The sequence below is a fragment of the Tachyglossus aculeatus genome, chromosome 7 (assembly GCF_015852505.1).
Source record: "Tachyglossus aculeatus isolate mTacAcu1 chromosome 7, mTacAcu1.pri, whole genome shotgun sequence".
In the NCBI taxonomy this organism is placed as follows: domain Eukaryota; kingdom Metazoa; phylum Chordata; class Mammalia; order Monotremata; family Tachyglossidae; genus Tachyglossus; species Tachyglossus aculeatus.
Window position 1 is genome coordinate 44,547,500 of NC_052072.1, and position 56,107 is coordinate 44,603,606.

At 45.7% G+C, this 56,107-nt stretch overlaps 1 protein-coding gene across 1 annotated transcript; it reads right to left on the bottom strand.

Annotated features, from left to right (window-relative positions):
* Positions 1–4,569: 4,569 nt before the first annotated feature.
* MROH2A (maestro heat like repeat family member 2A) lies at positions 4,570–55,767 on the bottom strand. The gene is made up of 41 exons (XM_038749469.1): positions 55,698–55,767; positions 53,641–53,834; positions 52,775–52,906; positions 50,423–50,585; positions 50,161–50,259; positions 49,633–49,784; positions 47,105–47,248; positions 45,683–45,775; positions 44,666–44,744; positions 43,379–43,492; positions 42,608–42,684; positions 41,004–41,123; positions 39,790–39,900; positions 39,500–39,644; positions 39,282–39,322; positions 38,182–38,323; positions 36,626–36,678; positions 36,305–36,412; positions 32,787–32,906; positions 32,532–32,654; positions 31,356–31,508; positions 30,596–30,718; positions 28,316–28,395; positions 25,684–25,792; positions 25,283–25,378; positions 23,720–23,824; positions 23,088–23,211; positions 22,648–22,763; positions 21,607–21,759; positions 19,738–19,892; positions 19,399–19,558; positions 19,139–19,317; positions 17,797–17,934; positions 15,542–15,656; positions 14,498–14,644; positions 13,867–14,049; positions 10,608–10,763; positions 9,396–9,524; positions 7,632–7,734; positions 6,083–6,148; positions 4,570–4,870 (listed from the first exon to the last, which is right to left on the bottom strand). Exons 1-41 carry the CDS (start codon positions 55,765–55,767, stop codon positions 4,782–4,784), a joined length of 4,959 nt encoding a protein of 1,652 aa, XP_038605397.1. The 3' UTR covers positions 4,570–4,781.
* Between the last annotated feature and the right edge of the window lie 340 nt (positions 55,768–56,107).

The following is a 56,107-nucleotide window of genomic DNA, read 5'->3' on the forward strand; positions in this document are numbered from 1 at the left end:
TATGCTGGGAAGCAAGTAGCCTAGTGGAAAGAGCACAGGCCTAGGAATCAGAATACCTGCGTTCTAATCCTGCCTCCACTACTTTCCTGCTTTGTGACCTTGGGCAAGTCAGTAAACTTTTTGGTGCCTCACCTTCCTCATCTGTAAAGTGGGGATTGAATCCCTCTCTCTTCAATTTAGACTGTGAGCTCACTGTAGGCAGGGAATGTATCTGTTATATTGCTATAACTCTCCCAAGCACTTAGTACAGTGCTCTGCACACATTAAGAAGTAATCAATAAATACTATTGATTGACTGACTGTGGGCCCCACGTGGGACAGGGATTGTGCCCAACCTGATTACCTTGTATCTACCCTAATGCTTAAAATAGTCTTGACACATAGTAAGTGTTTAACAAACACCATAATTATTACAACAGAGTTGCTAGACACATTTCCTGCCCACAACGAATTTATGGTCTAAAGGGGAAGGCAAATGCCATCCCGAAGCTAAGAGTTTGTAATGGTTAAACCACCAATAGCTATGCAATTAGGATGGGGCATAGTTTGCCCTATGCAGCCTTATCCTGTGTCAGTTGACAGGGAAAGTCTAGGCCATTCACAACAACGATGAAGGCTTTGGTCATTGCTTGCGTCAAACGACCACCTCGGAGGCTTTGATGGCCTGGAATCCTGCCTAGGCCTTTAAGTCACGGAGAGTAGTTAAATCCTTTAGAAGGGGTCAGTCACCCCAGCGAAAAGAGAAAGAAAGAGAAAAAAGACAGAGGGTGGGAATTATTTTGTCTTAACAGATGATGCAATTCCCACGGGTTTTGGCAGGTCTAATTTAGATCGCGAGCCCCAGGCCAGGGACCGGGCTAATTGGGCTCTCTCTATGGTGCAGTCGGTGTTCAATAAAAATGTTGTTCATTATTGTTATTAAAGGCATCATGACAATATTACGAAAACAACAACCCCAAATTTGCCCTGCAGGCTCCTAGTGGAATATTTCTGCAACACCCTAACTTCCAGGAAGGGATCCCATCCTCTGTGAGAGAGAAATCCACTTACAGTAATAAAAGTTGTTCCATCTTAGGGGTGAGATGTTTATATGATGATATGGGCAGATCCCCTCTAAACTGCTCAGAGAGGGACTTAAAGCAGGAGCCAGCAGGCTGCATTGAGAGAAGTAATCTGGGATCCCGCTGCTTTGGAAACCTTGTATCCACTCCTGGCTATTCTAGGACTTGTTGGGCTGTATGGGTAAGTGGGAGGGGAGAGAAGGTAAAAGTGTTGAGCTCCATCCCCTGTTAGCCCTTCTGAAACCCCTCAGAGAAGCTTCAGGGAAGAATAACCTGGGGAAGAGCTGAATTTCTGGGAGCTACCAGAGCCCCTGGAACAAGGTGAGCACTGCTAATCTAGGCTCCGGAGTCCAACGAACCCGGGCCAGAAACAAAAACTGGGTAGGACAGCTGGCCCCTTGGAAATTAGACTGGAAATACAGAATGACAGCTGGCCCCTTGGGAAACTGGACTGGAAATACAGAATGACATTGGTAACGAAATAGAGGCACAATGTGGTGTAATAGAGACAAGTTAAGGGAATTCTCTTAGGCAAGAAGAATTCAAGGTTTAAATATAATATGCAGTAGGGCCGGCTTAGACATGGTGCAAACATGGTTTGTGGGGTAGCAAATCAGTTATATAGTAATGTTCTTCAAAACAATGAAAGAGCAATGTCAGGGATCCGTGCTTCTGTGTTTCCCCTGACAGCGGATCAAGATGGAGCAGGCTGATGATAGTTTTTGGGTTAGACACCAGAAAGAACTCTGATCGCCAGGAACTGTGAAGCACGATGCACAGTCTCAAGGGAACTGTGGCGTCTGCTTCTCTGGGGAATTTTATGAAACAGGGATGGCACAAGTTTGGTCCGGCTAGAGGGTTGCCAAGGTCTCTGTCAGCTCTGGGGTTCTAAGCAACAACGCCGCCAGAGTTGGGGTAGTCTGAGCAAATGATCCCAAATTGTATATCTAGATTCCATCCCTAGAAGCAAGAATAACTGGGGCCACTGCTGCCCCTAGGAATATTGTAAAAATTTGAGTGCCTAAGTATGGTGTTTGGCATACAGAAAGCGCTAATACCATAATTATTAAAACACTGTGTCTGAACTGTAAGCTCATTGCAGGCAGGGAATGAATGGATCTACCAACTCTGTTGTACTCTTCCAAGCACTTAAAACAGTGCTCTGTATACAGTAAGAGCTCAATAAGTACCACTAACTGACTGAATCCCAGCTCTACAACATACCTGCTGTGTGACCTTGGGCCCTACTGAGAGCTCACCTCCTCCAGGAGGCCTTCCCAGACTGAGCCCCCTCCTTCCTCTCCCCCTCCTCTCTCCATCCCCCCATCTTACCTCCTTCCCTTCCCCACAGCACCTGTATATATGTATATATGTTTGTGCGTATTTATTACTCTATTTATTTACTTGTACATATCTATTCTATTTATTTTATTTTGTTAATATGTTTTGTTTTGTTCTCTGTCTCCCCCTTCTAGACTGTGAGCCCACTGTTGGGTAGGGACTGTCTCTATGTGTTGTCAACTTGTACTTCCCAAGCGCTTAGTACAGTGCTCTGCACAAAATAAGTGCTCAATAAATACAATTGATTGATTGATTGAAGTAACTTACATTTCATTATTCCAGTACCCCATCTACAAAATGGGGGTTCAATACCTGCTCTCTCTCCTACTTGGACTGCGAGCCCCATTTGGGGCCTGATTATCATTTATCTACCCCTGTGCTTAGAACAGTGCTTGGCACATAGTAAGCACTTAACAAATATCACAAGTTCCAGGAAGGTGCTCCACCTTGGCCTCTGCAGCTAAGGCGTGCACTCCCACAGAAACTCCACTTCAACTGTGGCTTAGTGGAAAGAGTACAGGCTTGGGAGTCAGCGGTCATGGGTTCTAGTACCGGCTCCACTACTTGTCAGTTGTGTGACTTTGGGCCAATCACTTAACTTCTCTATGCCTCAGTTACCTCATCTTTAAAATGGGGATGAAGACTGTGAGCCCCACATGGGACAACCTGATTACCTTGTATCTGCCCCAGTACTTAGAACGGTGCTTGGCACATAGTAAGTGCTTAACAAATACCATCATCATCATCAACGGAAAATGCTTATAGCTCCCTCCACAACAGCAACTGGAGGTGTGGGGAGTTGGGGAAGACAGCAGGAGAGGAGCAAACATTCTGGAGTCATAAATTAGCAGGAAAAGCTCCAAGGAAATTCTTATTTAATGGCTGGAGACCCCTGCATCTCTGACCAGGCATCCAACTGAATGAATCTGAGCTCCATGGACTCTTTCAGAGGCCAGCATGCAAGGAAAACCACAGTGGCTTTAGACTGGACAGGTTCATGTTAAATGAAAACAGTGGCCGAAACAAGGGTTTTTATTGAAATCTGCTGAGAAGTCAAAGCATGCATACCACCAACAAAACACCACTGTAGTGACGGGACTCAAATGAGGCTTTTGCCAAATCATAATATTCAGACCCAAGTCCATCTGAAAAGATGTGCCCCCTTTCCTCACCCTGCAGACTCCAGCTTCTGGGAGTACTCATCTGAGAAATGCTAACTTGAGCATCATTCTCTGTGAGGACTCATGGGGAAAGAAGCCACCTTCCAATCAAGGGAGCAGATGCATACCAGTTGAAATCCAGTTGTACGGTAATCCCAGAAGTCAGGGAAAACGATGAGTCTCTGGACTGTTCCTGCTTTGATGTTAATCTGCCTCTGACTTCTGTCTCAGCCAATGTTCCTGAGGGGTTTTGAAGATTAGAGACTCCAGACAACATAACCTAAAGTTGTATTTTTAGAGTGACTAAACCATATGCACTTTTCAGACTGGTTTTCCTTCTGTTCCAAGCTTTCAAACAGGAGCCTTGGGTTCTAATCCTGACTTCACCACTTACCTGTTAGGGGAATGTCAGGCAAGTCACTTAACTTTTCTGTGTCTCAGTTTCCTTGTCTATAACATGGGGATTAAATTCCTGGTTCTCTGTCCCTTTAGAATGTAAGCTCCGTGAGGGACAGAGGCTGAGGCTGATTTGATTGTATCACACCTACCCCAGTGTATGGCACATGGTAAGTGCTTAACAAATACAACACATCTATCAGCATTTCCTCTGCAGTCATTCTGCCTTCAACTTCCTTTTGCAGATCTTATACCAACCCCTCTATTTCTTCAGTTAAGAAGGCAAGGTTCTCCTGACCACCCTTTCATAGTCTGCATTTCTCCACAGGGACCAAATGTTGTTTGTATTCAGAATTACTGCAGCTGCTGATCCTTGTCTTGAGGACAGACCCACTGAGAAGTATCTTTCTTGGAAATATTCTGTTGTTGCCTTTCCTAAGAACTGCACCTCTCAATTTGCTTAGGAATTACAGTACACTTAGTTCTCCCACTACACGGGAGTTATGTTCCTGATGAAACCCACATTAAAAAAACAAACTTGTGATCTAGCACTCATACCTTGATCAGCAATACCCCCCCCCCACCACACACACACACTACACTCACCTCATTCTATTCAAATAGACACACATTGTTGGAAAACATTCCCTAATTCCCCAAGAGAGTTCTACCCAAAACACATAGCAAAAATACATGTAATGGAAAACTGAGTGCACTCGCAGGTCAGGAAGGGACTATGATTCCACTTTCCAAAAAAAACTGGCTTTTCGAAGGAAAGTCAAACTGTGCTCCAAACTACTTCTCATTCCCGGCTCTGCCCCCATCAGCACTGCCTTCCTTGAAGGATGGTTAAGGTTTCCAAAGCAGCTCTCTGGACCAAGGGATCAGAATCTGCCTGTAGTTCTTGAAGACCTGAGAGCAGAAACACAAAAGAAATTCCCATTGCGACTCAGAGGCTTGGGGGATCAGCAGGGAGAGCAGAGAATCAGAGCTTTTGAGATGCTGAACCAGAGACACCAGGAAAGCTAGCTGCTTCCAAGCTTGTGAAATAAAACATCTCCTGGGAAAACCTCCAGCAGAGCTCTCTGTGCATTCTGAAAAGCAACAATGAGGGCCACAGACATTCAGCCAATTTTGCTTCCAAGGAAGAAGGCATCAGAGGGCCTTCTTTGGCCATCCCTTTGCAGCTTAGGTCTGCCCATGGAAGGTCAGGAATTCTGTATGAATGACAGGTGAGGCACAAGAGACCGACTGTGAGATTCACACCTCTTCTGGATCAGGAGGAGGCAACGAGATGGGTCTAGAGTTCCAAGCGGGATATCCCTCCTCAGCCCCAACCATCTCCACCACCCATCCTCCACCATCCCGGTCTCCCTCAAGGTCCAGCCCCTGAGGTCACTAGATTTAAATGAGTCCAGGGTTCCAAGGAGTGGAGTGGTGGCAGGGAGGGAAGAGAAGCAGGAGAGAAGGGAGAAAAGGGCAGAAAGGACAGAGAGGGCAGCTCGGCTGGAAGAGGGAGGATGTGATAGTCAATCATATTTGTTGAGCACTTACTGTGTGCAAAGCACTGTATTAAACATTTGGGAGGCTACAATAGAACGGTCACAATCCCTTTGCATAACAAGCTTACAATCTAGAGGGGAGAGAGAGGGACTGAGAAAAGAGCAAGAGGTGGGGAGGCCCAATTACAGAAACAGGAGGGGAAGAAAGATAGAGGGAGAGCGCACTCAGGACCCTCTGGCTGCCTCACTTTCCCTCCCAACTCTGCAGGCTCCCTCCCAACAATGAGGACCACTCTGATCAGCAGCAGTTCTTCCTTTTCTCTCCTCTGTTTCCCTCCTCCTCCTCCCTTCCCCTTTCCCCTGCAATCTAGTGCTCACCTAGACTCCTCACCTCAGCCTGACCTCAGCTCTTCTCATTGCTGCCACTGACCTTTCACCCCCATTCACAGTGGCTGCTTCCCCAAGAGCTGTGACCAACACCACTACCTTGCCTAAAGCGACGGACCGAGCCCTCACCACAACTTCCAGAACAGAGCCTGGCAACGGCTTCCAGAATCAAGGTCCCTACATCTCTGCTTCTTCGGGAATGGGTCATTGTTAGTAGGCAGGGTCTGTTACTCACAGGATTGCAGGTGTTCCAAATCCAATTGCCTCAGGTTTGGAATGGCCAGCTGCTCCAGAACAAGCCCTAGAGAGACACAAGGCTGAAGAGACATGTTCCCCAGAATTTCCCCATAATCTCATGCTTTTTATATGATCCCTGCACCAGAAGAAAAATCCCCAAAGGTCCTCCCTGACTTAGGAGGGGTGGCCACGATAGGCCGTTATTAAAGATTTCCAGTCCAGATTGTTACTACATTCTAGAGCCAACATAAAAGGGGCTACAGCCTGCCCTTCTGCTCAACCGAAAACCAGGAATGGCTGGCCAAATAGAGCTCCCGGGCATTCCCGCATGGATTCCCTCAGGGGGTCAATGGCAGGGAATGGTGGGACCTGTGGGGCCTGGCCTGGTCAAGGACATGTCAAACCAAAGGATGCCGGGATACAAAATTAAGCCAGACTCTCCCCAGAAGAGTTGAGTTACTGTTTCACACACCCAGGGAACTCTGAACAATCAGTACACTTACTGTGTGCACAGCACTGTACTAAATGCTTGAGAGAGTGACAACAGACAAAGCAAGACTCTAATACCACAGGGGAAGGAAAGAGGAACCTCATAGCTGACCAATCTTCCTGGGATCCTCAAGCTCAGGGTCTGCACCTTCAAACATGGAATGGGACCCAGGAGACTGCAGATTTTGGGAGAAGAGTCCCAAAGGGCATCTGTAAAATCCTTCCCCATGAAGACTCAGTTCAGGATGCTTGCAACTCAAATCCACCAGGTCAGGCAGAGCCAGCCCAGAACCAGGAACCCAGGGAGAAATGAAAGACAGGTGGCCAGTTCATCAGCTTCCTTTTTCCTGCCCTGTGATGCAAACACAGCCCACACAGCACATCTACTACCACCAAAGGAGTTGGAAAACAACTGAGGGAGTGTCCACCAAACAGCTAGTGAAAGATGGAGAATGACACCAGGACCGCGATTTAAAGTTCTCCTAAAGGCCAAGCCCCTTGCACAGCAGAAAATCAGCATGGCCTAGTGGATAGAGTCAGAAGGGCCTGGGTTCTAATCTTGATCCTCCACTTGTCTGCTGTGTGACCTGAAACAAGTCACTTCACTTCTCTATGCCTCAGTTCCCTCATCTGAAAAATGGGGATTAAGACTGTGAGCCCCATGTGGGACATACACTGTGTCCAACTTGCTTAGCTTGTATCTACCCCAGCCCTTAGTTCAGTAGCTGGCACATAGTAAGTACTTAATACTATTAAAAAAAAAACTGGGAGTCATCAGCAATGGGGTGGTTGCTGAAGACTTCCTTCAAGGTGCAAGAATGCCAGGCTCAGAGCTGAGGATGAGGGAGTCTCTCCTTCGCACTTCAGTCACTCTTTTCCCTGAAATAAACTCACTAAATGATTATCACCCAAATAAGGCCTTTGTGGAGTGGCTGGGGACCCTTCTGCGCCAGATAATCTCCCTGAGTTCCAATGAATCTCTTTTACTCCCAAGCCAAAACAGAGGAACCAAAGCAAGGAAGAGTGGGGAAATGGAAAACATCAGATGTGGTTCCCACCTGTAAAGGTGGATGCGGCCACTTTAATTTTGACCCATTCGCTATCGAAGTAATTGACGGCTTCGGTACAAAAGTTGTTCAGGAGGGCAGGATCTTTCCGGGCCTGGAAGAAACCAATGAGACAAATACATGTCCACTTTATGGTAGAAGGCAGAACCTGGAAACTATCATTTCCAGTAAAGCCTGGAATTGTAGCATTTCATGATGTGCTTATTAGTAGTATTAGTTTCCAAATTAATTTCTAATCCCAGCTCTGCCACTAGTCTGCTGTGTGACCCTAGGCAAGTCATTTCACTTCTCTGGGCTTCAGTTCCCTCATCTGTAAAATGGGGACTAAGACGGTGAACTCCATGTGGAACATGGACTGTGTCCAACCTGAGTAACTGGTACCTACCCCAACGCTTAGTACAGTGCCTGGAACACAGTAAGCGTTTAACAAATTCTTTTGGAAAAAATAATATTGATTTGCCTTTATTAGTGATTGCTGCTATCCCTTTATGTCTTTTCTTCGAGTACAGAGTGGGTAAGCCACTGGTCTAGCAACACAGAGCAAGTCAGTAGCATGGCAAAGTAAAAAGAAGTCCCTCATCACTTTCCAATCTGCCTCTGCAAAGATGCTCTGAGATACAATCGTGGAACCAAAAGCTGGGGAAAAGCATAAGGCAAATTTATGACAGCCTCCAAGCTTTTAGTTGCAAAATCCCCTTCAGTACTTCATTTATAATAATAATAATAATGGCATTTGTTAAGCACTTACTATGTGCAAAGCACTGTTAATAATAATAAAAATGGCATTTGTTAAGTGCTTACTATGTGTGAAGCACTGTTCTAAGTGCTGGGGGGGATACAAGGTGATCAGGTTGTCCCGTGGGGCTCACAGTCTTAATCCCCATTTTACAGATGAGGTAACTGAGGCCCAGAGAAGTTAAGTGGCTTGCCAAAGATCACACAGCTGACAAGTGGCAGAGTTGGGATTCAAACCCATGACCTCTGACTCTCAAGCCCGTGGTCTTTCCATTGAGCCATGCTGCTTCTCTGAAGGGGGGAAACCAGATTGGAGGGGTCAAGGAGGGAATTGGAGGCAGCGGGTATAGACAAATCGCTCTGGGATTTTGGAGAGGAATGGTAGAAGGGTGATGGAACAATGAATGGAGGGAGCCATGGGGTCAAGGGAAGGTTTTTTTTTTTTAGGACAGGGGAGTCCTGAGCATGTTTGAAAGCTGGTGGGCTGGAGCTGGGGGAAGATTCCATTAGAGGGTGAACAGTTGAAGAAGGCAGTCGGGGAAGGGAAGAAGGTGGAGAGGAAGAGTTTTGATAAGATGAGAAGAGATGGGGTTGGAGGCCCAGTTGGAGGGGGTAGATTTTGAGAGGAGGCAGGAGATCGCCTTGAGATAGTGCACAGTGTTTCTAAGTGCTGGGGGGATACAAGGTGATCAGGTTGTCCCACATGGGGCTCATAGTCTTAATCCCCATTTTATAGATGAGGGAACTGAGGCTCAGAGAAGTTAAGTGACTTGCCCAAGGTCACATAGCAGACCTGTGGCGGAGCCGGGATTAGAACCCATGACCTCTGACTCCCAAGCCCAGGCTCTTTCCACTGAGCCACGCCAGAGCCCCCTTCCCGCTCCACTTCTCTGGAAAATTCCCTGTGATAACCATTTCCGCAGGTCTACTTCTTCGGCACCCTCCCCAGGTGCCTAGTATGGTGGCCCGCGCAGAGCAGGCGCCCAATATACCGATACTGATACTCTAGAGTTTGCTCACCAGGTAACCACACATTTCTCTCTGGAAGAGCTTCAGGTCAGTGCCGTGGGTGACATGCTGCTCTAATGTGGCCTGGAGTTTCCTCCACCCCCAGAAAGGCACGCACAGACAAAAGCTGGCTTCACACGCCTGAAAAACATAATTGGGTCATTTCACTTTTCGTGGCCACATTGACAGCCGAGAGGAATCACGACAGTAATTGTACTGTTAGGCACTATGTGCCCAGCACTGTAGTAAGTGCAACTCTTAACAGCTTCTTCCACTCCCTTCTGCGTCACCCTGACTTGCCCCCTTTATTCTCCCCGCCCTCCGCAGCCCCACAGCACTTATGTACATATCTGTAATTTTATTTATATATATTTATGTCTGTATTCATTCATTTAATCGTATTTATTGAGCACTTACTGTCCCCCTCTAGACTGCAAGCTCACTGTGAGCAGGGAATGCGTCTGTTATATTGTTATATTGTACTCTCCCAAGTTCTGAGTGCAGTGCTCTGCACACAGTAAGTGCTCAATAAATATGATTGACTGACAAATCTACGCAGCTACTAACAGGATCTAAGAATGGAAATGAGGGGAGGATAGGGGATGAGAGGGAGGGTAAATGAGGTTGAGGAAATGAGACATCTTGCCCAGGAGACCCCTCTGCAGGAAAGACTCCTCAGGAGGGGAGTAAGGTCAAGGGCTGGTCTCCTCCAGGCCTGGGATCTCTCCAGAATGGTCCAGGACAGGAGCTGGGGAGTACCAATGACTCAGGTAGGAACACCTTAGCAGAAAAGAACCTTCCTAAACACGAGAACGCATTACTGCTGAAGAAGGGCTGCAGGGTTGAGGTGAGGCAAGCAGCCCTGGCCGCGGGAGAGGATAGGTCGATTCTAGCTACTACCTTCTCCCCTGCTGTCACAGGTGAGGGCCAGTGCCGCGGAGGAGCCGGGGGTGCACTGAGACACGAGTTTGGGAGGGGCAGAAAACAGGCCTGGCCCCAAGAAGCAATACTGGTAGCATTCTAGTACCACCATCAATCCAATCATGGACGGACTGACAGGCCAGCCGCAAAGAGGAGGGGCAAAAAATTGGGTTTGGGGTTAAACCACCAGGGTGGTTCTGGAGACTTGGGGGAAACCTGCACAAATCAAATGGGAGAGCAGAGTCTTGTGTAAATGGTACTTTAGTTGCTAGAAGCAGAGGGACCCGGGAGGGCCTACCTTACCTTAGCAACTTCAGGGCTGGGGTCCTGCAAGTGCAGCAGAAGTGGGACCCAGCTCTTCTGCATCTCGGCTGCAAAAACATCTCTCTTCTTTCTCCTCGCCAAAACTGCCAGTTTTCCGAAGAGAATAAAGGCTTGCAGACGCAGTGTGTCGTTCTCCTGTTGACAAACAAGATGTGAATCCTCAAAATTCTTCCCCTGTCTCACTTCTTCAGGCTAGGTATGATAAGCTAGAGCAAAGTAGATGTCATAGCTGTTCATCATCAGCTGTTTTACTCCCCCAAGAACTTAGCACAGTGCTCTGCACACAGCAAGTGCTCAATAAATACCACTGATTGATTGATTGATTTACAGACTGATTACTCTATGCAGAGCTCAGCACTAAGAACTTGTAAGTTCCTCAGGGCAGGGATCATGTCTACCAACTCTACTGCATTGTGCCTTCCCTAGTAATAAAGTGCTCAATAAATGCCACTATTTGATCTGGACCCACCTCAAAAGCTACATGGGTTTCCTTCTCTCAAATACACTCTTCCTAAGGCTACAGCAGCCACAGCAAGAATGACTGAGTTCCAGCCAACCTACAGAATTCCCACATGCACATTCTTTGATCACCATCGTCAATGATGTTTATTGAGCATTTACTAATTGCAGGGCTTTGTACTAAGCACTTGGGAAAGTACAATACAACAAAGCTGGCAGACACATTCCCTCCTTACAAGGAGCTTGCAGGGTGAGACAGGCATTAATATATTAAATAATTTATAATATACAGTTTAAAGATATGTACATAAATGCTGTGGGGTCGAGGCTGGGGCGAATATTCCCAGCATTTCGTACAGTACTCTACACACAGTAAGCTCTTAATAAATACTACTACTACTGTAACTGCAGCTGCTGTTGCTGCTGGGAACACACAACAGAAGTAAAAGGAACAAGTATCTCTTCCTTCAAGGAGCTTACAATCAAGGGAGTGGACAAGTGGACAAAAATTGCCTAATATAAAAAAGGTCAAAGAAGAAGAGCAGAGCTAGAAATGATACAAAATAAAGGAATAAAATTAGGTAAACAGATGGCATGCAATGCTAAGGTGGCTAACACTCACTTCCCTCCTTGGTTATGGAACTCTGGTCATTCTAAATCCCCAGAGAACAGCTCTCACTCTCTAGGGCTGGGTTGAAGAAGAGAACATAGCTTACCCCTTCTCTATAAAAGTGGATGCTGATCACTTCCAGAAGTGGGATCAGGAGAAGGATAGACTGTCAAGACTGCCAGGGAAAGATCTTGGTAAAGCAGAAACCCTGTCTGCTGCTTTTGATACTGGATTAACCCCCTCCTCCTTGAAACGCTGTCTGGCCTTGGTTCTGCTGACACAATACCAACCTGATTCTCCTCCTTCTCTGACTGCTCCTTTTCAGTTGCATTTTCTGGCTCTCTTGCATTCTCATCCCTGAACTGCTGGTGTCCCGCAAGCCTCTGTTCTGGATACCCTAATCTTCTTCCTCTACACCCACTCTCTTTGGGAGCTCAAAAGCCTCATATGGCTACCACTTCCATGCGGATGACTCACAAACCTATCTCTGAAGCCCTGACCTCTCATCTGACTTGTACTCCAGCACGTTTCATTTGCCTTCAGGACAGCTCCACTTGGATGTCCTCCCGGGCCCTGAAACTCAATATGTCTAAAACAGAACCACTAATTTTGCCCCCTAAACTCTCTCCTCTTCCTACCTTTCCCATCTCAGTCGCCAGCACTACCACCTTTTTTTCCCACAGTCTCTGTCATCCTCAACTCCTCACTATCATTCCGCTCTCACAATCAGTCTACTGCAGAATCCTGTCAGTTCTTCCATGATCCACTGCTCCTCTCTACCCAAATATCTGCCACCCTGGTACAAGCTCTGATCGTAGCATGACTTGACTATTGTAACAGCTTTCTTGCTGGTCTCCTTGCCTCCCTGCCTAGCTACCCTCCAGTCCGCTTTGCAGCCCTTAGCCCATATCTCACCATTCCCCAAAACCCTGACTGGCTTCCTGTATCCCTCTGCATCATACAAAACCTGAAGGCTCAAAGCTCTCCGTCAACTTACCCTACCTTATCTTTCTGCTCATTTCACCTGTTATTCCACAACCATCTCTCTTCACTCTTCCCACACTAGCCTTCTAACTGTATTTCTTTCTCAACTCTCCACCCCGCTATTCACGCTGTTCCCCTCACTTGGAACTCCTTCCCTCCCCATATCCAACAGATCTCAGCTCTCCTCCAGCCCTCTTGAAATTCCACCTCCTCCAATTAGTCTTCCCTGATTAATCTCCAGCATCCCAAGTCTCCTAACCCATCAGCCTCTCATGCACTAATCACCTTATTTATCTTCCTACTCAGAACTTTGGTGTAAATGTTTATTCAATTGTACATGCATTTATAATAATGATAATAATAATAATAATGATAATAATAGCATTTATTGAGCGTTTACTATGTGCAAAGCACTGTTTTAAGTGCTGGGGAGGTTACAAGGTGATGAGGTTGTTCCATGGGGGGCTCACAGTCTTAATCCCCACTTTACAGATGAGGGAACTGAGGCCCAGAGAAGTTAAGTGACTTGCCCAAAGTCACACATCTGACAAGTGGTGGAATCGGGATTTGAACTCATGACCTCTGACTCCAAAGCCCGTGCTCTGTCCACTGAGCCACACTGCTTCTCTACTATTCTATTTATAATATTTTTGTGTCTGTCTCTTGCATTTGAATATCATCGCCATGGGCAGGGATCATGTCACTTCTTTGTTTTATAATTCTCAAGAGTTTAGTACTGTGTCTGGAACCAAGTGGGCACCTAATAAACTCTTCCACTTCTACTACTAGTGGGAATGCTGCAGAGGAGGTGGGGAGGGAAAGGAGAAAGTTTTCTTGCATGGCCCCCAATTTGTCACCATGTATACTGAGGAGGGGGTATTGATCTGGAAGACTGATGAAGGTGAAGATGATGGGAGCCGCCCTTTGAGAACAACCAAGAACCTCAGCAGGCAAGACGGCAGTAAAAGATTTGGGAGGGGTTTAGGAGGGAGTCGGCATGGCTCCCATTTTTTCTCCACTTAGCACCGGCACAGGGCAGATTTCTCTGAAACAGGGAGGTCACAGAAATGCACGGGACGGATAGGAGGAAAGCCCTAGATTTTCTTAGAAATTAAACACGTTATCCCCTCTGCCCCCGTCCCTGGAAATGGTTAGAAAGTCGGGGCCCCAATGCCACTGACTTACATCATCGAAGAAGGCTCTGCACTGCTTGGAAATGGTTTCAAATGACACCCCTACATGCTCCTCCTTGAGCAGCCCCAAGATCTTCGTCAGAGCCATCATACCCTCGTAAGCCACTTTGGGGCTAAATGGGTCAATCAGAGCAGCCAGGAGTACTTTCAGCAGGAGCTTCCGGTATTTCTTCACCTAAGCAAACACAAGATAGGTCGGCCTCGCTGATTCCCTGCTCTGCCTGGGATGAGGCTACTGCCCTACCTCCATGGGAACTGAAGGCTAATTCGGACACCACCATGGTTGTCATGGGGGCTCTTCGGGGCACTTTGGAGGGGTGGGGAAGATGGGTAAAAGGCAGTGTGGTGGACAATTAATCAGGACACTGAACGGGAACTCTGGGAGCCCTACCATGAGCAGTAGCCATACGGGAATGTGTAGTAAACTCGGCTCTTGCTTGGGGCCTCTGGGCAGCTTTCTGTTGTCACCTGTTGCAGCCACTGTTGGTTTCAGAGAGCTCAGCGCTGCTTAGTTCATGAGAAGTGGAAGTGGGATGATAGAAGAGAAAGCATGTGATGAAGGGCTACTGGGGGTGGGGGGGAATTGCAGGGTTGAGAAGCTCTGCATTAGCACCACATCTTACCTTATGGGGGGCTCCTATGGCTAGGTTGCCCAGGGCTCTCACAGATAGAAGGCGTAGGGTACTGTTCTCATGACCCGCCCCTTTGGATAACTTTAAAATCACCGGCTTCAGCAGCTTCTTTTTGTGTAGCACAGAGTCACACATCAGCTGAAAAATGAAAGGTTTGTAGCAACAGATCTCGCGATTCCCACCAACGCAGGCAACACCAGAACACAACCTGCCAGAGCAGGACACCCCGAAGCAGGACAAGTCAGGGTGGGACACCCCAGCTCTTCTTTGCTGTAAGAAGGGACAGAGGGGATGGAGGTAGGGTCCCAGCCATGGGGCACTGCACAAATTCTTAGCCTCCCTTTGTAGAGAATTCAAAAATAAACTCATTTTTCTAATCCAGGGTGGAGGGTGTCACCTGAGGAAAAACTGGGCTACTGGTAATTCACATTCAATTAGAGGACCAGAACAAATCCCTTACTCTTAAGCAGCATGTTATTTTCTACATAATTAAGTACTGGAACTTCTGACCTCCAAGAAGATTCTGGACACATAAATTCTGCACACATAAATACTTCATAAATATTATTAGTAATAATAATAATGACATTTACTAAGCACTTACTATGTGCAAAGCACTGTTCTAAGCACTGGGGAGGTTACAAGGTGATCAGGTTGTCCCACGGGGGGCTCACAGTCTTAATCCCCATTTTACAGATGAAGTAACAGGCACAGAGAAGTTAAGTGACGTGCCCAAAGTCACACAGCTGACAATTGGTAGAGCCGGGATTTGAACCCATGACCTCTGACTCCAAAGCCCGTGCTCTTTCCACTGAGAAATGCTGCTTATCTCAATTACTACTTCGAGGAGAGCCAAGATGGTTTACATTCATTTGTCCAACACAGATTTCCCAAGCGCTTAGTACAGTGCTCTGCACACAGTAAGCGCTCAATAAATACACTGAATGAATGAATGAATGAATGGAAGGATAAATGGGCCCCCAGCCTGCTGTGGGTATCGAGTTTTCCAATGAACACACATCCACATTCTCTCACTTCTGTAAAGAAGGCTGTGCCACTGATGCGCCAGCTGACGGAGTCGGAGTCCAGGCTGGAGAGCAGTAACTGGGTGAACCTCGACCAGTTCATCGCACTGGACTGCAACATGACTCTGAGAAAGACAAAGAGGTGCTCTTCTGGGAAGGAAAGGGTGAAGGCAATGGCTCATGGTATTTAACTTAGGGGTAACAGTTGGTCCCTTGAGGAAATGGAGCCGGAACAAGCAATCTTGGTGGCTCTTCCGAGGACTGGGGCCCATAGGAGAGGTGTTATCCCCTCCTCCATCTCAAAATCATACGCCAGGGGGCTGGTTGCTGCCAATTCAAGTTAATGTAAATAGATCAGCTACTGGGATTCCAAACTAGACCTCATTGGTGAGAGATGGGGAGTAGTGGGACTAAGATTAGAATGGATACCACTAAGGCTGGTATGCTTCCTAATTTATTAGGGATGGACTGGAGTAGGCTGGCATAGGCAAAGATGTAACATCATTCTGGTTTAATACGGGGTGAAGTACTAAGTGGGTTAGCAGGGGTGTAATTATCTTCCAACCTGACCAACTAGGGTGGGACAGGGAAAAGGAGACACTGCAGTTCCACCTTTCAGACCTTTAGAGGGGTGAGAATGTCCTTGGCCTCTAAACTGCCCTGTCCAGGGGGTGCAAACTTCTCCTGCAGCTGGAATCTATTCCCAGTGGAACAGGGGCTGAACTGATCTGATTGGATTGTAATAATAATTAACAATAATTGTGGTATTTGTTAAGCATTTACCATGTGCCTGGCACTGCACTAAGCGCTGGGGTGATTCGAGCAAATTGGGTTGGACACAGTTCCTGGCACACGTGGGGCTCACAGTCTCAATCCTCATTTTGCAGATGAGGTAACTGAAGCACAGGGAAGTGAAGTGACTTGCCCAGGGCCACACAGCAGACAAATGGAGGAGTCAAAATCAGGCCACATGACCTTCTGAATCCCAAGCTCATGCCTGTGTATTGTACCTACCCTAGTGTTTACCACAATCTTTGACACATCCTAAATGCTTAACCAATACCACAACTATTATTATTATTTATGTATCAGCTTTTATTGTGACTTCCTTATGCTGTTTTTTTGTTCTTTCCTTTTGTGTCCACCGCCAACTCCCACTTTCCCCTTACCCTCCTATATTCTACTCTCCCAAGCACTTACTACAGTGCTTTGCACACAGTAAACGCTCAATAAATGCGATTGAATAAATGAATGAATGAGCCTCCTGTGAATTCACCAGAATTCTCATCTTTGCACCTTTCCCCAGTGTGCTCTGCCCACACTGAGTCCTTGAGTAGCACTACTGAATAAACGAGTGAAAGCATCCGAATGACAAGTCCTGGATGGATGAATTGGATGAGGCCTCTTCTCCCTGGTTCCTGAAACTGCAGATGACGGAATAATTACTCTAGGAGGAGGTCACCTAGCTCCATTTCCTACTGGGCCAGAGCAGAGGAGTTTGAGGTATACTTATTCAGGAGCTGGGAAGCTCTCAGGGGAAGGCCAAGACAAGCAGCAGGTAAGACAGTGAATGGAGAAAGGCCAATGCCAGTTGGCACTTAGAACAGTGCTTTGCACATAGTAAGTGCTTAACAGATGCCATCATTATTATTATTATTGGAAGTTTTGTAAAGGCATAAATACTTTCCATCACCCCAAAGGAGGCCTATTAGTTTGTGTGGTTTGGGAGGATTTTCTCATAATATTGCCAGATAGGCTGAAATGGATTTTGGATCTGTCTCCAGGTGATTGCCTGCTGATTACCCCAGAGGCAAGGGGGATGTGGCACTTTGATGGATTGCTGCTGTTTGGAGTGTTAGAAGCTGTGTCCTAGGCTCCACTCTGCCACCATCCCCAGTGGACTCAATCACTATGGCAGTCAGATGAGGGGAAATGGTTAGGGGCTGGCAATGCCTGAAGTCAGGAGGATGATCAACTGGCATGGCTTCCAGCGGATTCTGGGAAAGAAGTGCTCCTGGCTCCAGAAACACCGCTCTTCTCTGTGCAATATTCTTGGCTCCAGAGACTAGATTTTCCCCGTGCAGATTCAAGAGACAATGGTCATTTCGAGCTAAAATATTCTGCAAAAACCCACTTGGCTCACACACACCCAGTCATTACAGTATCGGCAGTCATACTTCAGTTGTCTCAAATGGAGCACTGTTTTCTCCTTCACTGAGTGCCTTGTTGTGTGGCTGAGGCTTCAGAAAGAGGGACAAATCTTACCCAGCCAGGAGGCAGATACCATCCACGTAAGTTCTGGGGTCCTCCAGGAGAGACCAAACTCCTCGATCCATGAGAGCCCTCATGAATTCCTGGTTTCCTGCTTTGTTCAGCAACCCTTTGAGTGCCTCGATGGTGAGCCTAGAACAACACAAATAAGTTGGGTGGCACCAGCACTCCACAGCCCGGCAAAGTGAAAAGGGCATAGGACCTGGGTTCTAATGCCGACTCTGCCACTTGCTTGCTGTGTGACCTTGGGCAAATCACTCAACTTCTTGGGCCTCAGTTTCCTCATTTGTAAAATGGAAATTAAATACTTGTCCTTCCTCCTACTTAGAATGTGAGCCCTGTGTGGAACAGAGCATGTCAGACCTGCTTATCTAATTTTGTATCTAATCCACTAGTGCTTAGTACAGTGCCTGACACAGAATAAGCACTGAACAAATACCACTATTAGTATTATTATTACAACCTCTCATCAGGTCCAAATGACACCATGAGTCTCAGTCCCCTCAACTTTCCCATCAAATTTTGAAAGAAACATTCTTCCGCCCTGCCTGAATTAGACCTCAAAGCCACCAGCTGCTAGTGTGAGGAGTCCAGCCTTGAAAAAGTGCAACAGTCATCTTAGTAGTAGTAATAATAATAGCAATTATATCCCCAGCGCTTAGAACAGTGCTTTGCACATAGTAAGTGCTTAATAAATGCCATTATTATTATTATTATGGTATTTGTTAAGTGCTTACTCTGTACCAGACACTGTACTAAGTGCTAGGGTGGATATAAGCAAATCAGGTTGGACACAGTCCCTGTCCCACACAGGGTTCACAGTGTCAATCCCCATTGTGCAGAAGAGGTAACCGGCACAGAGAAGTGAAGCGAATTGCCCAAGGTCACACAGCAGACAAGTGGAAGAGCCAGAATAAGAACCCAGGACCTAGTATTTACTAAGCAATTCTGTGTTCAGAGAATTGTACTAGGCATTGGGTGTGAATAAACAAATGGGAACTAGACACCAACCCTGTCCCTTGGGGACTTACAATCTAAAAAGTTATTCCACATAGCACTGTGATAAGAAGGTTATTGATATCCCCATTTTATAGGTAAAGAAACTGAGGCCCTGAGAGACAAGTAGCCTCCTCAAGGGCACCCTACAATTAAGTAGTCCAGGCAGGAATAAAACATCAAGCCCTCGAGCTTATAGGCCACTGTTAGCCCCGGGGAGCCTCTCTTCAACAAAGAATAGTATAGAGTGGGATTTACCGAAATCCCAGGGGGATTTCACTGGAGCATTCTTGTGCCCTATTGCTCTATCCGTTGCATTTTTTTCCAACCCAGGAAGTACCTGCAAGGGGTGACTGTACTCTGCAAGCACCTCCGAGTATGCAGACTGGGAGAAGAGCAGTCTGAGTGGTGGGTGCAGCTGAGCTCCTGGAGGACGGTGTAGATCAACTCTGGATAGACTTCCTGCAGGCAGTCCCTGCTGTCCAGGGCCCCGGCAATCACGTGCAAGGCACACACGGCCTGAAAGATGACAGAACTGTGGGTGTCTGGGTCAGGCTCTGGTCCCTTTCCCTGCCGGCTCCAGCTCCCCCAACAGCTTACCGTGAGCGGGTCGACAGCAGCCAGGCGCCAGACGTCCATTCTGGAAGCCGGGCTGTTCTTGGGCCTTGCTCTCTCCTGGATTCTGGCCACCAGAGCGTGCAGTATCTTCTGGGCAAGGGTGACATCTTCTGCCAGGGCCTCCCACAATTCAGTAACGTGCCTACAACGTAATCGTCCAAAAGAAGCTCCTAAAGGGCAAGGATCCTAATCTAGTCCACCGTGTCCGGCGTCCATCACGGGGATGGAAAAAGATGGCAGTGGAGTTACCAAAAAGGAAAAATGCTGGAGTCCCGGGATGTTCCCTGGGATCTGGGGTTTCAGTCCAAGGAAACCACCTACCTGTCCAGGGGCAGGGGCTGCCGCAAGAGGCAAGTGAGGACGGTCTCCTGGTAGCTGTGGGCCAGAAGAACGACCGCTTCCATTATCAGGTGCTGCACATCCCTTGTCAGGACGAAGGGCAGGTGGGCCAGGATGGCACTCAATATCTCAGGCACCTGAAAGGGGCAGTTGCCTCTGTAAATGTTTGCCAGTGTTCCCTATGTACCCTTTTTTAAAAGGTACTGGCTACTGAGTACGTTTTCAGTAATATTATTTGCTAACAGCATTTATATTTCAGAACATTATTTTATAAATGGGGACCCTGAAGCATGACGCAAGGTAAAGATTTATCCTAGTCAAGCTAGTGTCTGGTAACATACCTTCCCTTCACTGTAAACGAGGGACTGATCAAACGCTTACTACATGCTAGAAAAGCAGTGTGGCCTAATGGAAAGAGCACAGACCCGGGAGTCACAGGACCTGGGTTCTAATCCCAGGTCTGCCACTTGTCTGCTGTGTGACCCTAGGCAAATCATTACACTTCTCTGGGCCTCAGTTACCTCATGTGTTAAATGGGGATCGAAACTGTGAGCCCCATGTGGGACAGGGACTGTGTCCAACCTGATTACCTTGCATCTACCTCAACACTTCAACACCTGGTCTCTGTTCTACTTAGACTTTGAGCCCCATGTGGGGCCTATTCATCTTGTATCTACCCCAGCACTTAGTACAGTGCTTGATGCATAGTGAGTGCTTAACAAATACCACAATTATTACTATTATTGTTATTATTATTATTATGTGCCAAGGACTGAGACAGATACAAGAAAATCAGATCTAACCCAGGGCTCTCAACCTAAGAGGTTGGAAGAGTGGATATTTTAACCCTCTTCTGGAGATGAGGAAACCGAGGCCCTGAGAGGTTATATGACTTGCCTAAAGTCACCCAGTAGGCTAATGGAAGAGCTGGGACTAGAACCTGTGACTCCTGACTCCCAGTGCTATACTCTTTCTAGCCATCTAAGATCGTAAACTCGTGAGTAGGGAAAATGTCAAATTCAGTTGTACTGTACTCACCCAAGTGCTTAAAAGTACGGTGCTCTGCCCACAGTAAGCACTCAATAAATACCACTGATGATGTCTAGACCACACTGCTCTCGTTACTGGGACCTTAGCCATTTGAACTGTATGGCCTACAGCAGCACAGGCCCCAAGCACTGTCAAAACAACTTCCCAGAACTGCCGAGTGGGAGTCAAATACAGTGGGTCAGGCAGCAGCAATGACCACTTTGTTCTGATTAAACACTAAGCTTGGGTCAGCATTGGTTGGGCCTACGGTCTCTGGGAAGGTTTCTGGAGGTGCCACTGGGACAGGTTACGTGGATCCCAACTGGGCCTAAGCTGACCCAGTGCCCCTGAGGGAACAGGTCAGTTCTGCATCATTCCTACACCTTCTCGGGGACCGGACACTCTGGGCCCTTCCAGAGAATCCCTCATTCTGCCAAACAGCAACTTAAACCCCTGGGAAGACAGCACCCCAAATCTGATCCTGCTTACCGGCTGCCCTTGACACCAGGATAACCGGGGCTGCTGCCAATGACAAATCACACCCTGGAGTCAGTCAGTCACTCACATTTACTGAGCGCTTACTGAGTGCACAGCACTGTACTAAGAGCTTGAGAGAGTACAATATAACAATAAACAGACACATTCCCCCACCCATAATGAGCTTACAGTCTAGATGATGAGCTTACAGTCAAGGAAAACCCGGCCTGAGCCAATCCCAAATGTGGATGCCAGCAATTAGCGGTGGAGCTCAACTTTGCCAGTTCCATGGGATGACCACTCCCCCCAGCCTTCAGTCGAGCAACCAGGCACACCCCACCTTACCTTGTCTTCCAGCTCCTGGACACGCAGCCTGAGAATGGTGTTGAGCCAGGTGACAGCCGCCTTATCGTGGGTGGTGTTGGTGGCCCCCAGACTTTCACAGGTGCTCTGGATCAGGACCACGATCTCCTCCAAATGTGCTTCCTTAATAACCACCTGGGGGCAAACCAGAACTCCATTCCCTCAGCAGGTCTCGATGTCCATGTCGGGGCCTGCCCAGGACACACTGAGAACCCACTCATGTTGCCCATGTGCTCAAGGGCCTGTGGCCAGAGGAGCCAGAGCAATCTGGGAACACTGATGGCTAGGTTCTGAGCTTGAATGCAGCCACTTGGTCTAAATCTTCTTGGGAAGAATGAAACCAACATGGTCTCAATCATCCTATTGACAAGGGGTAGTTTGGTTTCTAACCTGGATGCTGGGGCCTATCTGGAAAGGATCCTACTCCATGGGGATAATGGAAGAGGAAGAAAGGCATATTCCTGTCACCCTGTGATGGAGATGCAAAGCAGTGGGTTGAATAATGGGAGTGGTGATTTTGTGACTTCCATTGTCTGTTTTCCATCTGGGACCTCAATTTGTCGTTCCCATTAAAGCCAGCTCTTGAGAGTTCTAGGTTGGGATTATCCGACAGATAAAATGCAAGTTGGAGCTTGAAACTTGAATTGTCTCCCATGTTGGAGATCCCTAAAATGGATGAAATTCTTGCACAAATGTTCTACATTCCCATCTCACATGGTAAGTTTGGTCAGAATGAAAAGGAAATCAGACAGTATGGAAAGAAACTCCCCATTTCCCAGCTCAGGTTCCCAGGCAACAGGTACAGAGATGAAAATGACAGACAGTGCATGTTAGAGATGGTGTGCAAAGCAAGGCCCCTGGGCATTACCCCAACAAGGAATCACAAAGAAATAAAGAACTAACTTTGGTAGGACTTATCTTGGCTCCACTATATCTGCCAGACCCATTTTGGTGAAGATTTCACTAGGGTTTTTACCCTCAGACAGTCTCTGCCTCTGGCCCTCCATGCCCGGGCTCAGTCACCTTTGCGATTTTGGAGGATGCATCATCAATCATCTTAGTGTCTTTGGACATGAGTTCCTCTCTAATGTCCAAAAACTCTTTTTCGGCAACTGTGTCTTGTATGCACCAGGGCTGAGCTGCAATTAAGAACCAAAATGAAAGTGAAGTTTCATGGGGGATGAAGACTATGAGCCCCACGTGGGACAATCTGATCACCTTGTATCCTCCCCAGAGCTTAGAACAGTGCTTTGCACATAGTAAGCACTTAACAAATGCCATCGTTATTATTATTGTTTTTGAACCAGGATGTGATTACAATGATGAAATAAACTCTGTTTTTTGTTTAGGGCCCATCCACACCATCAGAGAGGGGGGAAGAGAGTGAAGGTCATAATACATGCAAAAAGGGACAATGGGCACAGTGGACACAAAGAACAAGCAAGGCATTTTTTGTTCCTCACCCTGGAGGTCTAAAAGGCAGTGGATGACATCCATGGCTGCCAGGCGGGTCTGGGGCCGGGAATCACAGGTATGCGGAGCGAAGAGCCCAATTAGAGTGCCAAACTGCCCAGATTTCAGCGGTACCTTATTTGGGGAGAACCAAGGAAATTACCTCGTTATCATTCTCCCTCTCTCTCTCTCTCACACATACTCAGTTTGTACTTGACTGAAAGGGTCAAATTTGCTTTTCAAAGTAAAAGACTGCTTTTGTAGGAGAGTCCTCATCACAGAGACTAAATCTTCTTCTGAGAAGGGAAGATGAGCTAACACAGAGTGTATTGACCTCTGCTTGAGGCTTTTTCCCCTTCAATGTGGGATATTGTTAAGTCATCTGGACTCTCCCTTGTGCATCATCTATGCACTTAGATCTGCACTCTTTGGAAATCTGGTATTCCCTTAGCCCCACACATATCTATAGATCGTTTAGATTAATTTCTGTCCCCTCCTCTAGATTGTAAGCTCATTATGGGCAGGGAACCTGTCTACCAATTCTGTTGTATTCTCCAAAGCGCACAGTACAGTGCTCTGCACACTCAATAAATACCACCGATTAATTGATTGATGGATTCCGAGCAGAAAGTCTTGTACTCACCAGGATAGCTATGCCTTCCTTGTAGAATTGCAGAAGATGAAGGCTAAGCATAACAGCCCTCTCTCTCTCCCAGTCCTTCTCTGAATGAAGCCACTTCTCAAGAAGCTGAGGACAGGGCATAGAGAAATAAGTGACTTTACGAGTAGGCATCCCCAGTAGCACCCTTCAGTCTTGCCTAAGGGCTACAATTCCTTCATTCAATCATATTTATTGAGCGCTTACTGTGTGCAGAGCACTGTACTAAGCACTTGGGAAGTACAAATTGGCAACATATAGAGATGGTTAGGCCGTGTGACCCTGGAAAACTGTCCTCTCACTGTATGAGCCTGCACAGGGTCAAAAAGAACATAAAACATCACTCTGTAGGAATCCTGCTGCAGAGACAGATGTTGGAGCTAGGGACATTAGATTTGCCTCAGGGCCGGCATCTTAACATCAGTGTGAATATCTGGTTGAATGTCTGCTGTGTGACCTTGGGCAAGTCACTTCACTTCTCTGTGCCTCAGTTACCTCACCTGTAAAATGGGGATTGAAACTGTGAGCCCCATGTGGGACAGGGACTGTGTCTAAATCAATTCGCATTTAACCACCCCAGCGCTTAGTACAGTACTTGACACACAGTAAGTGCTTAGTAAGTACCACAATTATTATTATCATTATTATTGAGCTTTTCCAGTTCCCAGGGATGGTTCCTTCCCGAAAGGTCTCAGGGTCTGAGGGGGCTGGTGGCAGAAAGATAGCATTAGCTGTCCTCACCCTTGATGGAAGGAAAAGCCCACACAGAATGATGGTGAAACTTGCATTTTTTGTAAATTTGCTGTAAACTTGAATTTGCATTTGTTATAAATTTGCAATTTACAAAGTGCTCCAGAAATTCTCATTACAATGTACTATAACACTGCCTTTCTAATCATCATCATCATCAGTCGTATTTATTGAGCGCTTACTATGTGCAGAGCACTGTACTAAGCACTTGGGAAGTACAAATTCTAATGTCTTTCCTGTAGAGGAAATGTATGTATTTATTTATTTATATTAATGTCTGTCTCCTCCTCTAGACTGTAAGTTCGTTGTGGGCAAGGAATGTATCTGTTTATTGCTATATTGTACTCTCCCAAGTGCTCACTACAGTTCTTTGCACACAGTAAGTGCTCAATAAATATGATTGAATTGAATTGAGGAGCAGTGTGGTCTAATGGAAAGAGCATGAGCATGGGAGTTACAGGACTTGGGTTTTAATCCCAGTTCTGCCACTTTTCTGCTGTGTGACTTTGGTCAAGTCACTTCATTTCTCTGTGCCTCAGTTTCCTCTTCTGTAAAATAGGGATAAAGAGTTTGAGCCTGATGTGGGACATGGGCTGTGTCCAACCAAATTAATTAGAGTCTTTCTATGTGCCTGGCACATAGTAAGCACTAACAAATATCATTTTTTTTTAAAGCCCAGGCTTTTAAACACTCTCCACTCATTAAAACCCTATCCTTCCTCATGGTCCAGTTGAATCTGAATTGCCACTGTCCTGGAGTTAGAAAAGAAGAAAACCGAATCTGTTCAAAGAGACCCACATGAAATGTTTCCTGAAGCCCCTTGGGGTCCAGCACTCTTTCCAGAAGGCACTCCATTAGCTGCATCAACGCGTTCATGGAGGAATCATACAAAATCTGAAATCAAGAGGAAGGGGGGAGGCAAGATTAGAACCGACCCTGGTGACATAGAATGAGGAGGAATCTTTTGGCTGGGCATTTTGGGTGGGGGTGTGGGTCAGGGCTTAGAAGAATTCAGGGAAGAAAGTGTAATCAGAGCTCTGCTGACAGACAGTGGGCAAAGTCCGGGACAAGATCAGAGTGAAATTTGAATAGTCTCAGTAAAGTTGGGTTTGGTGAGGAATGGGTTTGAGGAAAAATCTGGCCCCCTTCAAAGTACGGCTCGGCACAGTTCACGGAAATGAGATGATCTGCCCACCTACCTTTACCTGCTCACTGTACTGTTCCTCGGCAGGAAGAGGAAATACACACTGGAGACTCCTGTCCATTAGCTCATAGATTTCCTCAGGAGAGTGAAGTGGCTTCAGTTTACTGAGAAAGGGAAGAACCAGTGTCAGATTCAGTAGAACCCCCAGGATATCTGAAGATACCTCCCCCTTCTTGATTGTGAGCCCGTTGTTGGGTAGGGACCGTCTCTATATGCTGCCGACTTGTACTTCCCAAGCGCTTAGTACAGTGCTTTGCACACAGTAAGCGCTCAATAAATATGATTGCATGCATGAATGAATGAATGAATGAATACTTGATGAACAGAAATCATTAGCTTCTAACCATGTGCTTCAATTTCCTCATCTTTAAAATGGTACTTAAGTACCTGTTCTCCTTCCCATTTAGATTGTGAGTCCCATGTGGCTAAGCCTTATTTGATTATCTTGTACTTACCCCAGTGTTTAGTACAGTGCTTGGCACACAATAAGTGCTAAACAGATACCACAATTATTATGAGGGTGATAAAAATAGCCAGTGGCACATGACTGTGAGGGGCACACCCAGGGTTCTCTATCAATCAATCAGTGGTATTCATTGAATGCTAGATGTGTGCAGAGCATTGTACAAACCGTTTAAGCAAGTACAATACAATAGAGTTGGTAGACATGTTCCCTGCCCACACTGAGCTTACAGTCTAGAGAGGGAGGGCTCTACAATTAGGGAAGTAGCATGGCTCAGTGGAAAGAGCACGGGCTTGGAAGTCTAAAGTCATGGGTTCTAATTCCCAGCTCCGCCACTTCTCAGCTGTGTGACTTTGGGCAAGTCACTTCACTTCTCTGTGCCTCAATTACCTCATCTGCAAAATGGGGATTAAGACTGTGAGCCCCATGTGGGTCAACCTGATTATTCATTCAATCATAGTTACTGAGCACTTACTATTTGCAGAGCACTGACTAAACGCTTGGGAAGTACAAGTCGGCAACATATAGAGACGGTCCCTACCCAACAATGGGCTCACAGTCTAGAAGGGGGAGACAGATAATGAAACAAAACATGTAGACAGGTGTCAAAATCATCAGAACAAATAGAATTATGGCTATATGCACATCATTAACAAAATAAATGGAATAGTAAATGTACAAGTAAAATTTAAAAAAATAAATCTGTGCAAATATATACATGTGCTGTGGGGAGGGGAAGGAGGTAGGGCAGGGGGTGATGGGGAGGATGATTACCTTGTACTGCCCCCCCCCCCAGAGCCTAGAACAGTGCTTGGCACATAGTAAGTGCTTAACAAATGCCATCATTATTATTATTACAATTCTTCCATAGGGTCAAAAAGAGCCACCCCACCACCCCAATCACCTGGCCGGTAGCCTATGGCTTTTTTATCTAACCTTATCTTCTTGTCTCTTCTCCAGGATTTAGTGCAGTGCTTGGCAAATCATCTTAACAAATACCACAATGACTATTATTTTTGCAGTTCAGATCTATTTTTCTGCCTTCACATCAGCTGATTTTAAAGCTAAAGTACCTAACTCTGCCTTGGGACTAAGCTGGGATCATTATTGCTACTGCTGGCCCACCACCAGCTATGGAGTGAGTCAAGGTACAGATGTTAGGACCAGTGCTTAGAACAGTGCCTGGCACATAGTAAGCATTTAACAAATACCACAATTATTACTAAGAACATTATTCCCCAACCTGGGGATTCTGAAGGGAAAGTTAGGAGTAAAGGAAGAAAAGTTAGGAATGCTAATCATTAGGATGAAGATCAAAGAGATCCATCATATCGCTCCTCCAAGCCCTTCTCAGAGACTGAATCCTGAACTGGGTGGACCATTCATCTGATGCAGTGATGTCAGTCAATCACATTTATTGAGCACTTACTCTATGACAAGAACTGTATTAAGCATTTGGGAGAATACAGCAATATAACAGAAACATTCCCATCCTACAGTGAGCTTACAGTCTAGAGGGAGGCAGCATGGCCTGGTGGAAAGAGCATGGCATTTGAAGTCAAAAGGCCTGGCTTCACAATCCACCTCTGCCATTGGGGTACTGAGGGACCTTGGACAGGTTGCAACCTTTCTACATATCTCAGTTTCTAAATTTGCTCTTCCTAATAATAATAATGGTGGTATTTGTTAAGTGTTTATTAATATTAATAACAATAATCATTAAGGTACTTGTTGAGTGCTTACTAGGTGCCAAGCACTGTTTTAAGCACTGGAGTAGAAAAAAGTTAATCAGATTGGACACAGTCCCTGTCCCACATGGGGCTCACACTCACCCCATTTTACAGATGATATAACTGAGGCCCAGAGAAGTGAATTAACCTGCCCAAGACATGTGGCAGAGCAGGGATTAGAACCCATATCCTTCCAACTCCCAGGCCCATGTTCTATCCACTAAGCCACACTGTACTGAGCACTGAGGTGGATACAAGTAATTAAGGTTGGACACAGAAGGGGGTGAACCTGGGAGGGTCAGGGATGACTGATCTGATTACGTGGTATCCATTCCAGAGGTAAACACGGTGCCAGTTATATAGTAAGTGCTTATTATTACTATTAATATCATTGGCATTATTATGTCCTTAAGTGGAATGGTGACCCTTCCTACCTTAGATGTCGAAGAGCTGTCATTGCCAGACCACGCACTGGAGAAACGAGAGCATCCAGAGGTTCTGACTTAAGAATAACCTGCCACATAACAAACAGAGAAGTAAATTCCAGCACCAAGACTGAGCATACAACAGGACATCTCAATCCCTCTATCTGCCTTACCAACTCAACAAACGCTTTCATCCATAGCAACATTCCTCAATCCTTTACTCACCTCCTAATAGAAGAAGCTGAGATCCACCATACTAAAACATTTTCCTATCCAAACCCTGTCCTCCTCTTGACTTTCCTATCACTACGGACAGCACCACCATCCTCCCTTTCTCACAGGCCCCTAACCTTAGAAGCAGCGTGGCTCAGTGGAAAGAGCCCGGGCTTTGGAGCCAGAGGTCATGGGTTCAAATCCGCCACTTGTCAGCTGTGTGACTTTGGGCAAGTCACTTAACTTCTCTGGGCCTCAGTTCCCTCATCTGTACAGTGGGGATGAAGACTGTGAGCCCCATGTGGGACAACCTGATTACCTTGTATCTACCCCAGCACTTAGAACAGTGCTTGGCACATAGTAAGCACTTAACAAATACCAACATTATTATTATTATTATTATTATTATTATCTTCTATGTCTCTTCATTCAACCCACACTTTCAATGTCATGAAATCTTGTCAGTTCTACCTTCACAACATCTCTAGAATCCACTCTCTCCCTCCAGCCAAACTGCTGTCATGATGCTCCAAATACTTATTTCCCACCTTGCTTAATGCATTAGCCTCCTTGCTGACCTCCCTGCCTCCAGCCTCTGCTCTATCTAGTTTATATTTCACTCTGCTGCCTGGATCATCTCAAAACCCTCCAATGGTTGTCCATCCACCTCTGCATCAAACAAAAACTCCTTACCATCAGCTTTAAGGCACACATTCAGCTCTCTCCCTCCTAACCAACCTCGCTGATCTACTACAAACCAACCCACACACTCCGCTCCTCTAACACCAACCTACTCTATGTATCTTGATCCCCTCTAAATCACCACTCACCCCTTGCCCATGATCGCCCTCAGGCCTGGAATTCCCTCTCCCTACCTTCAAAGACTTATGAAAATCATACTTGTGAGAGGCCTTCCTGACTAAGCCCTTTTTCCAACATCTTTCCTCCCCCCTGCATCACTTATGCACTTGGGTGGGTAGACCGTAAGCATTTTGATACTCACCCCAGCTCCACAACACTTATGTAAATATTCTTACACCCTACTATTTCCTTTACCCATAATCTATTTTGATGACTGTCTTCCCCTGAAGACTGTAAGCGCCTTGTGAGCAGGGATTGCATCTACAAACTCTATCGCGTTGTACTTTCCAAGCATTTAGTACAGTGCTTTGCATACAGTAAGCACTCAATAAGAACCATTGCTTGATTGATTCCTGTGGGAATACCCGACGTGCTTACTCTCCAGATTAGCTCTCCAGACAATCAGATCTCTGAAACTTGCAAGTCAAAATCTAGGCTCATCATTATTTATGACATTTATTAAGTTCTTACTTTGGGCAAAACACTCTATTAGGGGCTAAGGCATGAGGATGTTAATTCAGACACAGTCCTTGGTTGACAAGGGACTTCCAGTCAGAAAGCCGAGGAACTGGGGAGAGACATACAAGGAAGGAAATGATGGGGAAAAAACAGCCGGGCAATTAGATGACTACAAAATCAGCGGAACATTATTGTTTTGGGGGGGAACTGTCCTCAAATTTTCACCTCTCCCAGAAGGGCAGCCTGAGAACCTTCCCAATATTTGAACAATTTGGAAGGCAGCTTTTGCCCACTCCACTCTTATGAGAGAAATCTCCCCATCAGGGAACATGTCTACCAACTCTGTTATATTGTACTCTCCCTAGCGCTTAGTACAGTGCTCTGCATACAGTCAGCACTCAATAAATACAATTGATTAATTGATTGATCAGTGACAGGTGGGCTGGAAGGAAAGTATCAGGGGAGGAATCCTGGTGGTCAGGGGCCTCCATACTGAGAGTGGGGACCTCTGACCTGTGTGGATGTTTCCAGGTGTCGCTTCTTTGCGTTTAACTTCCCAAGAGCTTGGTGTAGTGCATTACGCCCAGTGGGAACTCAGTAAGTATTATTGCTACTAATAATAATTCTTGACAAAGAGCTGTTCCCATGGATTGAATGTTCCCGCTATGTGACTCTAAGCAGAAAAGCAGACAAGTCATACACAAACACACAAAACCAGTCCAGAAGGCCATCATAGAAAAACCCCTTCCCTCTCACCATCAGGTTTGATGTGAGCTCTGGCTTGTAAATAAACTCAAACGTGTTTAGCTTTCCTGAGCCCTGGATGGCCAAGCTGATTTGCATGATGCTCTGGATGAAGGCCAGCTTGAGAGAAACATCCTGAATCCACCAACAGGAAAAGAAAAAAGATAGTCGTGAAACGGAGGCATCAGTCCTATCTTTCTGACTTCTAGGTCACTCATTGGCACTCATTTTTTATTGTATTTGTTATAATAATAATTGTGGTATTTGTTGAGCTCTTACTATGTTCCAGTCACTGTATTATGAGCTGGGGTGGATACAAGCAAATCGGGTTGGACATGGTTCCTGTCCCACTTAGGGCTCACAGTCTCAATCTCCATTTTACAGATGAGATAGTTGAGGCACAGAGAAGTGAAGTGGCCCAAGTTCATACAGCAGACGAGTGGCAGAGCCGGGATTTGAAGCTAGTGCTTCCAACTCCCAGGCCCTTTCTCTATCCACTGGGCCATGCTGCTTCTCATAGCACTTGCGGCTGCTATGAGCCCTGAGGAAAGGGTCGTGGCTGAGTAAGACCCCCTAGTAGCCTTCAGGAACTGCAGGAGCCCTCAAATTTACCTCCCACCCTCCAATCTCCTGGTTAGGGTAGGGCCGGGCATTGAGTCAAGGAGAAGAGCTACAGATCCCAGCAGGGCTGCTCCTCCTCTCTTAGTCTCTTAGCCTCGGCAGAAGGGACTCAAATGTGTGCTCAGCACCCAGATGCTGAAGCGACAATCACCTGGCAACTAGTGGCATAGTGGTGCAGAATTTTTTTGGTGATCTTGTTCTCCACTCGGGACAGCAGCATCTTGGGATGGCAGTGGGCCACCACACTGCTGTACATGGCGATGAGGGCACTTTTAAGCACCTCTCTCCTCCAAGGGTGATCACTCTGAAGTCGACAGTGAAAGAAATGACTCATCATTTCGCCGGCTGGTATTACTGAGCCCGATCCCCGAGGTACCTGGGGAGGAGAAACCTACTGCCAAGTGTTCACCCAAAGAGATGACAACTGGCCACAACTATAGTTTTTAGTAAACCTTTGTAAAATATTGAATGATGCTTTTCAGTTTCAGAATTATTATTTCACACTTACAGTGACCATGGTGGAAACAAAAGGGGTGCGGGGGTGGTGAGGTGGAGGCCCTGCCTGGATGCCTGAAGATTTGCTAAAGTGAATGCAGCAGATAAATTCTAAAGCAAATTGATGGGGGAGAAAAATGAGCTTGATTTCAGAATAGGATGCTATAGGGTGGATATGGTTAGTAGTAGTAGTAGTAATGATAATAATGCATGCTAAGTGTTATAGCTATAATTAATTAACATTATATTCATATCAATAGTAGCATTTGTAAAGCACTTACTATGAGCCAAGCACTATACTAACACTGAGGTTATACAATTTAAGCAGACTGGACACCGTGCCTGTCTCTCATGGGGTTCACAGTCTAAAGGGGAGGCAGAATAGGTACCTTATCCCCATTTTACAGTTGAGGAAATGGAGGCCAGAAAATTTAAGGGGCTTGCCCAAGATCACAAAGCGGCCAAGTGGCAGAGTTGGGATTAGAACCCAGACTTCCTGACTCCGAGGGTCAAGCTCTTTCCACTGGACCACACTCTTTTTTGGCTAATGGACACAGAATGGTGGCAGTAAGTACTGGCATCTCATCAGAACCCCAACAGTGAAGCAAGTGGCCAATGTGTTTATCCTCCTTTGCAATGAAAAAGGGGTTGGCATTGATTTTTCCCAGTTTAAGCCAAGGAAGGGGCCAAGGGTACGCTGAAGCGGTCAAGTTGGCAGAAGATAGATGGGTTTCCCAAAAGCCCAACCTGGATTCTCCTGCAACAACTGGCACCCCCAGCCTCCACTTGCCCCAACCACATCTGCCCAGAAGAGAGCTGTGGAGGACCTTACCCGCCAGGCGCTCATGTGCCAGGAATCCTCTGCTTCTTGAATCTTCTCTTCAAACTCTTGGAGGACGTTCAGCACGGTGATGACTTGCCCCCTGGCACACAGGCCCAGGCACAGAATAACTCCCTGCAATGAGTTCAAGGAAGCAAGATCGAAGCCCCCAGAGCCCACCCTCTCAGGAATCCAGTCGAATGACGGGGCCTCGTGATGAGGACCGGAGATAGAGCAGGGACAAAGGGAGGTGGACGGAGATCTCACCTCTCGGTCAAAGTCATTTCCATAGTCAGTTTTGTGCAGCAGGTCCATGAGCTGCATCTCAACTTTTTCGGCTTCATGCCCTGCTGCAAGGGAGTAGCCCAACGCCCTATATAAGAAGGCCTGGAAGGAAGCACAAGCACGGAGAGTTCAAGTGAGAAGCAGAATGGCCTAGTGGATAGAGCACGGGCCTGGGAACCCGAAGGACCTGGGTGCTAATTCTGGCTCTGCCACTTGTCTGTTGGGTGACCTTGGAAAAGTCACTTAGCTTCTCTGTGCCTCAGTTACCTCATCTGTAAAATGGGGTTAAAACCATAATTATTGTAGATGCTAAGTGCTTACTACGAGCTGTGCACTGGGATAGATACAAGTTAATCAGGTTGGATGCAGTCCCTGCCTGTAAGGGGCTCACACTACTATCCCTGTTTTTTTACAGATGAAGCAGCTGAGACACAGAGAAGTTAAGTGACTTGCCCAAGGTCACACAGCAGACATGTGGCAGATCAAGATTAGAACCCAGGTCCTTCTGACTCCCAGGCACATGCTCTATTCACTAAGCGGCACTGCCTCTCTGAGCCCCACTTAGGGCAGGGGTTGTGTCTAACCTGATTATCTTGTATCTATCCCAGTACTTAGTACAGTGCCTGGCACATAGTAAACATTTAACCAACACAATTAAAAAAAAAAAAGCCTGGAGAAGCTCTCCTGCAGCCAAAGACTCTGAAAACCCCAGAAGCCTTCACTTTCCCAGATAAAACAGTCCAGAAAACCTCATTTCTAAAAGACACACCCATCCAGCCTTGGCTAGGAGACCCAGCTAACCCGGCTGCAAGATGAATTCATCTTGGTTCATCCTACAATTTGTTGTGACCGACTGAGATAAAAGCAGCTGATGGTTTAGCTCCCCACCTATTAAGCTTCCACCATCCCTAACTTTAGCTTTAGAAGGTACTAGGCAAGTGAGCCCGAAGCCTGCAGGAAGATACCCCTGATACACCCTGGTGAGAGCTCTTAACTGGTTCTGTGAACATAGTTTTAAGCAAAAGAGTGCTGAACCAAGCAGAGATTCCCACAGGAAACAATGTTGAGTGCATTGATGTATCCCCAAATCCACAAATCAGACAAAAATAATGCAAATATATGCAAAAAGAGGTATCAAAAATAATTATATTCAGAGCTGCCCCACTCCATGGGGCAATGGAGGTGAACTTTCCCACAGCTCTGGGAGCTGGATGCCTAGACATGCTCATGCTAGGGCTCTGACATGACCTGAAAGTTTCCTGTCAGTCTGAAAAGATCCAAAATGGTGCCTTTCAGTCTTCATTTCCCCTAAAAGCACTGTCCCTTTTTCACCCCCATGCTCAAAATGAAAGGTTAGCACTTATGATTATGCCATATCTTCTCTAACACCAACCTACCCACTGTACCTCAATCTCAAATCTCTCGTCGCCAAGCCCTCGCCCACGTCCTGACTCTGGCCTGGAACTCCCTCATCTTCATGTCGAAGACGATCACTCTCCCCACCTTCAAAGTCTTATTAAAATCACATCTCCACCAAGAGGCCTTTCCTGACTAAGGTTTCATTTACCCTACTCCCACTCCCTTCTACATCAGCCTCGCACTTGGATTTGTACCCTTTATTCAGCCTAGCCCTTATCCCCATATCACTTATGTACATATCTGTAATTTATTTTAATGTCTTTCTCACCCTCTAGACTGCAAGCTCCTTGTGAGTAGGGAACATATTTACCAACTCTGTTACTATTATTACTATGTCATTTGTTAAATCCTTACTATGAGTCAAGCACTATTCTAAGCACTGGGGTAAATACATTTAATCAATTGGACACAGTCCTTGTCCCACGTGGGGCTCACAGTCTAAGTAGGAGAAAGGACAGGTGTTGAATTTCCATTTTACAGATGAGGAAACTGAGGCAGAGAGAAGTAAAGTGACTTGACCAAAAATAATACAGGAGGCAAGTGACAGTGCTGGAATTAGAACCCAGGTCCTCTGATTCTCAGACCCATATTCTTTCCACTAGGCTATGTTGCTCCTCCTTTTATATAGTGCTCTATAAACACTAAGTGCTCAATAAATACAATTGATTGCTGATTACATGATAAATGAAACAAGGTATACAAGTATCAATAATGAAAAAAATTAAACTAGACTTTCTGGAGGTACCTGTAAATAGCCTAAAGGAAAGAGCACAGGACTGGGAGGCAGAAGAGTTATAGTTCAGGCTCAATCACTTGTCTGCTCTGTGACCTTGGGCACGTCATTTAACTTCTCCCTGCCTCTTTCCTCATCTTTAAAATAAGAACAAAATCCCTGTTCTTCCTTCTTCTTAAACTGTGAACCGTCATTTGTGATAGGGACTGTTTCTGATCTATCTTGTATCTATCCCAGGGTTTGGCACAGCACTTGGCACATAGTGAAATCAGCATTCCTACTCAGTAAAAAGACACCTAGTGCTAACTGATCTTCTATTCCCAAACTAAATATGTCATTATCTAATCCTAAATTGCAATGGGCTTCAATCAGTTAAGTAAGTAAAACACTTCAGTGGGAGGGGAAGTGCTTACACCATGGTAAACTTTGCAACATGATGTCAAAGGACAGCTATAATGCCACCATTAAAATGCAATAGAGTCCTATTGTGATAAGAAGAGTGTTATGATGGAGATGGCTCAGCATTGTTATCTGCTACCTCTACTAGATGATTTCACAGATTCATTCAATCTTATTTTTTGAATGCTCATTGAGACTCTGGGTGACCATGTTTCATCGTTCATGATGTGGACAACTATTTTTTAGAGTATTTGTTAAATACTTATTGTGTACCAGGCACCATACTAAATGCTGGGGTAGATACAAGCAAATTGGGTTGGAAACAGTCCCTGTCCTACATGAGGCTCACAGTCTTAATCCCCATTTTAAAGATGAGGTAACAGGCACAGAGAAGTTAAGTGAGTTGCCTAAGGTCACACAGCAGACAAGTGACAGAGCCAGCATTGCAACCCAAATCCTTCTAACTCCCAAGCCCATGCTCTATCCACTAGGCCATGCTACTCCTCATGTTTGCTGATTCCTCTGAGAACTTCGCTTGAACCATCAGCATTGAACCATTCAATCAATCAAATTTTACTGAGCGCTTATGGTGTGCAGAGCACTGTACTAAGAGCTAGAAGAGTACAATATAACAGAGTTGATACCATTCCTAGTAGTGAATCCAGAAGATCCTGGAGCTGCTTCCCTGGATAGCAATCACTCAATTAATCAACACTCAATTACACCACAGCCAGGTCAACCATACACCACTGAAATAGCCTGGTGAATATCTCAGGGCATGAACATTGGCATGGCCACTGTCAGAGCCCAGTTCTGTTGCTTTTGTGAGGTCTGTGGAAGCAAAGCCTCGGCACATTAGAGTTATCCTGATTCTCCCCGTAAGATGACCTCATGCACATCCCCCTCTCAGAGCAGCTTTAGGGTCCGGATTCCTTAACTGCAACCCTACCTTCTCCACAGATGGCGTCTCGTAGTAGCCAATCTGGTGGTTGAGTTCCCGGCTGAGTCGCAGGCTCCACGTGGTCCCCTGGGTTCTCTTCAATGACACTTTCAAAAACTATATAAAGACATGAGGGAGCAGAATAGGTAGCCAGGGCCAAGGCTTTCCACAGGGCAGTCTCCCAATAAACCCCCTGGCTGACCAGCTGCTCCTTACCACCATCTTAGATGCTTTGAGAAACTGGGATTAGCACGTTTTCCCTATTGTCTTAGGATCCCCGAGGAACAGAATTCCTCCACCATCCTGCATCCCACCCTGCCACCCGTTTACCTTCATCAGTTTGTCCTCCCAAATGTCCTGGTTCCAAGTATATTGACTGTGCACTGAAAGAGAAAGTGAAACAGCATTTCACAAGGGGAGACCTGGGCACATCTGCTTATCGGCCCTAACCTTTGTGGCAGGCGTCGGGGGGAATAAATCAATCCATCAATGGTATTTATTGAGGGATTACTATGTGCAGAGCAGTATACTAAGTGCTTGGGAGAGCACTAATACAACAGAATTAGTGGACACTTTCCCACCCATAAGTTTAGAATCTAGAGGGGAAACAGCAGGAGGAAAAATATCTAGTGCATCCCTCAGGGGTGCCAGACCATTTATAAGCATTATCTCAGCCATCCCCTCTAAACTGTACACTCGTGGGTAAGGAACTTGTCTACCTAATCCACTGTATTAGACTCTTCCAAGAGCTTAGTACAGCGCTCAGCACACAGTAAGAGCTCAATAAATATCACTGATTGGTTGGTTGATTGATTAATCCTAGTGAAATGCAAGGAGGACTGACTGGCTGATTTTGTCTCATTTTACGGGTGGGGAAACTGTCACAAAGCAGGGCAATAACTTGCCCAGGATGTAAATCAGTCAATAGTGTCACCAGACCTCTTTCCACTGAGCCCTAATGGATTGCAGCCCCACTGCTCCTGACAGGACCATTGGAGAAACAATAGCTCACAAGGATATTTTTAAACCTAAAAATGTTCATCAACTGCTTTGCACACAGTAAGAGCTCAATAAATACCCCATCCATAAGTAAATCCTCAATAAATGCCCCATCCATCCCAGCAACCTGGGGATCCCCCAGAGAAGTAGCCTGGCTTAGGGGATAGAGCCCGGGCCTGAGAGCCAGAAGGACCTGGGTTCTAACCAGCTCTGCCACTTGTCTGCCAGGTGACCTTGAGCAAGTCACTTCACTTCTCTGTGCCTCAGTTACCTCGTCTGCACAACGGGGATAAGAGCGTAAGCCCTTTGGGGGGCAGGGACTAAGCCCAACCTGATTACCTTGTATCTACACCAGCACTTAGAACAGTGCTTGGTATATGGTAAGTGCTTAATAAATACTATAAAAATCATCATTATTAACAGAATAGGGAACACCTTTGTTACAGCTGTGGCTCTGGGCCAGAAAGCAGCCTTAGTGTGCCTCCCTGTAAGGCTCACGGTGCCATGGCTGCTGCAGAACTCCAATCCGCCCCATCCCTACTAGATCCCTCGGATTCCCAGAGCCCATGACTAGAGTAATTGCCTGTGTCCAGCCCCGGGACTCGATGGGACAAGAAGGCCAAAGGCTTCCACCTCGGTCTCCTCCTGCTGCCAGGGCGGGCCAACAGGTGGAACAGACATCTTGGTTCTAACTTCGGACTTTTTCTGGTCCCTGACTGATGTGTAGAGTGGCTAGCTGTCGCTGTCTGCTCTGCCCCCAAACCTTGACCTTTCTTGCCCCCATGGAACTAATGCCTCTCTGTCCAACCCCTAGGTCAGCTGCTGTTATTGCTGCTGCCATCTACTCCCCACCCATATCTGGTCAAACCCACTGACCCCTTCCTTACCTTCCAGGTACTGAGTCAGAACCGGAATTTCCGCTTCCCACAGGCCAGCCATTGAGGGGGCGATGCTTGGGTACAGAACCTTTAGCAGGTGTAGCATGGCCACACCTCGTCCCTCTCCTTTATAGGGAGCTGACAGGAGCACCTGTGGGATCATTAGAAGGAGCATAAATCAAGGCCTAACGAGCAGAGAAATATCCAGGGTTCTTCCCTCCTGAACGAAGCAAAAGCCTAGGCTCAACCACTATGAGTAGCAGTGTGGCCTACTTGAAAGAGCACGGGCTTGGAAATCAGAGAACCTGGGTTCTGATCCCAGCTCTGTCACTTGCCTGCTGTGTGACCTTGGGTAAGTTACTTAACTTCTCAGTGCCTCAGTTTCTCCATCTGAAAAATGGTGATGAAATCCAATCTCTTCTACTTAGACTGTGAGCTCCAATGAGGGACAGGGACCAAGCCTAACCTGATTACCTTGTATCTTCCTGGTGCTTAGAACCGTGCTTGGCATGTAGTAAGTGCTTAACAAATATCATAAACATTATCATTATTATTTTTACCCCAGCATTTAGAACAGTGTTTGACACATAGAAGCGCTTAACAAATACCATTTTAAATTCAAAAAAAAAAGTCAAGTCATATTGGAAGGCATAGTGCTTATACTGATTAGCAGAGATCTTGTATAACTCAAACTATGCAAACCTCAAAGTACTTAGTGTCACATGCCCTGGAAATCCTAAATACATCTTTGTTGTCAATAATCCCCAGCCCCAAAGCACTTATGTCCCTATTTTTATATTCTGCTCCTTCCCCTATCTGTAATTTATTTTAACATCTGTCTCCCCCTCTGGACTGTAAGCTCCTGGAGGACAGAGAACACATCTATCAACTCTACTGCACTGTTCTTTCCCAGAAGGTTAGCACAGTATGCTGCATGCACTAAGCCCTCAAATTACATTGACTGATTGATTGAATGATTGAATGATAGCATTGATAATAAGGGAGGAGACTCCAAAGAAATAATTTCAACCCATCGATCAGCTTTCCTGTGTTGGCTCCTCCTCCAGAAAATGAGAGAACGTTTGTTCCAGTCTTTATGAGTTGCTCACCAAGAGACGGGCCAGCAGTTTCTGGGGAGCCGGAAGTTCCACTGGAAAGAGAAATCAGCTGGGATCAATAATTAAATCAAAATTTGCCTTGTCCAATTAGAGTGCACAGGCCTTTCTGGGGAAGGAGGGACAAACTGGAGAGTGTCAGGTCCCCAGAGACATAAGGTCTGTCCCCACCTTACACCGGGCAGAAAGCCAGAAACAGAACAGCTCCCAACCTTGTCCTCTCCTGCCGCAATCCGTGTCTAAGGTTATTTCCCTGGACTGCCTCTCAGCCAGGTTGGTCAGACTGATGCAGATGGGGGTCAGTGCCTCAGTGTACTTAGTCTCCATGATATAACCCAGCAACTTCAGCCAAAATTCCTGTAGGGGAGGGCAGGAGGAAGAAGATCAGTTTCATCTGGCTTTTCCTTGACTTGACCTCGGATCATGGGAACTCCTGGGGCTAGTGGGGTGTAGAGAGAAGGGCCATCTTCCTGCACAGGAAGTGGTGCTGTGAGTCACTCACATTGATCACCCCGCTGACTGAGGCAGTGATGTGCCGCACGGTTTCCATCGTAACCTTATGAACCATCTTCTCCTCCAGATCTGCCAGCGAAGAGCTCTCCTGGAGATTCATCTGTAGATGAGATCAATTAGAGGAGCAGTGTTGCCTAGCAGAAAGAGCATGGGCCCAGGAGTGAGAAGCACCTGGCTTCTAATCCTGGCTCCACCACTTGTTTACTGTGTGACCTTGAGCAAGTCACTTAACTTCTCTGTACCTCAGTTACCTCATCTGTAAAATGGGGATTGAGACGTGAATCCCATGAGGAACAGGGACTGTGTCCAACCTGATCATCTTGTATCTACTTAGCACTTAGTACAGTGCTTGGCACATAGTAAGCACCAACAAACACCATTTAAAAAAATCAATAGCCAGGGATCTGTTTACTGGCTGGCATGGGGCTAGGATGTCCGGGCCTGGTCATCATGTGGTCTTTACTGCTGGTCCACTGGATTTTGCTTCCCAGAGATACAAATGACTTAGTAGAGGCCTTGGGCCTAAGTCCATCAGTCATTCATTCATATCATTCTACCATATTTATTGAGCACTTACTGTGTGCAGAGTACTTAGGACTTGGGAGAGTACAATAAAACAATAAAAGACACATTCCCTGGTCAGAACGAGCTTATAGCTTAGAGACATTTGGCTCACTCATCCTGGCCCAGCTCCCTTCACTGTTGGAGGAAAGACACCCGAGAATCAGCTAGCTGGAGAGTAAGCATAGCTTCATTGAAATATGGCAGAGGCCTCCTTACTCAACTCAGTTTTCCTTACACAATGGGGAGATGACAAAGATGAGGCCTCCAACATTAGGGCAAGAAGACATTTCTAATATATCAGAGAAAAGCTATTCCCCTGAGAGGCAGATGCTGAAGAGGAGAGAAAAGAGCACTTAGGATCCAGGGGGCTGAGTCATTATCCCAGCAACTCCCCTGAGTTTTGAGGGCAAGGGCCTCCGTTTTCCTAATGCAAAATGGAGTGATAAAGTTTTTCTATTCCCAGCTGAGAAGACAAAGAAAAGAAAAATATGCAACGTGCTTTGAGTTCTGTGAAGAGAAACATTACGGAATTCAAAATGCTGCTAAAGGACGTTTCCCTTGGGTGGCTGGAATGATCTCCCTCCCAACTTCAACCCCGACTGTGAATCAGAGGATAAATGATGAAGATAAATGCCTTACCATCTTGTAGGTGGATAAGATAAGCTGCAGGGAAACATATCTCAGGCCCCATCCTCGGACTCTCTCCTGGTGTCCGGAAATGGCCAATTGGCCAATGACCCGAAGGATGGCAACTTTCACCTGGTGGGGTAGAAAACACAATCTCAGTCATGAGCAGAGCTTCAGCACTTCAAGGCCAAGCCAGAATAATAATAATAATAATAATAATAATAATAATAATAATAATGACGGCATTTGTTAAGTGCTTACTCTGTGCCAGGCACTATTCTAAGCGCTGGGGTGGAAACAAGCAAATTAGGATGGACACAGTCCCTGTCCATCATCATCAATCGTATTTATTGAGTGCTTACTATGTGCAGAGCCTGTACTAAGCGCTTGGGAAGTACAAATTGGCAACATATAGAGACAGTCCCTACCCAACAGTGGGCTCACAGTCTATGTCCGGCATAGGGCTCACTGTCTTCATCCCCAATTTACAGATGAGGTAACTGAAGCACAGAGAAGTGAAATGACTTGCCCAAGGCCACACAACAGACAAGTGGTGGAGTCAGGATTGGAACCCATGACCTACTGACTCCCAGGCCTGGGCTGTATCTACTATGGCATGCTGCTCCTTCAGCTTAGCAAGACAGCAGCAGCACCTATTATAAAAACGCTTTCGGAAAAGTAGGGTTAGGATAGGCTTCTTGCACTCCACTATCAGTTAACCATGAGATCCGATGGATCTTTCTAGAGGAAAGATGAAAAACCAAGTCTTGAGCCATATGGAATGGTAAATTCCACAGGGGGCTCTCCTTCCTGTTCATGGTTATTCCTTGACTAATCCTCTTGACTAATCCTGAGGGGGCGAGCCTGGTGGTTCAAAACAGATTCCATGGTTATTAGTGACCACGGAGCTACATGTCTAGGAAATGGATGGCTCTTCAGAGTCTTTTCTCCCCCTCCTCTAAAAGGATTTCATCCCATTCCCCACCCTACTCTCACCTCACTGCAGCTCCAAGACGGCTTCCCCAACTAAGCCTTCCTTTCCTCTCCTCCCACTCCCTTCTGCATCGCTCTGACTTCCTCCCTTTATACAACCTCCTTCCCAGCCCCACAGCACCTATGTACATATCTGTAATTTATTTATTTGTATTAATGTCAGCCTACCCCTCTAGGCTCTAAGCTCGCTGTGGGCAGGGAATGTGTCTGCTTATGGTTATTTTGTACTCTCCCAAGCGCTTAGTACAGTGATCCGCTCATAGTAATTCATCAATAAATACAATTGAATGAATGAAACAATGAGCTCCGAGAGGCTGTATAAAGGATTAAAATAGCAAAGAGGTGCTCCACCACTAAGAGGAAAGTTTTCCTGACTCCACCAGGACTTCCATTCTAAGAGACCCTCTGACCGCCTACCAAAGACTGCCACTCAGCCCGGCCCAGGAAGCCCACCCGCTATCAGCCAGACAGCAGACGGAGGGCCCTCACCCATTCTGGGCCCTCACCCATCCTCACATCCCTGAGAAGACCGGAATAATCTTGTGGAAGTGGACAAGGAGTCAAGAGGAAAGATTCTCCCAATCTAGTCCCAACCACTACCTCCTCTCCAGGACTCCTCTTACCTTGGCCCGTGGGTCGCAGAGACCATTTTTGATTACTTTTACTGCAAGGTGCAAGGTCCTGTTACTCATTTCGGGCACTGAAAGAGACAGGAATATAGAACATCACTTGTTTGGGGGTTTTGGTACAAAACTGGCTCTACCCCACCACCCGTGTTACCAACTCAACTTGTTGGGGAGGATGGGTGTGAGTTGGGGCAGAATGGGTTGAGAGGCAGGGAGAAAGTCCTGTTAAAAGGGAAGCAGCATGGGCTAGTGGATAGAGCCCAGGCTTCGGATTCAGATGGATCTGGGTTCTAATCCTAGCTCCACCACTTGTCTGCTTTGTGACCTTGGGCAAGTCACTCCATTGCCTCTGCACCTCAGTTACCTCATCTGTAAAGTGGAGATTAATAATAATAATAATGATGACATATGTTAAGTGCTTACTATGTGCTAGGCACTGTACTAAGCCCTGTGGTGGATACAGGTTGGATTAAGACTGTGAGCCCCATGTGGGACAGGGACTGTGTCCAACTTGATTTACTCATATCCACCCTAGCACTTAGTACACTGATTGGCACATAGTAAGCACTTAATGAATACCATAATTATTATTATCATTATTTTTATTATAGGAATTTTGGATGTTAGACTTGGCAGTTGTGGAGATGCAGTGAGATACCCAAGGGTCTGAGTCCTAATCAGTACAATGTGAATGGAGAAGAGCTCTAATATGGATCTCTGATGTGCAGAACTCGGGGCCAGAAAGGGGCCTGATCTCCCGTCACTCACCATCAGCCCGGATGACTGCCCGGAGGAGGGTCAGCGTTCCCACACGAATGGCCTCCTTCCCCGTTTGCATTTGGTGGCGGAAGAATCTCATCAGATCCATTGGGTAGGAGCGTGCTGTGGGGGGAGGAAATGAATCACAGGGAGGTGTTTGAGGACACCTCACCTCTCCCTCACATCACAGATAACTAGTGACTGTTCAGAGCCAGAGGGGAGCTGACATATCTGAACAGAAAAGCAGAATGGACTAGTTTTAAGCCTGAGAGTCAGGAGACCTGGGTTTGAACTCTGGCTCTGCCACTTAAGCGGCCTTGTGATCTTGGGCTAGTCACTTAACTTTGTGCCTCAGTTTCCTCATCTGTAAAATGAGGATTAAATACCTGTTCTGCCTCTTCCTTATATTGTGAGTCTCATGTGGGGCATAATCTAATGGGGAGGGAGAACAGGAATTTATTATTATTATAAATAATAATATTCATCAAGCACTTAGTTTGTGCCAAACATTGTACTAAGAGCTGGGGTAGATACAAGATAATCAGGTCTAAATTCAATGTGGAACGGGACTTCTACCCAATCCCTTTAATTGTAGCTACCTCAATGCTTAGCACAACGCTTGGCACATAGTAAACACTTTTATCAAATGCCACAATTATTATGACCATTAGTAGAAGTAGTAGTAACAGTGGATCTTCGATCAAAATAATCATTTTTTCTTTGGGACTTTCATTTCAAGTTTCCCCCATATTATAGAAGGGAAACCGAGGCTGAAGAGCTAACAGAACAGGTATGAAATTTCCTGGTCAAATCTGGGCACACAGTCCACTGTGAATGTTAACAGCCCCCAGTTCCTAGAGAATTAATTGATAAAATCCAAGGAGACCTTAATCTAAGCCTCAGGCCCCCAAAATTAATCACTTCCATAACTTCATATATGCTTTCCCATTTCCTTTTCAGCTAGTTATGGGCAGGGAGCATGTCTGCTAATTCTGTTGTATTGTACTCTCCCAAGCACAAAGTACAGTGCTCGGCACGTAAAAAGCACTCACTAAAATCAATCAATCAATCGTATTTATTGAGCATTTACTGTGTGCAGAGCACTGTACTAAGCGCTTGGGAAGTACAAGTTGGCAACATATAGAGACAATCCCTACCCAACAGTGGGCTCACAGTCTAAAAGGGCGAGACGGAGAACAAAAAAAAACATACTAACAAAATAAAATAAATAGAACAAAATTAAATAAATAGAACAAAATAAAATAAATAGAACAAAATAAAATACTAATTGATTACCTAGGACAATGAAACACTGGACCACCTCAGCCAAGTTCTCACTGCTAAACTGTTGAAATGTGGGAGCCTTGGAACACACCTAGAATACAAAGAAACAGGAGCAAGGGAAAACGAGTCAACAAGATGAGGACTAAAATGTGTAGAGAGGCAGTGTGGCCCAGTGGAAATAGAACGGGCTTGAGAGTCAGAGGTTCTGGATTCTAATCTTAGCTCTGCCATTTGCCTGATGTAAAATATGGGTGAAAAGTTAGATATAAGATAATAGGTCAGACTCGGTTCTTGTCCCACTTCAGACTCACAGTCAAGTCCCCATTTTACAGAAATTGGAGGCCCAGAGAAGACAAGTGATTTGCCCAAGGTAACACAGCAGATAAGTGGCAGAGCTAGGATTAGAACCCAGGTCCTTCTGACTCCCAGGCTTGTGATCTATCCACTAGATCACACAGCTTCTCAAGGCAAATCAGAAATCACCCATACTGAGATCACCACATTCAGAGAACTCTGTTCACCCCAGTAGTTCCAGAGTTTATTAGTGCAGCAGACAACTATGGTATTTAAGAAAAGTTTCTGGCCAGGCACAGAGAGGTAGTGAAGCCTCACAGAGAAATCACTGGGCTGGGGTCAGAAAACTTGAATTCTTGAACTCAGAGGTGACATTACTGACATGTTACACAAGATAATAAACTTACAGAAGTTTTCCACCGGTTCAGTGGGAAGAATGAAACCCTCATCCAATATATCTTTCCAAAAGTGAGAATGAAAAATATTTAAAATCTGTTCCATGAGCAAAGAAACTTGGATATCAGCTCTGTTAACAAAGGAAGCTGTAAACAGACACATGCACACAGACACACATCCATATTTTATTTATACATATATAGTACTTTATATATTATGCTATTTAATGTACACATACCCTATATAGTAAATACAATATACACATGTGTATAGGTATGTGCGTATATGTAGTAAATCAAGAAAACCCTCCAACTCACTGCACAGCTCAACTTCCTTTACCTGGATGTGCAATTCAGTAAATATGGTGTGCAGCTGTATTCTGGGCACAGGCATTTTCGTGGCCACTGAGACCTCCAGAATTTGCCTCAGGATCTAAAAAAGAGGTGGACATGATGGTCAGGACTAACTCACTTGACACCCCCGCCCCATGACCAACACAGCACCAAGCATGAAACCCAGTTCATTCATTGGAGTAACCATAAACCCTTTTCCAAATACAGGATGAATAAGAAGTCCTTGAACCCTTATTGGAAGCAATAAAACTAAGAGTCTCTGGAGTCCCCTTCTTCCTCTCTCCCTCCTCCCGCTCCCCATCCCCCCCCCCCCGCCTTACTTCCTTCCCCTCCCCACAGCACCTGTATATATGTTTGTACATATTTATTACTCTATTTTACTTGTACATATTTACTATTCTATTTATTTTATTTTATTAATATGTTTCGTTTTGTTGTCTGTCTCCCCCTTCTAGACTGTGAGCCTGCTGTTGGGTAGGGACCATCTCTATATGTTGTCAACTTGTACTTCCCAAGCGCTTAGTAAGTGCTCTGCACACAGTAAGCGCTCAATAAATATGATTGAATGAATGAACAACTGATTACAAATGTACTTCTCATCTTAGTGTTCTTAATTATTCCCACAGAAATAATATTAAGTGAGAGTGCTAAAGAAGTATAGTTTCCCAGAGGAAATAATAAAAATTCATTAATCTTCCTTTGAAGCCCGCATCAACTGTCTCTTCCACCCTCTACGGCCCCTAGTTGCCATTATCAACTGCTCTCCTGGTCACACTTCTGCATTTCTTGCGGATTGTGATGTTTTTAACACCTTCCAGCTCTCACTCCCTTCTTCTCTAGCCCTTTGGCATTTCCACCTTTTTTTATGATCCCATTGAGCCTCAGTCATCTGGAACTGTCTATCTGGGAGACGCCTTATTGAGTGGAAGGCTCAGAAGCCAAATGTATAAAAACCTTTGACAGGGTTAGGCTGAATAGCAGAGACTCAGGGAAACCCTAAGGTTGGGGTCACTGCCCTGAAAGTTGTTGGGGTACTGGTCTAAGAGGCCTTCCCCTATTAAGCCCTCATTTTCTCTTCTCCCACTCCCTTCTGCATCACCCTTGAATTTGGATTTGCACCTTTTAGTCACTCTTCCCTCAACCTCACAGCACTTATGGACATATCCATAAGGTATTCATTTATGTTAAGGCCTGTCTCCCCCTCTAGACTGTGAGCTCATTGTGGGCAGGGAACATATCTATTAACATTATGTCGTACTCCCCCATGCATTTAGTACAGTGTTCTGTGCATAGGAAGCCCTCAATAAATACGATCGATTGATTGACTGACTATTGATCGAACTGTCCCACCCACCCTGAAGGATCCATCTCCCGCTAACACCTTTGTTTGTCCTAGATGAATTCCCACCTGGGTGATGAAGAGGGCCTCAATGCTCCCTTGGTATTCAGCCAGGAGCAGAGGGGTGTAATCATACACCTGTTCCCGGAGCTCCGGGATGGGCAGCAGCAAGCCGAGCATGGGCCGGAGAGACTTGATCACTGCCAGCTTCACCTATTTAGACAAGAGAGAGAGAGGGACACAGGGCCTCAAACGTTTTAGCCTTCTGTTGTGCTTGCTGTCCAGTACCACTCATGACCAATGTGCTACCTTCCTGCCCAAGATGCCAGTTTTCCCCTTCAGCCAGACTAGTCCTTGACTCGCCATTACAAGGCCAGGGACAGTGGCTTTCTGCAATCCTTCCGAAACTTCTCTGGTGGCGATTTCCTATCAATTCCTAAGAGAATGTTTGATTTGAAGTGGTTAGAAACATCTCTAACTAGCTAACGATTAGCCTCCCTCGATGTCTCCTTGAGCTCTCTGCTCTAATATACTCGTGTCCTTTCCATGAAGCGGTGTTGCTCGGTGAACAAGACAGAGAATTAAGAACATTGATAAGAGTCATTATGCGATTTGGATTGAATGTTGGATAGAATGAATGTTGATGATGATGTAGATGATAGATTGTTTGGATAGAGAAGCAGCGTGGCTCAGTGGAAAGAGCCCGAGCTTGGGAGTCAAAGGTCATGGGTTCAAATCCCGGCTCCACCACTTGTCAGCTGTGTGACTTTGGGCAAGTCACTTAACTTCTCTGTGCCTCAGTTCCTCATCTGTAGACAAGCAGCGTGGCTCAGTGGAAAGAGCCCGGGCTTGGGAGTCAGAGGTCATGGGTTCGAATCCCGGCTCCACCACTTGTCAGCTGTGTGACTTTGGGCAAGTCACTTAACTTCTCTGTGCCTCAGTTCCCTCATCTGTAGAGAAGCAGTGTGGCTCAATGGAAAGAGCACGGGCGGTGGAGTCAGAGGTCATGGGTTCAAATCCTGGCTCTGCCAATTGCTAGCTGTGTGACCTTGGGCAAATCACTTAAATTCTCTGTGCCTCAGTTACCTCATCTGTAAAATGGGGATGAAGACTGTGAGCCCCCCGGGGGACAACCTCATCACCTTGTAACCTCCTCAGCGCTTAGAACAGTGCTTTGCACATAGTAAGCACTGAATAAATGTCATTATTATTATAAAATGGGGATTAAGACTGTGAGCCCTACGTGGGACAACCTTGATTACCTTATATCCCCCCAGTGCTTAGAACAGTGCTTGGCACATAGTAAGCACTTAACAAATACCAACATTATTATTAATGTTATTGAGGAATTGGGAAGCGTACTTCCCACAGTACACATCTGTCTGAATTCAACACGATTGATGGATTGGCGCAAAGAAGTGCTGTGTTGGAAGGCACTGTATTGAGCACAGGCAGGACAAAAGTCAAGGTTTGAGGATAAGAACCCGACTCTTATGTATTGGGTGGTCCCTCGGGAACATTATTCCTGCACTACAGGAGAATTTACTATATGGTCCATCCTCACACTCCAGAGAAATTGCTGGGTTCAGTTTACGTCTCTTGAAAAATGGGGGGCTCCAAAAGAAACTTAGCTCAAAGGTCAACTGGAAGTAAAATCACTGCTGGCAGCTTTGAAAACAAATATTGTAGTATAAATAGGAAATAGTAATGCATCAAGTAGAATACCCCCAAATTCGATACATTAATTGTATCACACCACGGGGATTACTACAAACTGAGTTCATAGGGGTAGAATTCTTATTTGATGGTAGAATTCTGCCACCAAATCTACAGACAGGCAATCCTGCACAGTGCTACCCAAGGAGAGCGTAGTCATCCAGTCTTTCATTCGATCGTATTTATTGAGCTCTTACTGTGTGCAGAGCACTGTTTTAAGCACTTGGGAGAGTACAATACAACAATAAACAGACACATTCCTTGCACACAATGAGCTTACAGCCTAAAGGAGAAGGATGCAGCAGCAAGTTGAGTTACCCAGCCCAACAAGCTCCCTGGGTATTGCTTCAGCCATGCTCAATCTCAGAGTGGACCTATCCAGGGATGGGGGCCAAGGGGAGAATACCTAAACACCAATAGTGAATCTGCCATTTGAACCACAACTCTTGGCAGGGCCTCATTAAAAGCATCACTGTTCTGATTAAAGAGAAGAAGGTGACAATGAAGCAAAATAATAGCACTCCTCAGCAGAAGCCTCCAGCAGCTTAGGAGGCAGTGGAGAATGGGGCATCATGAATTTTAGACTATGTCCCACTGCATCCTGAAAGACCTGCCAAAGGCTTTCTAGGTAAAATTCCCCTCTCCCTTCTCATGTCCACAAAACCTTCTACAGACTTTAAGCTCCTTAGGGCCTGGGATGTGCCTACCAACTCTATTGTACTGTACTTTCCCAAGTGCTTAGTACAGTGTCCTGCACACAGTAAGTGCTAAATAAATACCATTGACTGGTGGATAGAATTCCTCTCTCCCTTCTCCCGGACTTAAACAATGTCACCTTTTTCAGAAGGGCACAGCTGGACTTGACAACTGATATTTCTCACCTCTGCATCTTCACTTCGCAGCCAATCTGTGATGAAATGGCGGTACATTGGCAGAACTTTATTCATGAAGTGTTCATCGGTCAAGACGGGGTATATACTGTCCTCCCAGTGTTTCAGGTAGAATTGGATTGCTTCACAAAAGGCCTCCATTGCTTCACGGAAATGAAAAATGGAGGGTTTAGGATTTTCAAAGATAAACAAACCACACGACAATGATAGTTACACCCAAATTTTGCCCTCCTTCTAAAGCTGTAACCACTCTATTTTTTTTTTCTTGGTGGAATTTCCATGTATTATATTTTTCCTTTCCTTCCAGTAATATTTTCAAAGAACTTTTACTCTCAAAGACCTGAGTAACTTTGCCCCCAAAGAGATTTTGCAATTAACGGGTGTGCTAACCAATCTCAAAATAAACTTCAAAGAACTAGAAGAGGAAACACCTTTTCTTTGCTCATCTCCCCACCATTTTTTCCCCTTTCAAACCAATGAAATACAAAGAAAGATTTAGAACTCAAAATTTGCACTTACCACTGCATAACACCTGCCGTATTTTTGACCCATCAGCTAGTCTTAACGTGGAGAGGATAGTGGCTAGAGTGATACCCATGTATGGCATAAACTCAAACACTGCAGAAAAGGGAGGAGAATTAAGAAAGGAAAGGAGGAGGGGACTGTAGTATAAAATAGAGCTGAGGATCCCATGCAGGTGAAGAACACACCTGTGGACCTTTCCTTCAATCACCAACCAAAGGCAGAGATGGGCAAGGGTGGATGAGGGTTTTCCCCTTACCGTTAGCATTAGCTAGGTTGGCTAAGGTGCTGAGGATGAATTCATCTGCCAGAACGAGAGGTTTGAGGTGATGCTGCAGTTCATACATGACAATGCTAAAGTGGTTGCGGGAGAGAGCCACCAGCGTGGCACTGGCACTCTCGGCCAATTCGTAGGCCTCAATCTGAAAAATGGAATAATAATAATAATAATAATAATAATGGTATTTACTAAGAGTTTATTATATGCCCATCTTTGTACTAAGTGCTGGGGTAGAGACAAGCATCAGGTTAGACGCAGTCTCTGTTCCACATAGGGCCTCTACTACAGTCTAAGTAGGAGGGAGAACATGCACTGAAGCTCCATTTCACAGGTGAGAAAACTGAGGCCCCGAGAAGCTAGGTGACTTGCGCGATATCACACAGCAGGCAGGTGACAGAGCCAGAATCCCCAGGACCTGGCTCTTTCCACTAGGCCATGCTGCAATGTGGGAAGACCCCCAAAGTAAGACTCTCAAGGAGAGCAGCCCTCTACAACTTTCATCATATGGCTCTTGCCTACTTTTGCTTCTCTTCTCCCTCCCCCTGTACCAGAAAGCTTACTTCTCTTCCTCAAGCCCAAAATCCATTCTCCTTCTCAAGGAATAAAGGATCCCTGGCCTCACCTTAGAGAGATTCTTCTGTCTCTCTGACTTACTCGAGCGGTACAGGCCAGTTCAGCTTCCTAGAGATGTGCATAATACTCTATCAGCCTGCAGAAGCCAATCCACGAACTTTCCACCAGACTTTCTCTCTGTGCCCACATCACTATGCTGCCGAGTTATAAGCTCTTTGAGGGAAGAGTACTCTATTGTACTCTCCCAAGCACTTAGTACAGTGTTCCACATACAGAAAGAATTCAATAAATACCAATGATTGATTGATTGACTGGGTCTAGAAGTGCAGAACCCCAGAAACCCAAAGAGAGTAATTGACATTTGCATCATCTGCTTTTCACCGACTGCAATTTCTTCAGGGCATCAATCTAGGGTCCCATGTTAATGGACATGGCTGCCCCATGTGTCTCAGCTCCCTGCCTGCCTGCCAGCCTGGACTTCTTAAGGACATGCACTAGGAGCTGGCACTAGACAAACCATCTAGGAAGAACCTAGTATGTTACCTGCACATCACAAATATTGGTACTGTATAAAGTTAATTAATAATCAATGCATGCCCAGTAGGTTCAAAATACAAAGTATACAAGACTGGTGCGGGAAGATAGATGAAGGAATCCACAAAAAATTAATCAAAATTGAACAAATGCAAAAAGTAGAACTGTATGGAATGACTCTATTTTTGAGAAGCATCTTGGCCTAATAGATACAGCCTGGGACTGGGAGTCAGAAGGATCTGGGTTCTAATCCCAGCTTTGCCACTTCTTTGCTGTGTGAACTTGGGCAAGTCACTTAACTTCTCTGGTCCTCAGTTACCTCCTCTGTAAAATGGAGATTAAGACTGTGAGCCCCACGTGGGACAGGGCCTGGGTCCAACCCAATTTGCTTGTATCTACCCCAGCACTTAATACCTTGTCTGACAAATAATACGCACTTAACAAATACCACAATTATTATTATGTGCAAGCCAAAGAGTAAGTGGATTCAGTGGGTGGAGAATGGGCAGGGAAACAAACTGGAAGTCATAAATGGGGTGGTAATAATAATAATAATGATAATTATTAAGAATTTATTATATGCCAAGCTCAGTACTTAATGTCGTGGCAGATACAAGATAACTGGGTCCAACACCATCCCTGTCCCACAGAGGGCTCAAAATCTTAATTGCCATTTTACAGATGAAGTACTGAGGCACAAGGGTTAAGTGACTTGCTCACAGGCTAAATTTGAGGGAGAAAAGGAATTTAATCCCTATTTTGCAGCTGAGGAAATAGAGGCAGAGAAGCCCGAGTTCACAAAGCAGGTAAGTGGCCAGTCTGGTTTAGAATCTGTGACTTCCAAGCCTGTGCTCTTTCCACTAAGCCAGGCTGCTTCTTTGTTATTACTCAGCCCTTCCAATTTCTCAGGGAAGGCTTCATGGAGGAGGTGGGACTTCTGGAGCTGCTTTAATGATCAGTAGAAGATTGTGCAGTATGCTGTAAGCTCGTTGTGGGCAGGGAATGGGCCTATTTATTTTTATATTATACTCTCCCAAACACTTTGTACAGTGCTCCGCATACTGTAAGCACTCAATAAATACAATTGACTAACTGACTGTGTGGGGATGTGTGCCAAAGGCATGGGTAGTCACTGGGGAAAAGGCTCATAGGAATGGTGGTTGTATAGAATAACCCTCCCCTTAGAGGAGGAGGCTTAACTGAAGAAGCCAAGAATTGACTTACCGCTTGGGTCGTCCTCATTTCTTTGGAAGCTAAAACTACCAGCGCCTGCACAGTCTCATCATCCAGCTCCCCTTCTTGCTGAATGATGTCCTGGAGTATGATGTATATGCTTTCCTTCTTTCTGAGGGAAATCTGGGAAGGAAACAGGAAAGGAGGACGGAATTCCTCAATGACGACATTCTGACAGTTCCAACACACATTAGAAGACCTTCAGTGGGTTTGGCTAAACTTCCAGGTAACTGGGTCATTCCCCAATCTCCCATGCTTACTGCTTACATGACTATACCCCTACAATCACACACACACACACACACACATACACACACAAACCCCCTCCTCCCCCCCAACGCACTACAAAGCCATGAGAAGAAATCCCATTCGGGTAGCTTTCAAGAAAACTCCCAGACTCATACACCATATTACTTGGACCACTTGAGATGGAGGTTGATGATGGTCTACATCATTACGACCCAGTGAGAGATCAGTCAGAGACTATCTAAAGGAAACAGGCTCCCCAAATGGGAGAGGCCATTGACAGAGCTTACAGATACCAGACACATAGATGGACAAGACGTTATTTGCATTATGCCAGGCCTGCAACATAACAATGTCATACGGAATATTTTGAGGAAACCCATCAACACCTGGAGAATTTCTCTGGGGACATTCCCTGATCTCTTTATCCAGAGCCATTGTCTTCCCCTCCCAGGTTCCTATCACTACAGGAGTCACTTCCGAGTCTGGGGCTCTGTGGCAGGGAGGGAGGCTGGCTTTTAAAATAAAAAATACCAGAACAAAAATACTGGCAGGGGACAGATCAGGTGAAAAATAGAAGAACGCCCACCCTATTGCCAAAGCTGACTTACCTCCTCCAGCTGGAGGCTGTGGATGAGGGCGGCCATCACAGCGGTCGGATTGGCATTGGCTTTCTGAACGATGATCATGCTAGCCAGCGTCTTCCGCATCTTAGGTTCTTGGTCTGCTCGACTGTTTGAGCTGAATTTTTCCTGATCATCTTCATCCATTATGTTCAGGAGGTTGGTGACTTGCTGGAAATCACCTGAAATAATAAAGTTTCCTGCACTTTCCTCCAGGGAGCTCAGAATTACTTCCAGACATGAGTCCTGTGAGGTATGAGGTTCTTGATCAATAGTTATCTTTATATTTTGTCCTTTTTACAGAAAAGGGACTTTTCTTACCCAAGATCACATAAGCTATTAGAAAAGACAGAATTGGGTCAGCCTCGCAGCCCAGTGCTCTGTGACCTATCATAACATAGTCATGCCATGTTAAAAAGAAAACTAGTGGTCCAGGGGGCACCCGCCTTGAATGGCAAACCCTTTATGATCAGAGGAAGCATATTAGCCAATTAGGATCAGCATTAGACAAAATTGTAGACAGGGCGAACTTTCTATTCAGTATTTGCTGAGGGAGGTTGCCAGTGTTAGCAGCATGCTCTCATGCTTGCCTTGCAGTTATATCTAAATCAGTCGATCAATCAATAGTAATTATTGAACGCTTACTCTGTGAAGGCTGTACTAAGTACTTCGGAGGCTGCGTCTCGGCCGTGTACCAGCTGCGTAATCCTGGGCAATTAATTTAACTGTTCTGTGCCTCAAGCTCCTCATCTATAAAATGACTATTGAATACCTTTTCCTTCCCCTGCTCCCCTCTTAGTTTGTGGGAATGGGAATGTGCCAGATCTGATTGTATGGTATCTGCTCCAGCACTTAGCACAGTGCTTGGCACATAATAGGCACTTACCTAAAGCCATGATCATTATTATTACTATTTTATTAAATTATTATTATTATTTTTACAATCCTTGCCCTCAAACTTTATAGTGTTTACAGGCTTTCACTCAGCTCAGAACAAATTTTGATTTCCAAGAAAAATATACCAAGCTAAAGACCATAAACTTGTTGTGGACGGGGAATGTGACTTTTATATTGTTGTGTTGTACTCTCTCAAGTATTTAGAACAGTGACCTGCACAGTAAGTGCTCAATAAATATGACCAGTTTATTAAGATAATAATAATGACATTTGTATTTGTTAGGCGCATATTATGTGCTGTGCACTGTAGTAAGCTCTGGAGTAGGAATATACAATCAGATCAGATGTAGTCCCTGTTCCCATGGAGCTCATAGTGTAAGTGGGAAGGAGAACAGGTATTTAATCCCCATTTTACAGATGAGGAAACTGAGGCAAAGAGCTGTTAAGTGACTTGTCCAAGGTAATATAGCAGGCAAATGGCAGAGCCGGGATTAGAATTCAGGCTTCCTGATTCCCATTCTCTTTCCACTAGGCCATGCCAATTCTTGATGCTTATTTGTCAAGAAACAGAACCCCTTATAGTAAGAGTAGGAAAAACTGTTCATAGCAAAATTGATTTTGACATATCTGGATTACAGTGCCCTGGGTAGGGAGACACAAACCCACCCCAGGAGTCGGTCCTAAAACCAGCCTGGTTCCCTTTCCCTGTCAATCCTATGAGTAGGGGGATGCAGTTCCTTCACTTCCCTCTCTCAGGGCCTCCCCCCACAGCTCCACACTCTAGATAATAATAATAATAATAATGATAGCATTTATTAAGCACTTACTATGTGCAAAGCACAGTTCTAAGCACTGGGGAGGTTATAAAGTGATCAAGTTGTCCCACGGGGGGCTCACAGTCTTAATCTCCATTTTACAGATGAAGTAACTGAGGCACAGAGAAGTTAAGTGACTTGCCCAAAGTCACACAGCTGACAATTGGTGGAGCAGGGATTTGAACCCATGACCACTGACTCCAAAGCCCATGCTCTTTCCACTGAGCCACGCTGCTTCTCTAGATCTGGTGGATCTCCATTTGGACCTAGTCTGTGATCAAACATAGACACAATGAGGGGGCATCTGAGCCTGGCTCCCCAATAAAGTCCCACTGGAAAGCCAGGTAGTCTTACAGTTGGTGAGTGACTCTGGAAGACCAAGATCCTTCAGTTTCTCATCCATTGTCTTCTACGCCTGTGAGGAATGAGCTGAGATGTGAAGAACAGGTAGGGCTGGAGACTTTTCCTGATTTTCTTGTTATTTAGCATTTCCCAAGATCCCACAGTAGCCAGATCAGCGTTTAGCCAGGCTTTCTAGACAGAAGAGACATCTTCCCCACCATTGCATAGCTGTATTCACGGTCTAACTCCCCCACGGCTCTCTCTGCTGTGCCTCTTTCTCTGCTAAGCAGCCCAACTTGTTCAGGTAAAGGAGAACAAAGGAAAGAAATAGCCACTTAACCACTCAAATGATTGACAAAATCCACATCCTCCTCTTGGGGATTGTAATTGAAGCCCCCCAG

Coding starts and splice junctions, on each gene's coding strand:
- MROH2A (XM_038749469.1), bottom strand. CDS start 55,767: ATGGATGAGAAACTGAAGGATCTTGGTCTTCCAGAGTCACTCACCAAC. Junction 32,655..32,786: donor GAAATGACTTTGACCGAGAG/GTGAGATCTCCG, acceptor AACTCATTGCAG/GGAGTTATTCTGTGCCTGGG. Junction 28,396..30,595: donor AGCTCACATCAAACCTGATG/GTGAGAGGGAAG, acceptor GTTATGTGGCAG/GTTATTCTTAAGTCAGAACC.